The following is a 71,870-nucleotide window of genomic DNA, read 5'->3' as shown; positions in this document are numbered from 1 at the left end:
GTATTTTGAAAAATTAAAACTTATTTTTAATCAAACTCTAGCTAGAATGATAAATTTTTTGTATTTAACAAAACAAATTAAATGATTTCTCTCTTGATGTTTGGTTGAAAATAATCATTGCAAAAAAATAATTCATTTTTCATTTTCAATCAACAACTAAAGAAGCAAAATCGTATTAGATTTCTAGAAAGAAACAAATAACAATTGCACTCAATTATCATTATTATTACAATTGCATTCGAGTACTTGTCATGTTCTATAAACGTTCAATGATTGAATGTTAAAAATAAAATTTTTGAAAGCAAAAAACAATAAATATAAAATGTCAAAATGTGGATTTGTCTTAAAACTAAATATTAAAAATTAAAATTTTATATTAATTATTAACACACTATATTAAGCAAAAAAAAAAATAGGGGAAAAAACCAGAGAGGAGAAAGACTAAAAGAGTATTACATACCATGGTGATTTGTTTTGAACACCTTCTTGATAGTTAAATATTTTACTCTTAATCTACATATATTTTACTCTCTAAGAACCAAAGTAACATCTGTCACAATAAATTATGATTAATGAACTTCTTTTTATATATATTATTCTAGATTCTGAACGATTTTTTAAAAGTAATATATATCTGATAGCTAGATTAAAAAAGATTATTTTAAATTATTGTTAATTTTCTCATATATTCGGCATAATTTCAATATATTATGATTTAATGAAAAGTAATCATTATCTAGCACCTTCACTTTCCCTTTTGAAATCAAACATTGAAATATAATGCGTCATTTGATATTATATCCTACAAAAGTAAGAAATTAGGGTTACAAACAGTATAATGGTGACATAATATTTGTGTTATAATTGACATTATTATATAAGAAAATAACGGCGATCAATTTCGTTACTCGCTAATAAAAAAATCTTTTTCTCAAATGTATTATTTTTATATATATGAATTGTTTTTTTATATGATAAGTCATAATCCAACAAAAGTAAAAAAAAAAAAAAAAAAAAAGTGTAATTGGATATTCTACTTATTGCTCTTGTTTTTCTAAATAAAATCCTTAGGGTAACACAAGAAGGCTCGCATTTCATGTTAGTTCATATGTCTTTATTGATTTAGCAACATTTTTACTCGTTTTTCTTGTTTCACTTATTGTTATATTATTTTAATAGAAATGGGCTTAAATATTGTTGAATTATAGTAAATTTAATAAAAAATATTTTCAATTAATAGTTTGATCCAAAACTGCTTCTAAATATAATACACTGACTCGAAAAAGCAAGAAATCGAGGATAAAATTGATGTAATGGTGACACAGTATTGTTAATTAGAAGAAATATCTGCTTTTTTCCCTCAAAGTTACTATTTATTTGTTATTTTTTTATGTTTCTCTACGATGAGTCATAATTTGACGGAAATTCCACCCCACAGTGCTTCGATTTTTCAATTACCATCAATTTTCTTACTTGTTTTGGCCAATGGTTAATCCTAATTGTAATCCCATGCTTGGTTGCATGCTATTATCTAATGACTATCCTAATTGGGCAACTATAACCTACTGGAAAGCTTGATCAACATATGCGAGGGGCGGATCCACATGGTATTTTATAAATTCTCGAGCATCCATTAATTTCATATCAAATTATATATATTTATATAAAAAAAATTTAAAAAAAATCATATAAAACTTATCGGCAAGCATCCATTAAACAAATGCTTTGGTTGGTCTGGTGGTTATAAGTGGGAGCTGAATGTCGTTTCTCGGTCGAATGCCACAGTTAATTCCCCAAGGACATTAATTTTGGTTTAAAATTCAATTCATCTCTTTTTACTTATTTATTTTGCTGATTTTTTTTTAATTATTTTTCTTCCTATGTTTGATTTGTTTTTTTCCTTTCACAAACTGTATTCCTGAATTTTTCTAAACATACATTTATAGAAAAAACTTTGTCAATCTTCCTTTTTTTTTTTTTAAGTTTAAAATAATTTTATTGTAGTTATTTATTGATAATCAGCCAATATTGGTCCACTTAAATCTGGTACGATAATGGATGAACATTAGTGAAAGGCTGAAAGCAACTTGTCAATGGATCTTTTTTCAATATTGCGTGATAGCTTTTTATCGTTTTTCTAAATCTTGTTATTGACCTATTAGTTTTTTAAAAAATCAATTTCAAAATAAAAGAAGTAATCTATCTTGAATACGAAAATTTAACATTTATTTTTCAAAACTAGATTGGTAGTACTTTTTTTAATAAATATCCAAATAAGATGTGTTGTATTACAAAAATAAAATAAAAAGGGACTAGACCTGACCTCAATACAACACTGATTAGTTACATAAAATAAATTGATATTTTATTTAAATGCTTATGTTTTCATATTTTAGAGTTTGTCTTTTTCATGGCAATTAAATCAGCATAGGGTAAGTATTTGCTTGAAATTTTCAATGAAGAGCTATTAGAAAGAAAAAAAATTGTTTCTTTTTTCTTTTTGCAAAAAACTATTTTTAACACAATTTTAATAATAATTGAAAATGATAATCTAATTAATTACTGCACGATTTTATTTAGTGTGTCCGTAGAATAAATTTCGTGAATCCCCGTAATATATTAGTGGTACGTGCCCAAAACCCTAAGGAAAGAAATATTAATAATGTATCTTTCAAAATACGATTTATCACAACTATCTTCCTAATTCAATTTTAGTTAACTGAATATGAAATTTATGATCTTAAATATGTTATGTTATTTTATATAACTATAAGAAAAAACTGTGATTCCAAATATGTATAACATTTGAGTAGACATTAAATTTGTTATGAAAATAACATAAATATTGAAGAAATCATTTTAAAAATTGAGAACTTCTTTTTTTTTGTTTGTTAAAAATAAGGTCTGTATACATTTTTGGGAGATCTGTCGGGCGCATAGATAGGATTTACATGAATCCATGTTTCCTTTTGAAATTATATATAGTAATGTTATATTTATTTTTTTTTATTTTAAATATATAGATGTGTGAATCAATATCTGGAGTATCATTTAATGCGACGATGATTCGGTGCGACTCTTAATGAGGTTATAAATTTGAATTTTAAATCTATTTTATTTTATTTTTCTTTCTAAAATTGGGTATCACCTTTTTAGTGGTTGTTGATAACACTTTTGACATTTCAATTAACTAAACATTTCAATTTTGGATTTATAATTTTAAAATTTTAATTGTTTTCAATCCTATTAGATCCACATTTCCATAAGAATTCACCTATTATCCCGAAATTTTGAATAAAATTCTAGGACGGGCATAGAACTTTAAAATGATATCAAGTAATGGTTGAGCCAAATTCACTAAGGAAATCATATCGAATAATTTTATACAATAAATTTCGATAAATAAAATCATAAAAATTGAAATCAAAATACATATTATTGAGAATACAAATAATACCATAAAAGAAGAGACGATAACAAATATAACTATCGTGTCAATCAAATATCACCAGATGGGTCAACTTTAGCACATGATGAATAATGTTGCACGTCCATCACTAGTTAAGTCATCATTTTTCAATTTGCTATAATTAATTTTATAATACATAAATATTTATCTTTTAATTTAGTTTCAAATCACATTTATGTTTTTTAACTTTGGATATACACAGCTAAACACTTAAACTTGAACAAGACATACTCATCCTACATGTCATTTTCTGTCTTACGTAATATCCTACGTGTATTGTATCATATCGAACTCGTGTGTTTGTTTATTCTACTTTATACACGTTTAAGTGTCTACTTGTGCATATCCAAAATTGAAAACATAAACATAAAATGAGGTCAAGTGCAAAAGCACATTTATACGTTATGTCTTAACTTTTTATCGTCAAGAAGACACGAACCCAACAATTTTATTTTGACATTATTATTGTTGTTATTGTTATTATTATTATTATTATTATTATTATTATTATTATTATTTTACTTTTGATAAATTAAAACTAATTAGAAAATAAATAAATAAATAAAAAGAAATAGTACTAGCTCAAAGAAAAAGACATAGAGTGGAGTAATCACATGTAAGAATTAAAGACAAATATGATGTCGATATTACAATGATGGTACCCTTTGATTCCTTGTTTTATATCTTTTTTTCATTCTATTTTTTTTTTCATGATGTTTAAGAAAAAAAAATATTTTTGAACTTGCGATTTAAAATAATTTTTATGGCATAGTTGTTAATCATTTATTTAGAGGTAAATGAAAACTTTTAAAATTAAATTATTTTTATTATAATAAATTGATATTATTATTTGAATTAAAAAGAAAAAGATATCACGTAAAATAGGTCTAAAGTATAATGTAATGTTACATAACTTATTATTATTATTATTATTATTTTACTTTTGTTAAATTAAGACTGATCAGGAAATAAATAAATGGAAAAAGGTCTAAAATACTTTTGAAGTATTAGAAATGGTACAAAATTATCCTCCATTCATATTGGCTCCAAAATATCTTTATCATCCACCTTTAGGTTCAAAATTGCTCACTTATTTAATGATTTTAAATTTAAACTTATTAAATATTTTTAAGTAGTTGACACTCAACTATTGTTTATAAATTAATTTATTAATATTATTTATAAATCAACTCACTATCCACTCAATACTAATTAAACTCCACTCAATTAATAAACCCATTATAATATCAAAATCGACTAAACACTACTAAAACACGAAGAAATTACAGATTTCTGAAAAAGTCATCCAAAATTATTCGAGTCTGAATCGAAGCCCCATTTTAATTTAAGTTGAGCCACTCATTTAGAAGGGCACTTTCAATATGATTTCCTTTTAAGCTTGAATTCAATATTTTGATTCAAGGCAAAGAACTAGTACATCCTGAATTAATTCAAGAAATTTTTTAATATAATTTTATAAATATTTATACTTGTTTTAAATATTAAAACTTTAGTATATTATTTTTTTTTATCTATTATGTAATATCACATAATTAAGACATAAGAATGATTAAGATGAACATATTCATGCTTTTAAGTTTATCGATAATTTTAATTTAAATACTTGAATTATAATATGTTTTGATTAACTTCAATGTATGATAATGTGTTTCTATAGACATTTTCGCCTCAATTTTTTAGAAACACTCATTGACAGTAACTTTCCTGTTGTTTCATTAGTAATATGACCGGTTTATTAAAATTGGTGTGGTTTAATTAGTAATGGTGGACAATGAATTGATTTATAAATTATATTAATAAGTCAAATTATAACAAATAGTTGAGCTCCACATGTTTCAAAAAATATTTAAATAGATTAAATTTAGTGTTCAATTTTGAGCCCAAGATAGATGACAAGAGTATTATGGAGGCAATAGATTGATGGGAAGGATAATTTGTATCAATTCTAATACTTCAAAGATATTTTAAACCATTTTCCGATAAATAAATGAAAACAGTTCTAGCTCAAAGAAAAAGAGGAGTAATTTTCACGTAAAAAAATATCTCATATGAGACAAATATGTTGTCGGTATTACCATGATTGTACCTTTGATTTTCGTTAATTTGTGTGGTGTTTAACAAAATTTAAAAAAATTTAAATTTGTAGTTTAAAATAATTTTTAAATATTGGCGTAATTGTTAATCGTCTAGTTGCAAAAGGTTTTAAACAACTAGAAGGCCTATAATTTTTTGATACTTTTTCTCCGATAACAAGAATTACATCCATTAGACTTTTAGTTGCTATGACTGCAATTTTTGATTTTCAAATTCATCAAATAGATGTAAAAACTGCTTTTCTAAATGGAGACCTAAATGAAGAAATTTATATGGACCAAACCGAGTGTTTTGTTGATGCAGATCAAGAAAGCAAAGTATGTAAACTTACTAAATCCCTATATGGCATGAAACAGGCACCAAAGCAATGGCATGAAAAGTTTGATTCCTGCATGATTGAAAATGATTTTAAAACAAATGAGTGTGATAAGTGCATATATCATAAGTCTTGGAATAATTCACATGTGATCATTTGCTTATATGTTGATGATTAGTTGATCTTTGGCTCTAACATGAATGTTATTGATGAAGCTAAAAATGTTCTTAGAAGTCATTTTGATATGAAAGATCTTGGTGAGACAAATTTTATTCTTGGATAAAAATAACAAGAACATGTGAGGGAATTTTCCTTGATCAGTCACATTATGTTGAGAAAATTTTGAAAGAAATATAACTTTCATGATTGCAAGCATGTTGCTACTCGTTTTGATTCAAGTGTTCACTTATTTCCTGTTGAAAGTGAAAATGATGTAATAAATCAAAAGGAATATGCTAGTATAATCAGAAGCTTGAGATATGTGACTGATTGCACTAGTCCTGATATTGCATATGCAGTAGGAGTACGTGTCAGGTTTACAAGCAAGCCAGGTAATGAACATTGGCATGCTATAAAAAGAGTTATGAGATATTTAATTGGAACGAAAAATTGTGATTTGTTCTATAAAAAAATATCATGTTGTACTTGAAGGCGTTTTTTGTGATGCAGATTGGTACACTTTGTCAGGTGATTCCTGTTCTACCACTGGTTATGTCTTTACTTTAGGTGGTGATGCTGTTTGTTGGAGATCAAAAAAGCAAACTATAATTGCTAACTCTACCATGGAGGCTGAACTAATTGTTTTAGCTTCAGCTAGTGAGGAAGCGAATTGGTTAAGAGATTTATTGTTTCAAATTCCTTATTTTAAAAAACCAATTCCTCCTATTTTAATTCATAGTGACGGCACCGCTGCAATTGGTAGAGTTCAAAACCGTTATTACAACGGAAAATCCAGACATATAAAGAGGAAACACAGTAATGTAAGATCGTATTTGACAAATGGTACCATTAATGTTGATTATGTCAAATCTTGTGATAATCTTGCAGATGCTCTTACGAAGGTCTTAACAAGAGAAAAGGTCTGGAGCACATTGAGGGGGATGGGATTGAAGCCTACAAATCCTTGAGTCATATATGAGGAAACCCAACCTGGGGACTAGAGATCCTATAACCCGATTCAAAGGGAAAAACTAATCATATGATGACTTGTTGTGAAAAATGCACTATTTTTTCCTCCCTATGATGTGAGTGCATTGTTTCCTGTAGCTTGTGAAGGTTGAGTTGGTAAAACTCTTAATGAATATCTGTAGCCCGTATGGGTGGAGTGTTAATCTTACAGGAGCACTCTCGAGAGATTTTACCTATGTGATATGTAGAAGTAGGTCGTTTCCTATGAGAATGAGGCTTATTCTCAAATGCACTCATGGAACCGGGATAGCACGTGGCCATAACGTGCTGGCTGTTAAAGCCCATGTCAACACCTTGATTATTATGTGTGAGCAGTTATATTTTATTTCCCTTAAGCAGTCATAGTTCAAGTCAGAGACCACTACGACTCTGGAGTAAAAGTTATTGTTTCACTAAGTGGAGGTTTAATGCAGCGCACACCTTCATTATGCATAGTAGTCTTCCTTCAACTGATATACTCTCTTATCTAAATATTAAAATGAGTGGGGATTGTTAGGCTATTAGCATTTTAATATTAATATTTAACATATTAAATTGCTTTATTTTGGAGTTAAAAGAATGACCATTGGTAGGCATTTATGTTTTAAACTACCAGTTTAATCATGTTATTCATCTTTGACTTGGTAGCCATGTTATGCCATTACTTTTGGCTTTATTGGTTGAATTAATTGTGAGATAAAAACATTCCAATAAACATTGGAATGGATAACTTCTACATCATCCATTAGCATTAGTTGTCCATCACTTTATTTCATTCTTAATTCCTCCATTGCTCTTTGTAACCTATGTAACTCCTATTGCAACCTATGTAACCTATGAAACTCCTAAGGCCATTATCTTCACTATTTACTACCTCCATTATCTTCCTATTCATTGCTAGGAAGACTTCTTGTAGTATAAATAGTGGTGGTCTTCATTTGGTTTGGTATACACAAAACACAAGAGAAAACAAAGAGTTAGTCTAAAAGAGAGTTCTTATTAGTTGAAGGGAGGTGTTCTTTTTTGTGGAGATTTGGACTCAACTCTTGTCCAGAGTTGTTGAGTTATACTTTGTGAAGGCTGTTGTATCCTGGAGGGGACAAGTCAAAGAGGACTACTGCTGAACCGGTGAAAACATTTGCTGCAGTGGGCTTGAATCTCCTTAAAGAGAGCGAGATATCCGCGCCTCAGCCTGAAGAGATTTATTTCTTCATTTTATTTTCAATTGTAATCTTGCAATTTTATTATCTTGTAAGTTTTTCACTAACATGTAACATACCGAATATCAACAACATTAATTAACACAATCTTCATAACATAAAAGAATCACACCACAACCATTTTGAAAGTTCACTAGTGTAATGCATGAATGGAGTCCCCCCTCTCACACAAAGTAGAACTCTTTGAGAATTCATAAGTCATATCTTATAAACAATAAATACAATTATCACAAGTCGTTGGTCCACTCATGGAATCCAGTGCAATAGTCCTCTCATGGAACCCAAACTCAAATTGTTGGTTCATCGGCGTGGTACCCGATCTTAGTTTTAGCTTACCGAAACATGACAACTTGATCCAATATTTATTCTAAAAGATGGCAATCCCATCCAAGTAAGCTTGCCGGAATGTGGCAATTCGATCCCCAATCACACACCACAACCATAAACACAAGTACATCATCAAGATCATACAAAAAGAGGTGATTCATGACTTACAAATTATTCGTTCATACTCTTTTACATAGTGTGTGATCAATACTGCAACATTCGCATACATACATGTATTATAATGAAGCAACAACAAACATATATCACACCAACATGAAATCACAACCATCACCTACCTCGAGTCCAAGCTTGAATCCCCTAAGACACTTGAATGTTCTCTTTTCAGATTTTTTCGCTTGATCTAGGTCTACAACAATTAATATACGCAAGGATCAACAATCAAAGGTCTAATTATTTGAATTATAACAAACCCAATAACCCTAAACCAAACCCAAGATCATAATACCCAAATTAGGGCTTTTTCACCATAATTCTTATATATAAACCCTTCATCATCGATAATAACCAAAGAAAATAGGTTTTACGGATTGAAAAATAGATTCGGAGAGTTAAATTCTTACCTTTAGCCTAAAAATGATGAAAAACTATTAAGAACTCGTCTAGGATCGCCTCTTTTAGTCCTAGAAGTCGGTGAATACCAAATAAGGTTCGTTTTAGGATTTATAAGTGACTTTAAAACACATTTGTCCCTCTCTGATGGAATCATCCCGCTGCAGCTGCGCCACTCTAGCAACCAGAATCCCGCTTTAGCAGCCTTGACAGAATGTACTCATTCACAAAAAGACCAATTTTGGGATTTCTACTCGTAAAAATTTGATTATGTAAAGTGCTACGGGTTCGAAAGTGTCTTATCTATCCACTCATGTAATAAAATTCACAATTAGATCTCTTATTCATTACTTCCTTACATCTTACTGAATCTGATTTCTTCTAAATCTAGGGCTAGGTTAGATAATTCCAAGTTACTACAAAAGAGTTTTTTGGCCTAGTTCTTTCTTTATTGACTTTTTCATAAGAACGAAATCGGATCGTTACAAGGACGAATCCAATTATTGTGTCAATCAGACATTATCATATGGTCCTTTTTAAGCATATGATGCATTATGTTGTATATCTATCACGAGTTAAGTTGTTTCCTTTTTAATTAGTTGTAATTAATTTAACATTGTCAAGGACCCATCAACTTTACTAAATATTATTTGTTTTATTATTATTTAGTACACCTTGAATATAAAATGCAATCAGGCAATACTATTAAATCTAATACGACCAAGGGAAAACCTTAATGAAAGCAACTTGTGTATGTGGCGTTTTCAGTAATTGCATGATAGCTTTTTATCGTTTTTCTATTCTATGTTATCGACCTACTTATTAAAAAAAATCATTTTCAAAAGAAGTAATCAATTATATAAGTTAATAATGTTAAATAGGAAATATAATTATATTTGCAGAACAAAAGATCTAAGAGTCATGTGATCAGTTAAAAATAAAAAACACGTAAAGTTATGTTGCATGGCGTCACACAAAAATAAATTATATTATTTTCCCAACAATATTTTAAAGCACCAAAACTTTTGAAAAATATTGTATAAGAGTTCACTCATAAACCACTTATTACTTATATAGTTAATCATCGGCTATTACATTCTCAATTTAATTTATGATACATGCGACTATTTTGTAACAAAAAAATTCACAAATCAAAGAAAACGGTGGTAAATAATTCACAAAAAAATGACACCTTTTCTATAATTCACAAAGAAAACAAGTCAAGGATATTATAGTCATAATCAAAGTGACACCTTTTCTATAAATGATTTGAAAAGTTCATTATTATAAATCATCCTATACAACTGAAGACACCTAAAAAAAATACACTAAACATTTTATTAGCATAAGAGTTAAGGATCAAAATTTCACAAACCAAAGAAAATTTAGTTATTTGTATTAGTATAATTTGTATGATTGATACAAAATCAATATACAATTTGAATTTTTTGAGTAGGGGTTGAACTTTTTTTTTTGTAGTATATAATTTCAGCATTTACATACAATTACAAATAATATCTAAATGTATATTTGCTCATAATATACAAATATGAACTATAACTTTTATATGGTGTTAAAAAAATACTTGTATTTAAAAATCAAATGCATACAAAATCTTTCACAGATGGGCTAAAATATACATAGATATACAAATCAATATATATAAAAGCATTCACATATAGAATAAATACAAAATCATTTTTCAAAAATGTTTGAACTTATACAATTAGGAGCTATAGTGTATTCTTCCTGATAACATACAAATCTGGACTACAAAAATCACATGTGGGTTACAACACTACATAACTTGTATAAATCAAATGTATCAGCATTACATATATACAAAAATTAAAATGATAAATGCTAGGGAAAAAATAGCAAAAAATATGCAATATAATTTACACAAATACCTCAATTTCTTCACCATCATACTCTGTCATGCCTATGGTTTAATTCAGTAGAGTTGGAAATTTTCTCTCTTTCATCGGTGACATCAGTCACTAGGGGTGTACAAATCGAATCATTAAGTCAAATCGAACCGATGAATCAAATTAAACCGAAAAAAATACCTTGTGATTTGATTTGATTGATTTGACGATTGAAAAAAAACAAACACTTTTAATTTGGTTTCGTATTAGAAAAAAAAAACGGAACTCAAACCAAACTGATATAGATATATATATACATAATTTATTTTATTTATAAATAAAATTATTATTTACATATGATCTACTTTGGTGATATATTTTTAGTTAGTTTATGATTTTCAATTTTATATTATATATATATATATATATATTTTTATTTATAACTAAAAATTATTATTTATAATCTACTTTGTTAATATATTTTAAGTTAATTTATAGTTTTCAATATTTATCTATTTTATTTCAAATTTGGACTTGTAAAAATTGTAAATGTTTTATTTTGTGTTAAGACCCGACGTTATAATTATATTGTTATACTTTTTCAAATCCAAAGTTAATAATTTACTTTGTAAATATTTTTTGTATTCAACTCGCATCTAACCTTTAATCTTATTAGTTTAGCATAATGAGCGTCGATATTTCAAAAAAAATATTTTGTAATCATGTGAATTTGACAGTCTTTTCAAAAATTTCTATTCACTTAACATTTTCTAAGTTTAGTTTATCAGACACGTAAGTGAAAAAATATTTATCACTTTTTCAAATGCAATATGATTGTAAAAAACCAAAAAAAATTCGAAAAAACCAACTAAAACCAAAATCGAAAAAAATAACTTTATGTGATTTGATTTGATTTTTGGATTTGATATACCAACATAACTGGTTTAAATTTTTTTAAATAAAAACTCAAACCAAACCGAGCTATGTACACCACTACCGGTCACCATTACTAACTCAATCTACTCAAATCCTTATTTCATATTTTATTGTATGCAAATGTAATATCGATGGAGATTAGCTTGACAACAAGAAGGTTTCAGTAGAATTGTTATTGTTAGTGGATGAAGTTATTATTATTATTTATATGACCAAAAAAGTCACACCCAATGCATAAGATATCAGTATTTTAATTTGTGATAATTGATAAGATATCTTAGATAATAGTTGAAGTTCAAATATATAGAAAATAATCGACAACTACAATGGCGGTGTTTAATTCGATAACAATAATTTATTCACCTACCATAACTGACTTTTGATTCGATGAAATTAAGAAACATTAAGAGAGAAGGAAATATTTAATTTGCCTCCTACTCTAATATAATCTATTTCTCTTATACTCTATTTTTCCTTTTGACTTTTGGATTTCGGCAAGTAAAAATTAATGATTAAGATTTAATTGATTAGAATAAAATTTTAATTTTAATTTAAATAATTAATCTTTCATAACAATGTTAACAATGCCACAATATTATAACTATTTATTATAATGTTATGTTACTTCTGATCCAAAATGGGGATCTAAATATGCGCATGTGGAGTAATAGAGCCATGTTCCCTTGTAGTGATCCAACCCGATTTATAGAGTGAAGAAATGGTCGTTTTTTCTCCTTTTTAAAATTTTTTTGTCGTATTAATTATATTAACGTAAAGGTTAAAATTTTCTTACACTCTGCAAAATTAAATAAAAATATCCCAGATTAATAATTTGACCTAAAATACATTTGATGTAAAAAAAAATAAAAAAATTAGGGGTACAATCAATATAATAGTGACACAGTATATTGTCTTATAGCTGAAATTATTTATGTGTAAACAATGGCCGTCAATTTCTTCACTCAGTTGTTAAGTTAGCAATAGAATCAAATGAACAACAACCCAAAAGATGACAAAATATTAGCCCCTCTTTATTTTTTATTATTTTAAAAATATTTTTTCAATTTTTTTTGTCATTTTTTATATGTTAAGAATTTTATTTTTATTTTTTCTCATGTTTTACCCTTATCACTAATTAATTATTTTCAAAATTATTTCTTTAGACCTAATACTAAACGTCAATTAATAAGAATAGTGTGATAAAATATTTGTGTAAATCATCATTTTTAATGGATGGAACAAATTCAGATGTGACAAGTAAAATTTAACAAAAAAAAGTATATATTTTTTTTCAATCACAAGTAAAATAGCAGCAATTTTGCTTTTTTCCGACGAACAAAATCACTACTTCGTGATCGATTTTACCGTTTTGATTAAAAAGAAATTTCATATACAGTTTTAAGATTTTTGTTAACATTTTTCAGCCTTTAGGCTCCGGTCTCATCTCAAATATATTATGATATTCCTTTACAAAAATCTGATTTTAAATATGTATAACATTTGAGCAGATAATAAAATTTCTGTTACAAGAACATAAATATTTAAGCTGTGTTGTTTTAAAATTTTAAAACCTTTTTTTGTAAAAATAAGGTCACATAAATTAAAAAGCAGAAGGCATTATTGGGGGACCTGCATATAACCTTAAAATGTGATATGAATGATAATCAGCTCCGGAAAATTAAAGAAACAGGTGGCGCCACTGTTTCCATATCTAATAATATCAGCCAAAAGACAATTGTACCTCTGAATGTGTAACATAATGTCACACAAGTATGTTTGGTTTTAAAGTAAAGAAAAGAACCATGCATTTCACTTATGTTGTTTCTGGTAATTAAAACAGAAGAGAGATATGAAACAATCATCACCTGTCTCACTTAAACAGAATCAATAAGATAAAAAGTGATTTGCCAGGTAGAATCTTTGAGTTCTCAAACAAGTTACCCTCCCTTGCCATTAATCAATGCTGCTTAAACTAATTGAAAACCAACAAGGTTCAAAAAACATGTAGAGTTACGTTACCAATTGCATGACCTCACCTAAAATAAATTATATTCTTTTCCAAACATGTTAAATAAAGCCTCTCTACAGACACCAACAAAACCATATTCAACAAAACTTTTGAAGATGATAACTCGAAAAGAGGAAGTATAAGACTTCACTCATCATCATCATCATCATCTGAGCCTTCACTGTCCTTTCCCTGCAATAAGAAAATCAAATTATACAACAGAGACTCACAACACCACTTAAATCATTCAAGCTAATGATCTCTCATTTGGCTATAGGAAACAAGAACCATCTACAAAAGTTGTTCACGACGGAAAAGAAATTAGCAACTACTATATCACTTGATTCCAAAAAGATCAACAGTGCATGTGTCCTCGAGGCCAAAATGTTTGATACAAGTCACGGCCACTACTGGTTAGTGACAAACACAAGTTTGAAAAACTATTCAACCACACTGACGTCTTTAGACATGCCTAGAAAAGTTGAGTGTGTAAAGGGTTGCTCGTGTTGGAGAGGTGTATCACAAGGATTTGACCCAGTTAACTATGTGTTCTGCCTAGATATTATTCTGCAAATCACATAACGAGCATCAAAATAATACTATTCAACAAGGACCCAGTTAACTTCCCCTCAAGGCCTCAACCACAAGATATCTGTATATCCAAGAGATTAAAGCTAAATGTCTGTCAGTTATACAAGGCAAACTATTTTAAATCCTCATCACAACCTTGCAACAGTAGCTTTTTACTTCAACAAAGAAAACAGAGAAATGGTAGGGGCCAGGTATGTGAACATTCATTATACATCCTTTTACTTCAACAGAGAAAGGAGAGACAAGGTAGGGAGCAGGAAGATGAAAGCTAGTTATGCATTTCGTACATCAAGTGTCCTTACCCATGTGTTGTTTGGTAAAACTAGAAAACAAAGTGAAAACATGATTCCTTCCTATCAAGATTTGGACGGTTGACATAACCTCCAGTTTTATATCTGTTTGACTTCTGAAACGAAGGAATAAAAGAACTCAATGGTTTAGTTATCCCTCCCCTTTCATCCTGAAATATAGTTCATAGGTCTCCACAAAAAGGAGCATTCCCATGGCACTAAAATGTCGAATTAAAGATCTATATTACTACAAAAAAATATATAATCAACTACTGGTAAATGGTAATATATAAATCTGCTCTATTTTTCATGTATAACTGCAACAGACAAATTAATTTGGAAACTAAGACAAATTAGTTTGGAAACTAAGCTCACAAGTTCCAGTGTAAAGCTAGAAAATCTTACACTACTACCATGTCCTCTCCCATCATTACACTATATACACCATCTATCATCAATCATACCCTTAATTCTCTCTTCCTTTTTCTATGGATCAAAAATCTAACAGATGTATGCCAAACTTAATCTTGTAATTTTTTAGGACAAAAGCAAAGGTTGAGTGGCATTTTAAAGAAAAAGTTGTCATCCTAGGAAAGAGTCTTATTATTAAAGAAGGGTTCATCCCCTTGTCATACCAAAAGAAATCCTACATAATCATACAACATATTGTCCTTGGTTAAGGCAATCAACTCATATAACCCCTTATGTTAATTTGTTCATAGACCATAATAAACCCAAAATAAAAGCTTTGGACATCACAGAATAGTTGCTTTTCCTATTCACACTGATGCAATTTCATTTTCTAATAGTGTAAAATCATAAAGCGCACAATAAAAAGAAAAAAACCCTTTGTGCAAAATTAAGGACAATAGTCAGTTCTTCTCAGAAACAAAGACATTTCCCAATAAGCATAAATATGGTCTTTTGATTGCCTTCACAAACTAATGACACTATATGCTGAGAGTTGACACTTCTTTTGAAGAGTATTGAGAAAAATTCTCAAAAAGCTCTAAAAGAAGACACGGTCAAGTGGCGGTGGGAGTTGAACAACACCTGAAGGATACTAAATACAATTTGCCACTTAAGCCAGAAAGCATATATTAAAATATTGATGGGATCGAATAATGAAATGAAATAAAATAATTAAGCACAAAAAGAAACCGGTAACTTTTGTCGGGAAAAAAAGAGACATTTACAGTTGCAAACAAATAAGTATGTATGTGCTTACAGTCTAGATATGTTATCACAACTATTGCAATCATGAAGAATAACTATCTTACCTCATCGCCACCTTCATCCTCCTCAAGATCTTCTTCATCAGGATCCTGGGAAAAGTAACATTAGACAAACAATCAGAGATAATAAATCGACTTTCATGACTTAACGATAAGTACAACGCGGAAAACAAGAAAGAAGATGGTAGGGAACAAACATTGTTAAAATAAGTTAGAGGGTTCGGCCACAAATCGTCCTTGATTATCTCAGCAACCTACAAAACGGAGGGGGAAATGGAAATAAAAATATTATATGTTATCCACGAAAAATACTATAAGTTGGGAAAGTGGAATCTTCCTACAAATACTATACCTTATCCATGAAAAGCGTAAAATGATATTTAAGAAATAAAAATCACAGTAAAGTAATGAACACAAGATAAAGACATTACTTCATCTTGAATCTCCAGAAAGACATCCTCATCATCTTCACCATCATCCTTCTGATTGACTTCACTGAACCAGCTAAAAAAGCTGCATATACAACAAGCCCCAAGGGAGAAATCAGCTGAGCAAGACTGACATGAAATACCAGCTACTGATGTCTATTCAAGTGCTACAATGCAGACCAGGGAGCTCAAGGCCACTGAGCATGTGATCCTTCCACTTATTACCTTATAACTAACTGCTAATGAGAACCACCATGCACTTGATGGGCTAACTCAGTCAGTGCAAAACTATTGCTAAAAGTGTATCTACAGAGCTGAATTAACTAATAATCATCAGCATCAATCATAAAACTCGTGCCCCTGTTCTCATCAAAGTATTTAACATTTGAAGCAAACACGTTGAACTGCGCTATGTCTACAATGACAGTATAAATTAAGTCGGGCTCTGCATTACTATGTGAATATCAGCAACTTCCTATCCAATCCTGATTGGTAGTGAATGCTAACAAAGTTTCTTAGCAGAAACTAGGCAAATTAAGGTTTCAACAAATACAATCAAAAGAAGTGACTGCTAGCAAGTTGACAAGCAGGGTATGGAAAACCTAATTAAAGTTTATAGAAACTTTCAAAGTTGATAGCTGATATATAATAAAAATCAACAGACCTTCTTGAGCTTGTCTTCTTGATAAATAAATCAATGGAAATACTAAACATTAAGAAACTAACCTTTCCTCAGCAAGGGATCGCTTGTTTCCTTTCTTCTCATGAGCAACTCCATTAGGAATGCCCTTCACAAGTAAAACAATATAAATAATGAGAGGAAATTGATAAGCCACAGACTGTACACCTCTTAATAGAAAATTGGCAACTCACATTGCCTTCCGTCCATTGTATTGTCGAAGCAGTGATTTTGGTAGGTCCATCTTCAAGAAAGGTATAGTTCTTCGAGAGCTTTGTATTTTCAAAATAAGGATTTGCATTGAAGTTCTGTAAAACAAAGAGGATGATCATCAGTGCTCTATGTTGATTTGTAGTAGATACATTAGCTTCTTGTGGAGGGTGAACTTACAAACGTGATCGTATAACCCGATTTCACATCCTTAGATTCTTCCACTTCGACCGAACTTAGGAACTTGAAAATCTAGCATGAAGAAAGTCACTTATGTATTGACATTCAGAAGCCAAATAGCTATATGAAGAACACAAAAAAATATACGCGTTGGGAGTCAAATTGACATTTCAGCATTGGTAAAGATGGGAAAAGCAATGTAGTGGAAGATTTGACAATTGTCTACTTTATTTTACTAATTTAGACCAAACCTTATGGTCCTCTTCAGTTAGAAGTTCCCCAAGAACAGGATGACTCAAGAACTGCAAGCAAATGACACAAGTCATAGATGAGAAGCACTTCAAAATTTCAGCAACATAGAGGAAATCAGGTCGGATCACTAACAGCTGTCAACCAGAAGTCAGGAATAGCTTTAATAATATCATTACGCCTATCATAGACTGGTCGGCGGACATGACTGTACTTTTGTTCAATTTCCAAAACTTCATCACTTGCTTTCTCATTAATCTGCTAGTGAACATTGTTACGGCATTAGTAATTAGTAAAAATGTAAAACCAAGAATTAAAAATTATATTATCAAGCAACAATAGGAAAGCTACTAGCAAAAGTTTTAAAATAAGTCATTCACATGTCACGCCAAACCTCATCAGATTCAGTCAATTGTACAATCATCACCAGTTGTGTGGAATGAATACATGAAAATCCAGTACCTCCCACAGAAGATAAAAGTCAATGTTTAATTGTTGAATACTGTTGGAAACAAATCTCCAAGAACATATTCACTACACAACTATTATTAACAATATGAAGAATCTCCCACACATCCAGAGGGGACAAGGACCAAAATGGAACAGTACAGCACATCGTGTTGAAGCTATGATCCAGAATAACAATACGCAACTCTCATTATTGCACTGAATTCTTAATGCCAGTTCAGTGAGATTCTTGCCCAAAAACTTCTTAGTTTCTAGTATAGCATTTTCCCCGCAATACATCAAAACAACTGGACCAAAAGAATAGCGGAAATTTTCCTGGGACATACAAAAATTGCAAATCATCTCCCTAGAATTATCCCATCGCCAGACCATCTGTTTTATTGACACTTGACATCCATCCCGCTCATCGAAAAATGGTGCCATAGGTAAAAATGCGAGAGAAAAACAGTTCCAGTCTCTTACTCTCATGAACACGAAAACCTCTGTGGCATCCAACCATGTATTTGTAAGGACTTGTGGATTCAAATCTAGGTGACACATACCAAGCCCAAAGAAACACATCACTAACTCAACTGAAGAGGTGAGGGAATAATACAAAAGAAAACAAGAAACATGGGACAAGCCACAAGACGACCACTTGCTTGGTCCAATCACCCAAACCATTCATCCCATCAATAGATGGACCATGCAGCAATCACAAAATTGAAGGCAATTCTAAAACCTTGGGATCCTCCATTCAAAATATAGAAACATCGGTTTTCCTATAGTTTTGAAATATTTACTTGTAAATTTTGTAGTCCTCTGGAAAAAGACACCCCAACTCTTTTCTAAATTTCCTCCTTTTCCATTTCACCTTTATCACCCCAAATGTTTGATGCCTGTCTTCCAAGTTCTTAAGTTTACATCTTGTTCCATTAATTGCAATTTCTTTATTTGAACTTATCTTAATTATACAAGTACGCTCCAACCATGATTTAAAAAGTAATTGTTCTTACAAGAAAGGGGAAAAACCTTCGCAAAAGGACTAAAACAACAGAGCAACTAGTAATTCAAAGCTGAAGCTTAATACTTTGGAGGTAAAAAGCTAAAGTAACAATCATAACTGATATAAACGTATAGAAAGTAGAAGAAGAAGTTTTTTTTTTTCTCAGTGAGAAAAATAGGTGTACCTTCTCAAGTTCGTCTTGAATCTCTTGCAGTTTTTCAACAGAAATAACCAGCTTCCCATCAATGCCGATTTCCTCTTCTGCCATTTTCTGCTTTTTGGCTTCTGCACCCATTTTTTTAGTTTTTCTTTGGGAGATAGCTGCTATCCCTTGTGATGTCTTAAACCCTAAAAAAAGGCTAAAACCCTCTCCTTTATGAGAGTAATAACACCTAACTGGTTTGTGGCGCGGGCGCGTCTTTAACACTGTGCCCTTGTTCAGCCTAATACTATTTTTACTATCGAAAATACCCCTATCTTATGATCTTCCAAGTAACAATCTACCTTTTACATGCTCTATTCTAACGTAGAAATAAATTTTGTTATTGTATTGATAAATTTTGAATATTGTGATATTTATTTCGAAACGTAAATGATATTTATTATGATAATTCATTTCTTCTATTACAAAAAAATCGAACCTTAATCTTAAGAAATTCCTGAACGAGAAAGCGGTATGTATGGTTGGCGTATGCCTGGAAACTAGTCCAGAATGATATCATCAACTGCACGATAGACCATGAGTAAGCACTTTTGACAGCAAGAGACGCACTCGGCTCGCTCAGGATTCTGTCTTTAGTCAGTTGGTAACTTTCTGAGCCTTAGTGCGCATGGCCTTGCTTCCTTTGCGCTCACCAATGAGCAGTGAAAGTCCCGGAACTTGTTAATTGACTGGCAGGTCATATAGGAGAGAAAGGACTCTTCTGTGTGGTATTCATTCTCGTTCGGCTCTTGGAATCACATCCAGCAGTGGTTGGAACAGCTCGCAAAATCCAACCATGACCATAAAATTCTGACTAAAAATAATAGAAGTTTTTTTTAACAAGGCAAAATTGTAAAAATATTGGTCGTAATATTTCAATACGCGCCTTACAAAAAATAAATATTATACTGATCTAACTAAGAAAATGAACATTTTGCCTAATATATGTTTTGGATTAATTATGAAAATCTCACATTTTAGTTTACTTATTACCATTATTCCTTATAAGTTTTATAAATTTCTAAAATCTCTTATTTTCACGCATCACATTAATGTATCTCGCGCATCAAATTAGTGAATATTGCATATCACATTAGTGTATCATGTATAAAATGTACCTCGCACATCATATTAGTGTATCTCGCGCATCATATTAGTGTATCATTTATGAAATGTACTTCGCACATCATATTAGTGTATCTTGCACATCAAATTAAGGTAACTCGCGCATTAGATTAATGTATCAACGCTTATATTAGTGTATATCGCGCATCAGATCATTGTATCATTTATAAAATGTAACTCGTGCATTAGATTAATGTAGCAATGCTTATATTATTTATCCGTTTTGAGGAATTTTTATAATAATAAACTTTTAAAGAATAGATTATAATTTTACCTTAAAAGTATGTGATGATTTTTCAATAATAGTAATACGTTTTAATACTTTTGGAGCAACCCATCATAGGTGGTGGGTTCCTGTGATATCAGCCCAAAACAAATAGAAGACAAAAAATATGGGTTGTAGTCGCTTAGATGATCCACCAATTGTTTGTAAATATATCTTAAGCCCTTCAAATATTGTTCAAAATACTTTTACCAGAATATTTTATCGAAACAAGGGAATCAAGGTCATAAACCATGGGTGATTCATGAAATTGAATAAATTTTTGCAAATGGTTTTTTCCTTTTAATTTTTGTCTATTGGTCTTTTAACTTTTGTTTTGTTGTTCATTTTATGAAAATATATGGATTAAAGTTTTTTGGCTGATTTAATTAAAAAAAAACAAAAAAACTTACGACTATATTATGATCATAAGAAAATTCAAACTTATGTCTAAGTGATTTTTAATTTTTTTTTCAATGTCAGGGTATTTTCGATAATTTTTTGTTGTCGCAAAATAAAAAGTGAAGACCCCCAAAATAGTGGCATACACATGAATGACCCAAATGATGTGCTATACATAATTTTTCAATATATAAACTGAGTATATACACATATTGGTACCGTGAAATTAGAGATAAGTATACTTAAAAGCCAAATGAGGAAAAGAGAGAAAGGACACCCCTAAAGTCAATAATAATGTGTATGCATCCACTCATTTATTTCCTAATTAATGTGAGTCCTTTTCTTGACAACCATATGCTTAGAGTATTATGTAAATAGAATTTCAAGTTTATGAAAAAAGAGTGGTCCTAATCAAATATTAATAGGGTCATCTTCAAACTTTTACATTGACATTGATACACAACTCCAATTGGTCCATATTGAAGAAAACATTCCCATTATTAGGCCTACCAATTTAATAGTAGTACTAGGGAAATTCCATCCTCAAATTTGATGGAAAATATCGAACATTCCCTTGAAGGACCTCCAAACATTCTTCTTTCAATGTCATAACAACTTAGAGTAATTAATAATCTTATCAGATAACAACTAACACAAAGTATATATACCATAATATTTTGTTATTTCAATAGTACTCACTCTACTATATATATCTTTAGTTTAGTTTTTAGCTTTTTGGTATATTAAATCAATCCCTATATCAAACCATGTGACTCCATAATATTGCTAACTACTCGATCACGACACGTAGCTTTTCTTGTTCACTATTAATCCGTATTAATTAAAATAGGGGACCTTTGTAATTTTAAATCGTAACACCTTTATCGAGACGATACGAGCTTGATATATGCAAAGGCAACTTTTTTTATTTTTTTAAATCATTTACTATATTTGATATTGATGATAGAAATGATGGTTTAATAATTAGTCCAAGAAAAATCATTTGTTGCACACCAATTTTTCAGCCCAGCGGACTGTTTTATGAAAGTGAGACTAGAGATAGAGATAGTGACGACTTTAAAGTCTAGAGTTGGCCAGTTTAGAACACATCATTTTAGATTATTTTTAATTATTACATTTAATTTGATTAAAATATAATGAGTTTAGATAAATTTATAACACTCTTAAATAGAGGATTAATAATTTTCATTCTAGTGGTAGGATGAGTACACAATTAAGTCTTTATAAATGCTACAAGAACTAACTAAGACTATGAAAAATAATTTGTTTATTTTTATAAAATAAGATTGTACAGAACTATATATCATACTTTATTAAAAAAATTTACTCGTAAAATTAACATCGAGGCATGACAGTCATGTGGTTATGTCAGCTGATTGACATTTCCTTTTTATTCTTCCAATTATTGAACTCCTACTTAATAATTATTAATATATATATATATAATTCTACTCACCCCCTATGGCTATAGCATGAAGATCTATCTGTTTCTACAGTTTGGAGTCGTTAACAGATTGAGCACGTTATACATTTCCCACCATGTCGACGAGCTAAATAATGTCAGTTTCCTTTTTGTGTTCTCAAATAGGACAATGGAAGTCACTATAAAATTATTATTTAATGTCATATATATTATATATATGATGTTTTTCCAAAGCTTATCGTATTGGGGAGATTCTGATGCAAAATCGTAGTGGCTTGAAATGATTTTGTTTAAATTAGTATAATATTTGCATAGTTGTGACTTGAATCTAACATAATAGGGAAAATGCACAAGTACCTCCTTAACCTATGCTCGAAATCCCAGAGACACACTTATATTATACTAAGGTCCTATTACCCCTGAACTTATTTTATAACTAATTTTCTACCCCTTTTTAGCTTACGTGACACTAGTTTGAAAAAAAAGTCAATCATCGTTGGGCCCACAAGATAGTGCCACGTAGGTTAAAAAGGGTAAAAAATTATTAATAAAATAAGTTTGGGGTAATAGGACCTTAGTATAGTATAAGTGTGTCTCTGAAATTTCGGGCATAGATTGAGGAGTACTTGGCATTATCCCTATAAGTCAAAATGTATATAAAATTACAAAATAAATGAATTAAGGGGAATAGTACAACTTTATCAGTTAAATTAAGAAATTAATCTATGAGATTTCAATCATAAAAGGTGTAATTATGCCTTTTACCTATATTTAAACACACTTCCTTACCTGCTGTTTTTTTTCATGATCAACTTATGTGATCTTTTTTTTAAAAAATAGTGAGATTATAATTTATATATGATCTCTAAATTACTTGCTTTTATTACAAGTAAAAGTGAGTGATCATTTAATATGAAAGCTTAAGTTATTAAAAATAAAATGCATTTTTAATTATTTATTTATTTTATATTTTGACAGAATTAACCCACAATTTCAATTACAAACTATTCAACTTGTAATTAAAGAAAAAACTATTCAAATTGTGAAATAAATATTATACGGGAGCTCAACAAACTATTATATTTGAATAAAATATTTTGATAAACTTGGGAAGTACACCTGCTACATATAAAACAGTTCAAGTGGAATTTTCTAATTAATTTGGGTGTAGCATATGGGTCCAACCAACTTGGTCGGACATACAAATAAAACATTTCTAACATGATGATAGCTAATAATTTATTTACAAAATCATAAATCTTCGAATACTCTCTATAATCCTCATTATTCTCGAACTATATGAAAATAGGTAATATCATCCTCATTATATTTGCGCAAAAAATTATAAACCGACGTTTTTTTTTACAATAAGTCCTATCTAGACATGAATTAGTACACCAGATTGTAACCAATTGACTTTGAATTAGTTTTTACCTCACAAACAGTCATGAAAATCTTGCCAAAGGAACAAGGCAGACAACATCTACGTTTAAATTCCAAATGTGTATTTCTGTTTGAAGCAAAAGTAGGGCCTTTTGGGGTTGAAAAAAGGGTGCATGCCTACTCTGATATTTGGATTTGATGGCTCTAAAGTGAGGCAAACATAAAGTAGCTTTGTTTCAATATATATAGATGAGATGCTCAAATAATAATAACTATGGAATATCAGGAGAAACATAAAACAAACAAAATGAATAGGTGTTTTATCTTTTTTCTTCAGACAAGGGTGGCCTTGGTTACTTTTTTTGTGGTTTTAAATTAACCTGAGCTTAAACTATATGATTTTAATATAGGAAGGGTGTTGAGGCTTTTCTCGACATAAAGAGACACTTGATGAGTAGGAGTTGAGAGGAAGACAAATTAGATACAATAATACAAACTTTTTCTTTTATTGAAGACAAGAAGATAGTGATTAAGCTATGATTGTACAAAGTACAACTCCAACAAAACCATTAAGTTTTTACACACTTTTTTTTTATGATAAGAAAATATATTATTCTCACAAATTTACTGAACTAAAAGAGGAAAATTCATCTTAGTTTTGCTTTATGCACAGTTTCAGCCACATTTACTGCTTTTTGGGTCTTGCAACCTAAAAGCCCAGTGCTGGGGTGAGTTTTTTGCACCTCTTTGACAGCAGGGTTCTTGATTTTGGTGGTTTTATTGGCTGTGTTTCTTGAACTTGTGTAATCACCAAAGCCAAAGTTCTTCTCATCATAATCTGAGATAACTGACAAGTAATCAGCAGCACTGGCTGTGACAACGCTCCACTCAATGCTGGCCTCGCTTGGTGCATCATACTGAGTTGTTGGAGACATGCAGCTGCTATAATCACCTGATGTTTGTGTATTCAAAAGTCCATATTCGCTGCTGGAGATATTCTCAATTTCGAATAAATCAGAGCTAGCATCACTAGCCATGTCATCACAGGCCGTGCTGCTTCCATGGAGGTTTTGGGCCTTGGGAATGGCGTCCCAGGTTAACATAGATAGTTTCCTCTCTAAGTTCACTGCTATATCTCCTTTTCCTATTTTGCCAGACCCAAACACTTCCAGTGACTTTCTTTGGTCTTCGATGCTTAGATTATGATCATCCCAGTGTGTTTGAACCTCTGTTCCACAAGGGCCAGAACTCAAGGCAAAAGGACTTCGCTTTGATCCTGTCTGGGAAAATCCAAGTCCTATACTTTCATTCACATACACTGCTTTCTTGTCCAAACAAGGGCCTTGACAAGTGAAAGTAGGCAAAAATCTCATTCTCGTCATCTTCTTCTGCTTTGTGGGATACACTACATTTTGCCCAAGATTCTGTAACAGGGCATTTTTGCTATTCCAGCTGCTTGACTCAGAACAAATGCTAGGAGTTCCTGACTGGGAATTGTGCTTCACATGGGGCACATCTACTGTTCCTTCATTCAGTCTCCCCCTATACTTTACCCCAGCTGGAGAGGCTGCAGCTCCATAATCCAGTTGCATGTTGAAGTACTTGTCAGCACCAAATATGCTAATCTCTCCATCTTTGGACTTGATTTGTTCCAGTTGCGTTGCACTATGAAACGAAGGCTGTTGAGGAAATACAAAAGCAATAGTAGGATCTCGAACTGGAGCTCCTGAAGCCTTAAAAGCAAAGTTGTCTTCCCCGGTTTTGAGATAAGAAGAGAAAGACTCCATTCGAAGATTGGCAAGGTTATCTTTGGTGCCGTTTAAGGATGGCTTTGCAGTAGCTGCCTTAGTAACAGAAAATGGTGTCTCAGGGGGTGAAATAAAAGCAGGCTCAACTGCACCCCCATTCAGTTTGTGTACAAAGCTCTCCTCGGGGTTGCTGAGGTAACAGGAAAATGATGCAACACGAAGGCCGGTTGCATTATCATCAGCCGACATGGAGAAAATATGTTTTCTACTTCTGGAGAGTTAAAGAAATTTATAGTTCGATAGGAGTTGTATGTATTAGTAGAGCTTCAAAGGTGTCGATCAAAAGGGTTCATGGGAAGCAGGTAAGTAACATACACAAAGGAGTCAAAATATCTGAAGGGAGGCTTATGTTAAAGATGAAATTCTGACTGAAGAAGTTTTGCTTTCTCTTGGTTCTTTATGCACTCCTTTATAATATTGGCTTTTCATAGAACCACAAGGGAACAGCGCAGAGGGGTTTGTGTTTGGTTGGGGTTGGGGGGTCCTTCAGCTTTAAGGTGGTGGATCCTACGTGTTTAGAGAAGCCCAGCCTTGTAATCTCTCACCAAATCTAAGACGATAAATCAGAGACTTTACAGTACCTCAAATGTTCTTTCAACTAAATAGATCTCCCATTATACACCTAATAGTTTGCAGTTTTTTGACAGTCAATACATCCACATGAAGAAAACATATTAATTACATAGAATAAATGCAACGGCTTATGAGGATAGCTAGGCATCAGATAACAAGAGGTTCAGTAGAAGACTCAAAAACAAAGACAAAGGTCCACTACTCATCAAAGTGAGCCCCCAAAAGGTAGGGACTCAAGATAACACGATCCACACCATAATGAATTTCGATGCCTTCACAAAACTCAGTATTGAATGATTTGCCTGCCCCGCAGACGGTTAGAGGTTTCAATTTTACAGACTGATTTTGGAGATCTTGTCAGGTACATGACTAGTTGGATTACCAAGTACAGCAACACAAAATGGAGAGAGTTGCATATCTAGAGCTATTTGTTGAGTTCCACTTCTTTCAGTTAGTGAAACACTCATAGACTTGAAAAGCTACTAGATTTCAATAAGATTTTGGAGTATTTTTTATATAATAAATCTAAATTAAATCTTCTCCAGAAAATTATTTGGCTAAAGTTAACTGTTTCAACAATGAGAGTAACCTGCCAGGGTGTGATTACATTTACTAAATACCATCTTCCTACAAACCTCCACTTCGTAATCAGCTTATTTCAGCGTTTTCCTAGATGTTGTGCTATGACCACATCTAGTTCTGTAATAAACTGCTTCAATTAGTCAAGATATTCTCGTACAATAGGACATAAGAAAGTAAACATATCCCAACCATAACTCATTCTGCTCAGCTGGAATATATGAAGAACTGTTATTATACATGGTATATAGCAAAACAAGAAAAGAATTTAGTGATGATAACAATACTACACAAGGAGATCAAAATGAAGCCCTTTAATAGACATCAAATGAGGCATAAGAGATCTAAAAACTTTTCTTACCTGCAACCACTAAGTAGGAAGAATAAAAAAAGATCCATGACAAACAGCAGAGATTGCTCTTGTTGTTGTCTACTCTAAACTCCCACAGGAAAAGAATGATACTAACTCTGGCCAAGAATCAGATAGCTAACTATCTGCCAAATAAGCTGTCTTGTCATGCCATTCACCGTAAGATGGTTGAGTTGTTTTCTCCAACAACCCAGTATCTTTTGACAGCAAACAATACCTTTTTAGAGATAAGAGGACCATCCTCATGATCTACCATTTTTGTTTTCCACCTCATACCAGATACAACTCTTTTTACTTGGCCAAGAATATCTACATCATCTCGGAAAATAACTGCGCCTTCTGGTCTAAGAATCCTGTCCATCTCTAGTAGAATGTCTTCAGTATTACATCTGCAAGTAAAGCAACTCAGATGCAATAGCAGTAGTGGCAAGATCAAAAAGTTACAAAAGGCCAAACTCAATGTGCACATAGATTAGATGTATGCCCCCCCCCCCCCCCCAAAATCCCACATACACAAAAAAAAAATAGAAAGGTTCTCATAAAACTGTATCATCTATCTTCTATATAATATGGTGTCCTCCTACCGCTAGGAGTTATCTTTATGACAGACTATTGGTAGATGCTAATTGCAATGTCCTAGATTCTAAAGATTATGTCTGAAGAACTTACTTGTCCTTATATAAGCTGAAGATCCCATTTGCATGAATAAGGTCGTATGTCCGAGGGTAGGTAGAGAAGGCTTCACACCTGAATTTGAAAGTTGGAAAAAAAAATGACATAACAATAAGAGAGGAAAGCTCAAGATAGCAAATTCACATGATACCAAAATCCCCCCTATTCTTAAAAAAGAACATAAAAGAATTAAGAACATCAGCACCAACAGAGAAGGGTTGGTTCATACTATTGCAATTTTAGCATCACAAACACAAGAAATCATGTAAAACTCCCTTTTAGGTAAAACCTCAAGCTACCTGTGATGCATATGCAAGAGGAGGATCTAAAAAGGCTGCAAGACAAAGAAACTGCAGTCCTCTAACACTATTACTGTCAACTGAGAATGCCGAGACATGCAACACAGAGTAGAAATAATATCTACGATGTTATCTGAAAGGACTATATAGAGTAGTGATAATGAATGGAGGTCAAACTAGACAAATTCCCTTCCATATGGTCCTGAGAGAAACTACACAGGTATATGAATGTGAAAAGCTGGTTGCATCTGAAGTCTTTCCCATCCTGGACAGATCTATTCCTCTCGTTTCAAAATCACTACAAAGGGCATGGACAGATTACTGTATGAAGTAAAAGGTTCAATCACGTGCTGGATGAGCTTTTGTCTTTGTTCAGCTTTTGTCAGCTTGACCTTGCCTTACAAATATATAGCTCTATCCATTCTGAGTTCAACGGGTCCTTACAGTATCCTATCTTCAATATAAATTTTTACGTTTATATTTGTGAGACATGAAATGAAGATGCATCCTCCTATATGTCATGTATCAAGAAGCAGCAACTACTCAGTGAGTAAAATATAAAGAAAACGCAATTGCACTATCACTAAACTGGAAGATTTAAGGGCTTTGTTTCAATGATAAGTGAGAGGGGAACATATAAGATGCGAAAAAATTAGTTATCATTATTTAACAACTTTAAGCTATGCTAAGCATGTCTAAGAATTTAAACTACGATAGGATCTGAGGCCACTCCAACAAAATAGAAAGAGAGAAAAGGAATCATCTCTCAAAATAAACTTAAAAACAGTCGGACAAATGAATTGTAACATACTCCTGTTTCCACAACAATTTTATCTGTACTTATTCTTATAAAACTTACTGTCCAGAAAAAATAATACGAAGGAGGAATTGATGCTACAGAGCAATGAGAAAAGATGAGGGAGCTTCATATAATTACCAGTCATGGTATATGCCAATCAGGCCTCGATCATATATTATACCAAGAGTGTCCCTTTCAGCTATAGTTGGCACAACATTCATGACCCATAGTTTAGATGATTCTAGCGCTGCAGCAAAACTTCCTAGGCCAGCATTCATATCTAGTATATTGCGATACCTCCTAGTGTCAAGGAGCTTGTTAACTCTCTTATAAGCTTTCACATGCTTCTTCCACGACTTGTTGTCCTCCTGGAATGATTCAACAGAGACTCCAGTAAGAGATCCACTTGCTATTCTTGGAGGAATAGCATTAAGTCTCTCCGGAAATGGCTTGAGCTCTCCGCCAGAAACTTGCTCCAAATTGATTGTTTCAGGATACGGAGTTACACATGCCTCCATCTTCTTATACCTATAGCAATTTTTTGGCTTAATATCATGTAATCAGATTGAAACCAAAAACTTTATCACCAAAGTTGTAGAAAACTCAAAATCCCCAGATTCCCTTTTATTTTCAAAACAGTAATGCTATTCAGTACTTCTAATGAAGCAGTGTCGTACGCATATTTCATAATGGGCTATTTACCACACTTCGTGGTTTTCAACATATCATAATCTCTAAAAGAAGGGAAGGGACTGATTTCGGCATGGAACATCAAGTGCTTGTAGGTATGTACCATGCTTGTCCATAGAAGAAAAAAGACATAGGACACGGCAACAAAATAGAAGAATACATATATTACAAGAAACTCACTTGTCAACTAGAAATTAACATCCCCTTTGACTATTGCAATGTAATCAATTACCTCTGCCACTCAAAATCTTAATGGAAGATACGTGAACTAAAGAGACTGACAAAAATCATAAAAGCAATCCTCTATAACTGATATTATAATTGGCAATTACAGCTTTGTACATCCGTTGAATAACACAACAAAAGAGAAGAAAATCCTAATCATTCTGCGATTTGACAACTGAATGTTTGGATGAGTAACATTATAAAGTACAAGGAGTTACCAGACATTTTCTGAATTCGAGAGGTCACATAGAGTTACACGGGAATCTCGTTTACTGCAGAACTCGGAGTTTACACGTTTTCTCCATATAGCTATCTCACCTTTCTCATACTTCTTTTCCCAGCATAAAAGCTCAGTAATCTCTTCAATCATTCTTTGTTCCTCCTCCAGCTCCTCTTTAGGTAGTTGCCAAGCTTTATAATTAGTCTGCCAACTGATGGGGGGACCTGAAAGTATCCAATACCCCCCTGGTCTGAGAACTCGATCCACTTCCATCAGGTACAGTCCACCTAAAAGAGTAATTCAGTTGTTTTCAGAAAATAATAAGAAATAACTGAAGGAAGAACGTAACTAAAAAAATTCCAAAATACAGAAACAGCCAATAGATTAAATATCCAGTCCTCGTTGGCCTCCACATGCACTATCTTCTTTCTGAATAACACTTACCAAAACAAAAGAGACATGCCTTATTCCTAAAGTTCTTTCTCTAAAACCGGAGGGGAAGGGGGGACAAAGAAGGAAAAATGAAGACATGTAGGACAGTTTTCATTTTAAAGTGGGAATTATTTTTCAATCCAAAATGGAAAGGGAAAATCAATCTAGGATTATCCTTGGTTGACAATTGGTACTAGAGAATGGTTGCTGAATTACCAGGAGACCATACACCACAAATACAGGATAATTTTGCCAAATAAAAGCTTGTAGAGCAATATCTTTTGGGGAATAATTTGGTCTAAGTTGATAAATTTTCTTACAACTTCTGCTCCCAAAGCCAAGGTATCATATCAATCAGTAAACTTATTCAGGATGATCTCAATTAGTTGGAGTTAGCTATCTGGATACTGCATATCTATTGCATTCTATTCGGGTCTATTCTGTTATCACATTAAATTATTGTAAATAGAGGTTCTCCAAATATAATATTTACCCTAGGCTAACATATAAGTCTTTCACCAAACAGAAAATATCCCACAAATACCAGATCTAATGAAAATATTACAGCAAAACTAAGTCTTAATCTGAATTAGTTGGTGTCACCAAGGTATCACATATACACCAAAAAAAGATCTGTGAAAGTCAAACGAAAGCACATAATTTCCAACAAGATAGGTGGGGATCTCTCAAGTGGAGCAATCCCCTACACCAGTCAGATTTCTAGTTAGATTAAAAGATCGAAAGAACACAAGATCCAGAAAAAAGAGGAGATGCTTACGGTTTGCAGTCCATGGAATCAAACAACGTGAACAATGAGCCATATCAAAGGCCCTTGATGGAAATGGCAATTTTATGGTTCCAAGTACACCAATAACTGCTGGTATGCCTCTTTCCAAGGCAAATTGGACTTGAGCTTCATGTGAGTCTCTTGGCGCGAAGGACATGGTTATAACGTTTTTCTTGAAAAGGTATGCACCCCAACTAGCAACCTAAGATAGCATATTCCATTCATCAAACATATAGAAATTGAATTTGGATTGAAACATACATCATTTATAATGGCAACAAAACAAAAGGTAAAAGCTTTAACCTCACAAAAAAGAGAGGAGGAAACCAAGATAATGATGCAAACTACCGTCTTTCATGAAAATTGATCTCAACTAAAATTGCAAAGTTAAAGCACTCATCGAAAAGGAGTAAAACTACCAGATAGATAGTGCAAAGAAAAAGCAGTAGTTAAATATCTGTAGCAAGACTAAGTGCATTAAGATTATCAGAGAAGTTAAGACGGCTTGTAAAACTATCAGTATATATTAATTTCAAGTAGTAACTAGGAATCTCCCTTAAAGCTAGATTTCTACTTAATCTATTTTGTTGCCCATTCATAGCATAGCCTACCCTCGGAATAGAGCTAACATATGTATTTTTTGTAACCCTGCATCTCCTTGCTGCCTTCTAGTGAAATTATTTCATAATATATATATATATATATTTTGGCAAGCTTTTACAAATTTTCACTCACCCCACATCCCGTATCCAATGCAGTTCGAACTGTGCCATTTCCCATTGGTATCACAGAAGCAAGCTGGTCAATATACGCATCTGCCCCATGTGGGAACTGAGTTCCGCCACCTGGAAATCTAAGTAGATCACCTTCAAGCTGTACCCAGTTTTGCACTGCCTTCTCAACTGTTAAACTTTTATGTGGTGCATTTGCATAAGGTACATACTCACGACTCTTCGGCCATGGAAAAGGAGTTATATAGCCTTTTGGGGCTGGAATAAGACAATGCAGCTTCTCTTCTTCTGGAGGACAATGTCTCTCCCTATAGTTCATATTTTCTCTAGGAAATGTCATTGCTCGCATTTGATCATGACACGGTGTATAATCAACATATTGCTCACCACAAGGTTCAAACTGCTTGATTTTCAGTTTGGGATCATCAACCAGACCGTGTTGATCGCCGTGATGAGTTTCATACTCTAGATTGGATAGAATGCTGCAGTCCTCTGCCTTTTTTGTTATCTGAAGAGATTTGCCGTCCCCCTTCGCAAAACCACCTCTTTGCCAAACTCCTATAACATAGAAAAAACAACAAAGACCAGCTACAATAAATATTGATGCAGGGCCTCTGCTTCTTTTATCTCCTGGATTTCCTTTTATCGCCATGATTGACCTAGAATTGTTCATCCAGATTTCAGATGACATGGAAACAATGAAAGAAGATAATGCTCATTGTCATGAATAGTAATCGTTGAGGATGTAGATATAGAGGCTATTGACTACCCTCATATTAAAAAACATATTTTAGTTTGAGAAATATGATCAAGTAGTTAAGTAACTATCATAGGCTCTTGTTACTCTAATTATGCAAGCACTTACATAAAGACGACAAAAGAGGGGCTGAGCCAAAAGGGTAAAAAATTACACTATGTAGATAGGGAAACTCTTTTTCCACATATATAAGTGGTCGAATAACAACTTCTTATTCGAATGCCTGGCTCTGCCACTTAACAAACATCCTTATAAATACAAGTAAAAGATGAAAAATAATAAAATGAGTAAATGTGCTTTCTTTGCAATTTTAGTAGGTAAAAGTCAATGTAACTAAGAACTTATTCTCTAGACAAGAGGAGCAAAAGCACAGGGTTTCCAATTTAGTACTCTTACATAACACTACTTGTGAGGCTTCTATCATCCAACATCAAGTTTCTTTAATATCTGAACTACATAAAAATCTCAAAAAGAAACATTGGCGTCAGGAGAGAACCAAAACCACTGTCCAAATTCCTTAAAAACAACTAAACAACTACTTAGGAAACATAATTTTGTGCAAGAATTGAAATCATCAAATTGAGGATAGAAATCTTACGGATCTCAGGAAAGAGGAGTTTCGCTGCGTTTCCAATAGGATCAAACCATTGTTCGATTAATCACGATGTATATTCAAAACAAGTGTTTGATCGGAATTTACAGTAGTTGGTTGTTTGGAGTATAAGACATCGGACATTACTTGACAAAGACAAATCCGATGTTTTCAATGAACTGGAAGTTGGTGGCCTCAGTTTTTACTACACTCTGACTTTATAAGGAAAAAAATAGAATATACATTCATTGTTGAGTACCATCATTTATTTTCAGATTCTCTATTTATTTTTTATTTTTATAATTTCTGTACCGATTTGAGAAGTGAAGAAAATTAATAAATACCCAAACGATAATTGTCTGTATCAATTTGAAATATCCAAAAATATTTATGGGCAACTTTCACATATAAAGTTTGCATAATTGCGCTCCATAACAAATATAGAAACTGTATAATTCGCTATACATATACAATTAAAGCAAATTGTATAAAACAAGAAAGATAAAGAAACTTGGGCAGAGAACTGTATAAAAACGAAGTGTATAAAACGAATTGTATTATTATAAGTGTATAGAACGATTATATACAATTTGAATTTGTATAAAATGAAAAAGAGAGAAAGACAAAAGTGACTTGATAAGGAATATACAATTGAATCGAATTGTATAAAACGGGAATGAGAGAAATTAGATACAATTTGAAAATTGTATAAAACAAAAAAGAGAGAAAGGCAAAAGAAACTGGGCAGGGAAATATTTTTATTGTATAATTATAAGTGTATTGGACGAAAATATATGTAATTGCATGTGTATATACAATTTTTTCACGCTTTATACAAACAAAAACACAATTTATACATTTCGCTTCTGTTTGTATAACTGAGAAAGGCGAGGGTGGCGAGCGAGATTCGGGAGAGTGGCGAGAGATCTGGAAGAGGGGAGAGAGGGGAACAAAAATATATGTATTTATACAATTTTCTCTGCTTTATACAATTAGAAACAATTTTTATACGCTTGTATTTGTATAAAAAGTGAGGAAGCGAGCGAGAGATTGGAGGAGAGTGGCGAGCGAGATATTTGGGAGAGAGGCGCCTGACAATTTTTTGCAAACGTTTTCTATGGAGCACAATTAAATCAAACCCTAGCTACTCTATTTATTTTAGATTATTAGTTTGTTATTATATATAATTTTTCCAATACTTAATAGTGGACAAATATTATTGGATAGAAAGAATAATTTTAAATAATTGTGTGAAGAAAAAATAATAATTTCAAATAATTGTGAAAATTAATCACAAGCAAAACCTATATAGTTCTGATAATGGAAGGTTACTAGAAAGATGAAATTGTATTTAAACAAGCATTTCGCTGATAAAATGTTGAATTTGTGTTTGCTATTCTATAAAACAATAAATTTGTCATCTCACTTTAGCACCTTCTATGTTTCATAGGCAATTCTCAGCATACCAAAAATGCGCAAACTACAAAATCAACAAAAGCACAAGTCACAAAAAAAGATGCAATTTTCTTGCACACATTTTCTCAGTTCATGCAGGGCGTCCGCCTACAGGGCGAAGGATGAACATCGAACAAAGATGACAACCAAGTTCATTCCCACTCCAAACAAATATTTGCAGAGAATTGTTTTCTTGATAAATCAGAACTTAAAATAGCAAGTTTATAAGAGTAAGTTTCTACACTACCCCAGAAAGATGACATGTTTGGAGGTGTGAGTACTCAATTGGTCAAGCTATAGACTTCTCAATAGTAATCAAAGGTACACTTAAGAGTCATCTGAAGTTCCGACTGTACTATTAATAGATGGCTCATGCCACGATTTTGCTACTTGAAGATCCATGTAGCTTGCCCTCTACGATCAAACGTGAGTGTTCACTGGTATCATGTTGCACTCTCCCAGTAATCTCCAAGCACAAGCCATTTCTCGGGCCTTTATTATTATTCTTCTCCTTGGGGGTTTTCCTGGGACCTGGATCCACAAAGACAGGTTGTACCTTTAGGTTTGGGTTAGGTTTGATGCGGGTTGCTTCCTTCCCCTCTGCTGGTCTGAAGAGAATTCCCTTCTGCAGTTCTTCAGCGGCCTCGTCTTTATTTAAAAGAACCTGCAGAAATATAGATTAAAAAGGGTATTTTAGTTAAGATATATAAATTTATTTCAAGCAATCAGCCGGCTTTCTTGAGGTTATTACGAGAAAGCTACAAGACTAATGCCTTTCCACCAAGAAAAAGAAAAAAAATAAAAGAGGGTAATCCTAAGCCCCGTGACTAAACAAGAATACACAATACATAATGCATCTCCAACTAAAAATTTCAATAAAATAAACCAAAAAGTTACAAGTAGTAACTCAGAAACTAGTGAGCACAAACAGTCAGAAACTGGGGGTGACAAAAAGAAGTGAGGTTGAAGAAAATTCCAACTCTTTTTAGACCATCAAAGAAAAGATGGTGGAATTGCATGAGAACCAATTGTAGTGATAATTGATCAATGCTCTAATGCAACTTGTGATCAAGCCCAATGTTTATATTTTTATTTGGACTATGAATCTCATATTTGACTTTGATTAGAGTCAAGGCCAGACCTTTGGATATCTAATCTCTATCAACATGGTATTCAACACTGAGCTATGCTGCAGCACATTTACATAAAGAAAAGATAGGAATCAACAGTCAACAGACAAAAGAAGACACTAGTTTGCCTTGATGATTGAAAAAGCAAGACTAACGAAATTTACAAAAGAACAAGATAAGAACCACTTCTCAACCTACATGACAAAGAAAAAGATTACGCAAGAAAAAAGAAGATAAAAGGACAAAAGGGAGAAGGAAAAAGCACATCCTCCTTAATAGCAATGAAAGAAAACCTTGCGGCCGACGAGGTCAAAAGTCATTACGACTCTATTTCGTTTAGCATGTTCAGCCTCTTCTATCTCCTCTTTCTTTTTCCTCAGAATTTCCTTTTCCTGTTGAAAGGGGAGGGAAAGAAGGATCACAAACATAAGTCAGTATCATCATAGAAGCCAAGTCTTGCAAAGTGAAATGTTCTGACAATCAGTACACTGCATACCTCCTTCGACAACCAGCTGTTTCCCTCAATCTCATAGTAGTCACTTTGGTCATCGATAACAGTCGTACGTGCTGCAGAGTTCCGATCATAGTCAACTAGCCTCTTTGCATACGCTTCAGCTGCTTCCTCAGCATCGGAAATTGGAACTGGACCTTCATCTAATCCAGCATATGAGCTTCCCTCCTTCAGCACAAGTGCACCACAAAAGTTGCAAGGCCCTTCACCTTCCTGTTCACAGACTATCTTCCCACAAGATAAACAGTTGCTTATCAGCCTGTGTCGGCGGGCTTGGCATAAGCATGGCTTCCCCTGTTGAAATATTATGGAACCTTTTGCAGCCTCAGCAAGAGAAATAACTTTCTCTGATTTTTTCTTTTTAGAGTTTTTTTGACTTGCTTGGGATTGAGGTGCAGTTGTTTTTGTAGAGTTCCCTTGACTTCCTCTCTGTAGGTTTCGTCCATTTGATGTCTCAGCTGTGCTCAGGATTTCCTGCTTACTTGAGGCTTTACTTTCTTTTGGTGCGCGTACTTGTTTTTTCGTTCCAGCTGCCAGACTATCACCTGAAGGAGGCTTTACATATGCTTGCAATTTGGAAGCAGAAGTACCTTGGTATAAATCTGAATGACCTCTCCGTCTCAAATACTCACCCGTCACACTTTTTCCAGCATCCTGACCTATGATATTCTATAGAGAATTCAGAAAGAAAAGATGTCAGTAAATGAACAAACTACAGTCAACTGTTACCAATAAGAGAAAGGACCAAACATAATCTTAATTGCATGGTCATATGCAAAGAAGATCTTACATAAATGAAATCAAGTTTCTTTTTTTTTTTTTTTGAACTGGTAACGTCACATGAAATCAAGTTTTGACAACCAATAGCAAGTAACAACGTAAAAAAGGTCTTATCAAGTTCCCAGTTAGGACTGTTCTCAAATACAAAAATGAAAAGGTAATTTTCACTTTCTAACAGGTGGAAGGGAATGTATGCTAGAAAGACTCATCAAAGAAGCGCCTTCTCATTAATCTACACATTCTCTAAATATGAAGAAGACTTAAAGACATAGATACAATAAAAACAAACTGTCCATAAACATTAGGCATCAATTGATAAATGATTAAAAGTTGAGCACATAGGCTTCTCCCCCCCCCCCCCCCAAGTAAAAAAAATGTCAGTCTCAGAATCATTTTGAATTTTTTTAATCAAGTTAGAATTCAGTTATTTTCTGTAAATGCTTTTTTAGCTAATTTCTGATTTTCTACACCAACAATACTTCCATATTCGTTCTCTATAAATTGTTTTTCCGGCCCTATTTATTAGTTAATACAACTTCTTCAACACTGAGCCAATGGGTATCGTAAATTTAACTTAAGAAATCAGATTGAATGGTCCTTGCTGAGAAACAAAGTTAGCGCCTTTGTCACTGAAACAAAATGCTACCATCTTTTTGTTCTTTTTTCTCAGGATAAAATGCATCGGTTTAGTGCCAACTCTTTGCTCTATAAAGATAAAGATCATGGGCCTTATAAAGTTAACTTAAGAAAGCAATTAGCTGATGGGCTTCCCTAAGACGCATAGTTGGTGCCTTGAGGCCTGCAATGAAAAGGCAAACTTTTTCCTTCTGTTGGTTAAATTGGATCAGAAGCCTTATCTGAAAGATGTGAAGCATCCAACTTGCATTGCACCTAGTTTCAAGGTTTAAGTGTGGATTGACAACACTGATTAGGCCAAAACACTAGCTGTTTGTTAATTTTTTTGTACAATTAACATTAAAAAAAGCAAATTTCAGTAAATTTTCAAATGTTCTCTACTTGAAGCATTATCAGATTTCATTGAAGGAAAAACAAATAAATAAATCAAAAGAGCAATGTCAACAATAGTGTTCAAAAGCATCTACATGAAGTTACCAACATATAAGCACATAATCCTAATAGGTACACAAGCACAACATAAGGAGTAGTTTCACTGCTGATTACTGAAAAAAGAAGAAGAGGGAGGTTCAAGTTATAAATTAATTTGCATTCTTGTTGGATAAGGTGCATAAATCAGTATATTATTTATTATCCATTTAAATAGTGGCGATGGCTGATGAATGTAAAATCTCAAATATACTGTGTTGCTTCATTATTTAAGAGTTTCGAGTGGATTAAAAGCCAGTTCACAATCTTTTCAATCACGACTTTAGAGCATCAGCGTAGACATCTAGAAAAAGCAAACCAATCTAAAGTAACTAAACACTGAAACCACGAAATCAGGCTAAAGAGAACCAGAAACAGAAAAGACAAATAAGAAGATGAAGACAAAGGAAAATTCCCACAGGTTTTTCAACAAGTAACACTGGGATCAAAATAGAGAGTCAAAACACATTATCCCCTTGCATCTAACCAAAGATGCCCTTTGATTTTCAAATGTCAATGAGTAGAGTCAATAATAAATTCAAAAAAACCCAACTCTCAACTACGGACTTTCAACTGAATTCAAAACCCTAATTATCAGAACACAAAATCGAAAGCAAGAAAATCTATAGATGGAGGAAGGGAAGAAGAAGAAGATTACATCAAGATATTCTTTAGCGTCTAGAGGAGGAGCAAGCTCACAATAAGAAACAAGCCCAGAAATAATCTCAGCATCTAAATCAAGACCGTTCTCAATCTTGCCACATAGCTCCAGTAACGCTTTCTCCAGCCATTGCCCTGACGATTCCATTTCTCTTTTTCTGTCTTCTTGCCTCTCAACCGCCTGCCTTATATAGGCTACCCCATTTTTGGCTACACCTTTGAGTTTGGATCGTACGCACTTTAGCCCCCTAATTTTGGGAAACACAATTTATCGTTAACTGCATTATCTAAAGTATTACTTTTAAGAAGAAATATACATGTGATATATTCAAACACAATAATAATGAAATCATATAAAATAAATAAATAAGTCAAACTGAAAATGATCATAATTTTAAAGTATAAATTATGTTAAAATAAATTTAAATTATGAATATTTAACATTATTATCATTCTTAGTATATGAGTTAGATTATTTTTTTTATCACCAATTGTATTGATTTGGTTCTTATTTAAGATCTGTTTGAATTACTTACATACATTATAACTTTTATTAGACTATTCAAAATTTTAATCAACCTTAAAATAATATGATAAAAAAAATATTATGAAAATATATAAGAAATATTAACAAATTATATTGAAGTAAATACATAAAATAATTTTTAAAAATTATATATATAATGTTGAGTTGGTTTTGCTTTCCGCTTGACTTTTTAAAGTTAAAACAAAACCAACTCAATATACTTATTTTTTTTTCTTTAATGTCAAATCAAGTCAAACGGAATTACTTTTTTTCTCGATTTACAATTTAATGCGGTTTTCAATTTGATTTGGTCCAACTCTGATTTTTGATAATTGAGTGCGATCAAACTTTATTTTTTTTTAGATGATACATAATTGGTAGTTTGATACAAGAAATAACAGAAGTTCATAAGAATTATAAGATCAAAAAGAATTGTAATATATGTTTGTAAATTTAAGAAAACAAATGTCAAGATGGCCGAGTTGGTCTAAGGCGCCAGTTTCAGGTACTGGTCCGAAAGGGCATGGGTTCGAATCCCATTCTTGACATAATAAATAATATTATGTTTTTGTATATATTTTTTCTTTTTTGACGTGACATCAACCTCGAGCATGACAAACATACCTCTATATACATGACATAGAAAGAAACCTGTAGCTTGTACTTAGTGGAAAATCTCTATTTAATTAACATTAAAAAAGTGAGAGTAGAAAAAGAATTAATGGAAGAGGAAAACGATAGAGTTACACTACATGGAATGTGGATTAGCACATATGCAAAGAAAGTGGAGTTAGCTCTCAAAATCAAAGGCATAGCATTTGATTATGTAGAAGAAGATTTGAGCAACAAAAGTTCTCTTCTTCTCAAGTACAATCCTATCCATAAGAAGGTTCCGCTACTCCTTCACCGCGGTAAGCCTCTTTCCGAGTCCCTCGTGATTCTTGAATATATCGATGAAACTTGGAACAACTTGCAGCCTCTATTATTACCAGAAGATCCCTATGAAAGAGCCACAGTTCGTCTCTGGGCTTCTTATTGCCTTCAGGTTATCTCTCTATGTTTTTTTTTTTTCCTTTTTGTGTTATTATATGGACGTGTTTAATATGACAAAAGTCATTTTTTCATATTAAGATATGTTTGTTGTTATAAAAAGACTCGACTGTATATATCTTTTTTCCAGAAAGTATATTCTTCACGTCTCACTGTTCAAATATTATTTTGAAGATATCGGACACCATGAAGAAAGCATTCATTTCAGCCAGGGATGTTGAGGGAGGAGCATTTGATGAATTATTTGAGATACTAAAAGTAATGGAAGAAGGAATGAAAGATTTTTTCCCTGGGGGAAGGTCTAAAATATGTGCTGAAAATTTGGGGCTTTTAGACATAATAATTGTGTGTTCACTAGCTACATATAAGGCAGCAGAAGAAGTAGTTGGAACGAAAATTTTGGACCCTGAAAAGAATCCATTTGTATATTCATGGGTGACTACTTTGCTTGAGCTGCCTTTGGTGAAAGAAACTCTGCCTCCACATGACAAGCTTGTTTCAAGACTTGACTTTATTAAGAAAAATGGCTTTAGGTTTCAATCCAATATTTGATATCGTAATGAAACAAGTAATTATGGTTGATTAATAAGTTTGCTTTTTGATGTAATTAGCTCAATGTTGCGTGTACTTGTCTTGTCTATTTTATCGAAGAATTTAAGTTATAGTATACACTAATATTAGGTTATAGCAAATTAATTTATTCTAATTCTATGTAGCATGTTTAAAGGTGGTTCGAAAATTTCAAATTGAAGAAATCACAATCTAAATTGATCAATCCAAATAAGCTAGGAGGTTGGATCGGATTGGATTCTGTTAAGTTTAATTTGAAATAATCGATTTGAATATTTTGAATTTTGAGTCTTTACAGTAGGTCATGACAAATAAGAACAACTTCAATTCACCTGTTTTTTTTAGAAATATGACTTTCTGTGGATAGTAAGGTTTCTGAGTATCTAAAAGTTTACCGTATTAAATTCGATAATCAATCAAAATCAATGATTTTAAAAAAATAAAATAACCAAAATATTGAGAATTGAAGTTGGTCCAATTCGCATGTCCCTGCCCACATTGATTAAGTGCTTCATTAATGTCACCAATTCGCATCAGTAAGAGATTAAAGATTTGACTATTGCCATACTAATGAGCATTCAATAGTGCCCACTAATTACAATCTGATAAGCCTTTTACCCTCAATATTGTGACATGTCAGTTAATATTGAATTTGTATTTGACCAATGCATGCGTCATGATTAATCGAAATCTAATAATTTGATTCATATTTTATATTTATCTAAAAAAATTATTTAATTTTGAAAGTTAGTAACTCAAAAAAAAAGATTAAATTTTATCGATTGTCAATGAATAGTAGTTAATCTCATCAAGTATAATAAAAAGAAAAGAAAGGATCCAATAAATAATGCAAATGTTGCAGTAAGAAATATTTGATTTCAATTTGATAGTATTAAAATATGAAAAAATATATATAATTAGTTTGGGTACGCCAAGGAAGATTAAAAGGGAAGACATGCACGTACATGATAATACATAAAGAGAGGGGAAAAAAGAGTTGGGAGAATTTTTTTTTATGTGAAGTGAAACTATTTGGCTGAGATTTGATTTTATAATCTTTTATAAACCTATTTTTATTTTATATTCTGAAAAAACCAATTTAATTTACAAGTGGTCGAAATCATTTTTACGCTTACAAATATAGCTATTTGAGAGCATATATGCGCCGTGTCATCACTACTCGTGAAGAGGCACAAGTGAAAGTAGCAAGTGATGTTTCTGAAAAATTGAAGTTAGTGGAAGAGAATTATGCAATATCTAATACCCAAATGGGAAGCCAATATTGCTCGATGGAAATATCTTTGTTCTAAAATCTTTATTTCAATTATATTAAGTCAGTTCAAAGATACTGTTAACATGATATGATATTATTCTTCTTAGATCAAATTTGTTTTGTTTCCAAAGGCATCACATCATTAAGAAATTTTTATATTTAGACTAAATCAATTCAAAGATACTCTTAACATGATATGATATTATTATTCTTAGATCAAATTTGTTTTGTTTTTTCAAAAGGCATCACATCATTAAGAAATTCTTATATTTGGAACTGGGTTACATGTGGTTCACATGGACTTTCGAAATTCATCGTGTGTCACCCATACTTTTTTGAGTTTTTTTTAGGCAGTTGTATCAGACCACAGCTAACAATCTTTTGTTTGGTTATATATGTCTCTAAACTTGTATGGGAAAGTAAACCTAGCCATAGTTGGGCTAGATCAACTTAGGCCAAACATACTTTTAAATATTGTTCGTTTTGAATAAAGTTTACATGATGTTTTTCTAAAAAGTCTTACACCCTAAAGAGATTTTTACACCTTATGTGTAGACTCTCAATCTATCCAGCTATCAAAGTGAAACTTTGTTCGTAAACCTTAATGTCTATCAATATATATATATATATATATATATATATATATATAAATAGACAGTCATTTGAAGAAGATAGTATATTTAGCTTTTCTACCCTAATAATTTTCTGTTGTATATGTTGGTACAAGACAATATTAATTACTTTAGTCAAATATCTCTGAATTATCCATCTGCAATGAAGAACTAGAAACGAATTCCTTAAAAGTTCACAGTTTCTTGTCTATAATGGCTTTAGTAGCCCCAGAACTAGAATAACTTATCTTGAGCACACACTTCTAAATGGATATAGTTGTTTGGTCAACCATTCTGATCTAAACACTTATTTTTAAAAAATATATGTCCTAGTCTTACCTTAAAATACTACCAAATAAGTTGTAGTTGACAAGAAGGGGTTATGAGACGGTAAGCATCCTCCACCTTCAATTTTAAGATTGTGGCACCGAGTCATCAAGGAAGCAAAAAAGATGGAAGCTACGAGAGCCGGGTTAAAAAGAAAGAAAGCTGCAGTTCCTCAGTGATGATACTGTTTACAAATTACAATCTATAAAGTTGTCACTTGCATTTGAACAAATAATTAAAGACATCAAAGCTATGAACAAGATTACTCTTTTATCTCCTAAATATATTTGAATCAACATCACTTAGCTAACTTGGACATAAAGAAACGGCAGCTTCTGTCATTGCTCTTGTCATTAAAAAAAAACAATTGAATTGGCTTACAATTCAAACAACAGACAATTTTATAAATCACATTTCGATTCAACATATTAGCTAGCCTTATATATATACAAGCAAAACCATATATGTGGACTCAGAGAAAATATCAGAGTGGAAAAATGGGAGAAGAAAACAAGGTAACTCTACATGGAATGTGGCTTAGCCCTTATGTGAAGAGAGTTGAATTGGCTCTCAAAGTGAAAGGCATACCTTTTGAGTATATAGAAGAAGATTTAAGCAACAAAAGTCCATTGATCCTCAAATACAACCCAATTCATAAAAAAGTCCCTATACTTGTTCACAATGGAAAGCCAGTAAACGAGTCATTTGTCATCGTTGAATACATAGACGAAACATGGAAGAATGGACCTCAACTCTTGCCAGAAGATCCTTATGAAAGATCCAAAGTCCACTTCTGGGCTGCGTATATACAACAGGTAATTAAGTTAACAAAATGCATCCACTCTTTTTTTCATGTAGTACAATAATTCGCGTATTTCAGGTGATGGAGTCCATGCTCAATATATTCACTGCAGAAGACCAAAAACAGGCATGTAATGAATTTCATCAGAAATTTCGCTTGCTTGAAGATGGAATGAAGAATTTTTTTCCTACGATTGAAAACAGAAACATAGGGCTCATAGACATCTGGATTGTGGTAGCATTTGGCATGTGCAAAGCACAAGAAGAAGCATTTGGAGTGAACTTTCTGGATCCAGAGAAGGTTCCCCTGATTCACTCACGGGTTAATAGTCTACTCGAATTGCCACTGCTTAGAGAAACTGTTCCTGATCATGACAAGGCCGTATCATTTCTTCGAGCTTTGAAAGAAACAAGTACTAAAGGTCAAGCTCACTGAGCTTCTACGCCTACTTCTGGTCCCAAAATTTCTCATGGTTTGATGTAATAAGGCATATAGCCATCTGATTTCAATAAACTGTTTTCTTTTGATTGAAATTTGAAGTATATTGCTTCTGCTATCTGATTTTCTATCCTCTCCGTCTCTGTCTCGATAGCTAAAACATCTTGCCTCACGGCCAGTCTCATAAAATTATTGATTTTTAAAATATACGATTCACATGTCGTATTCATGTTTAATTTAACGAGTCTCTAGTTATGTAATTCAACAATATAAGAATGGCACAACCAAAAGTATACAATTATGTTGTGTAACTCTTTAATGAACAAATTTTATCTTTTACGTTGATTAGTCCATTATTAGTTAAAACAAAAGTTTTGATATCTATAATCATAATCCAAATTAGATGGAGACTCATACTTTAAACATTCTGCAGCTTTAAACTTAACCAAACAAAAGTTTTATTTGGCGATTTGTATGATACTTATTTCAGATATTAATGTTTGATATTACTCTATAGTCTATAATATAGATACAATAGGGGAGCTTCTCAATTGATCTATTTTCCCTTCCCCACAATTTATATTTAATATTATTTTTATTTTTATTTATTTTATTTTCCTTTTTTGTATGTTGTGTATTTAGAAATTACTAAAGGAAAACAATACTCTAAATTACAATAATTAACAAAATAAAAAATTTATAAAACATATTAAAAATTAGATCAACTCTCCGAATTTCACTGCCACATAAATTGAGACGAAGCGAGTAAAATATATAATTTGAAAATTATATTAAGAGTACTATAAACTACAGTTATTAACAACTTAAAAATATTTATAAAAACATATTAAAATTTGACCAACTCTCAAAATTTTATATGTGCCACATAAATTGCGATAAAAAAAGTAACATATATTATTTGAAAATTACATTAATTAAGAACATTATAAATCAAAATATTAATATCTTAAAATATTTTTTAAAAATGTATTAAAAATTAAATTACTATATAAGCTGTGACAAAGTGAGTAGAATACACTATTTAAAAATTATACAAAATTTTAGTATAAAAATTTGGTCTAACTCTTTTAATTATGAACTTTGTACTATGCAGAATTACTTGACGGGTTCTAGAAAGGCATATTGGAAGGAATTCTATACATGTCATAGACGATTCTTATATCTGGTTTTCGGTATAAGATAACATTATTATATATTTAGTTGTTTCAAATTATTAAATACTTCCTTCATTTGATATTATTTGTTATAATTTTTATTTTTAGAGTCAAACTATAAAAAAACTTTGACTAATATTTTAAAATGTATTTTTTCATCATATTAGTATGCAAAAAAATTGTAATTTATAGTTTTTCATATAGTTTTGAGTATGTAAATTTTTTGTTTAAAATATCGAATTAATGTAATCTAATTTACCTTTGAAAATTAGTCAAACTGATTTTCGATAAGCGCAATATGACAAACATTTTCGTACGGAGGGAGTACTTTTTATTATTTATTATATTTTTTAATAATCGTGCAAAATATTACCTCCTCTATTTCAAAAAGATTGTCCTAATTTGACTTGGAACAAAGATTTTTAAAAAAAGACTTTTTAATCTTGTGATTCTAAATTAAAGTTATGTCAAGTGTACCGGAATGTCCTTTAATCTTGTGGTCTTAAACATGTCACGTGGAATTAAAGTTAAAATGTTATCAAAAAAAGTAAAGAGATAATTCTTTTTGAAACAGACTAAAAAAGGAGTAGGTTCACTCTTTTTTAAAACGGAGGAAATAATTTTTAATAATCGTGAAAACAAAAAAAAAAGCAACTTTCACATATAGCAAATAAAAAATTCATATTTGTATGCTATAGCAAAGTTTACATAATTGCGCTCCATAGCAAACGTAAAAACTGTATAATTCGCTATACATATATAGTTGAAGCAAATTGTATAAAACGAATTGTATAAAACAACAAAGATAAAGAAACTTGGCCACAGTTCAGTATAAAAACGAATTGTATTATTATAAGTGTATAGAACGATTATATACAATTTGAATTTGTATAAAATGAGAAAGAGAGAAAGATAAAAAATACTTGACAAGGAATATACAATTAAATCGAATTGTATAAAACGAGAAAGAGAGAAATTAGATACGATTTGAAAATTGTATAAAACAAGAAAGAGAGAAAGGCAAAATAAACAGGCAGAGGAGTATTTTTATTATATAATTATAAGTGTTGGACGAAAATATATGTACTTGCATGTGTATATACAATTTTCTCACGTTTTATACAAACAGTTTCGCAATTTATACATTTTGCTTCTGTTTGTATAAGTGAGAAAGGCGAGGGTGGCGAGCGAGATCCAAAAAAGGGGAGAGAGGGGAACAAAAATATATGTATTTTATACAATTTTCTCTGCTTTGTACAATTAGAAACAACTTTATACAATTGTGTTTGTATAAAAAGTAAGAAAGTGAGCGAGAGACCCGATGAGAATGGCGAGCGAGATATTTGGAAGAGAAACATGCAATTTTTTACAAACGATTGTTATGAAGTACAATTAAATCAACCTTAGCTACTATATTTATTTTAGATTATTAATTTGCTATTATATACAATTTTTCAAAAAAATAACAACTACCAAAATAAAAGAATTATAATCTAAGTTGGAACAAGAAATAAAAAAAATCAACACCGGCGGCTTCTCTTCCTCACAGAGAGTCGCAAAACCAAGAAAAGAAAGAAACAATAATTGTGTTGCAGAAATTTTAGGAAAGTTTCCATTTTCACTCATCCATCCACAGAGTCTCCATTAACCATTCATTCATGGCTTCCTCTGCTATTTTCAACTTTCTGCCATCATCTTCATCGTCATTGAGTACTCTTTCCTTTAGAAACAGCAGAACTCAAACCCCAATTTTTTACAAACCCCTTATAGTCAAAGCTTCTACTTCTGTCGATTATTCTTCCTCCTCCCTCGCCGGTATATCTACAAAGGTAAGACTTTAAATCCACACCCTTTTATCCGATCATCGATTTCTACTTGCTTCTGGTGAATCTATTTGTGTTTTTTTGTTTTGTTAGAATAATAACTGGGTATGGAAATACAAGGACAATTCTGTGAATATTTACTACGAGGAACACCACAAGGGAAGCGATGAGCCTTGTAAGAACATTTTGATGATTCCCACTATTTCAGATGTTAGTACTGTTGAGGAATGGAGATCAGTGGCTAAAGACATTGCTGGACGAGATGGTAAAGTTAATTACAGAACTGCCATTGTGGATTGGCCTGGTTTAGGTTACTCTGATAGACCTAAGCTTGATTACAATGCTGATGTTATGGAAAAGTTTTTGGTAGACTTCATCAATGCTCCTGATAGTCCGGTGAACAATTCGGGTAAGCTGAAAGATCCCTTTAGCTTATATGATTTGCTTATTTGTTTTATACTTGCATATTTACTTTACTGTGATATTTGAACTATCAAACCATGAGCAGGCGTTTGATTTTGGGATTTTGTTTTTGGTGTCTTAAATTCTTTTGATCCTGTTTGGATCTTTGGAATTGCTAATTCTTGTAATCTTGTGCTGAAAAGAAATGTATAAAACATTATATCAAGATTAGGTGAACTTCTATTTCAAATGAAAAAAAAAAAGGGGTTGAAGTACATTAAAAAGGACTAAGAAGAAAAATAAAAGATAGAGACTTAGGAAACTATTGGAGGTTGCAATCACAGAGAGAGAGAGAGATTTTTATCAGCACATGATACAGACACATGCAATGATGCAAATGGATTTCGTAATCCCTATAATCTCATTTTTTTCTTATGTTGATCTATTTATACATTATTAGTGAATAGAAGTGTTGGGAAACAAATGCGTTCTCTCTGTGTTGACACATGTATTGATGGAGTCGGAGGTCAATTTCGCGTTATTCTGATCAAGTTAGACATAAAGTTTTGTATCAAGTTGTTTGCAAGAGAGTTCTAGAAAATAATGCTTAGAGAATAGAAATGTTGGGAAATAGTTCCAGAAATTTCTTTGAGTTAAAAATCTGGTATTTTTTTTTATTCTTATGATGGTGTGTTCGGGCTAGTCGACATAGATACCTGGTAACTTTATCTACCAAGGATTGTGAAGATAGGAAGAGATTACCTAGTGTGTTTTTAGTTCTCTGGGATTTGAAAACAAAACTACGAGGTACTTTCTTGAGATATTTTCTAGATAAGAGTACCATTTCTCTGGAAGCCAAATAGAAGATTGATCTTGATATCACTATACCAAGAAGAAGATCCAAGGAGCAATGCTTGAAAGAAAATCCACTCTTAAGGTGTAAATCCAGAAAGATGTCATTTGTTGAAATCTGGGAACACTGGGACATCTTCCCATGATTGTGAGAAGTTGTTAAAGAATGAGCTGGAGAAGACAAAAAAATGATCAAGATTTTACTGAGATTAGAGTTGAGCAAATGTGAACTTCTTTGCGAGCATTGAGCATGCTACAAGAAAGATAGATTTTTGTGCACTGTATATTTGGAAATGGTATTTGTATCCATAAAACAAAAGGTATTGTAGCCCACATCAAAGACCTCATTTCATCTAAAGATAGTTAAGAACCTTTCTTATGATTTCTCAATAAAATTAGTTCTTCGGTATATCTTAAAAAACACAAATATGAAGCCCCAGACACGTTTAAGAGGTGGAAGATCTTGATTGAGAAGTCTGGGAGCAGTCAACAGGCTTCATTATTTTAAAACCTTTGCGGAAATGATATCAATAAATTCCGTGAGGATCATGAAATTGTCACACTGCATGCTATAAAAACTTATAACAGAAAGTATGACATTGCTGAACAGATTAATATAATCTTTTTAGGGAGAGAAAGGTCTATTCTCTCAAATGTTGGTCAGCTAAGGTGTCCAAGCTAAATACGTCTTAATAGCATATAACTTGGTGAAGCGGTCTATGGGTGTTGAGTTCAAGACTCTTGAAGAGGTATATGATTTGGCCAATCTGCAATCATTCAAATTTGAGAATTTTGAGTTGTTCTACTTATATGATGTTAGAGGAAAACAAGAACCAAGAGACCAAAAGGGTAGTTTCTTTGGTTTAGGTTTTGTATTGTGGGGTGGAAGGATATAGCTTGTAATGTCCTGATCCTAAATCTCCAAATTTGTTATAGTAGATATGTTACTCTTGATAAATCTCTTTAGGCGATAATTAGAGGGGATCGTCTATTGTCTTTTGAGACATATAAGGTAGATAGTTTATCAAAGAAAGTGGAGATAAGAGTTCTTTTCTTTTTTTGATAATGAAAAGTGGAGAATGGGTTTACAATCCACAACTTTTGCTAAGAGCAAAAGGTACTGTCAGTTGGAGCAACCATTGCGAGGGGATCGTCCATCACAGCAAGAAAATTGTAAGGTAACATGGGACACACGTGATGTTTCTATTATGTTTGCCCTCTGCATCAGGATTTTTTTTTTCGAGTTCTTTAATATTTTTGAAGATATCTGTTCTTTTATTTGCTTAGAGGTTATCTTGTTAATTATATTAAAATAAACAGATAAGGACTTGGTGGTGTTTGGAGGAGGACATGCTGCTACCTTAGCAGTTCGTGCTGCAAAGAAGGGCTTGGTTAAGCCAAAAGCAATTGCTTCTATTGCTCCCACCTGGGCTGGTCCACTTCCTATTGTTTTTGGAAGAGATTCCAGCATGGAAACAAGGTACGCATAGATTTTTACTTCCCTTGCACCTTTATGACATCTTCATTAAGCTGACATCTCAACAGCTTGCGGAATGACACACATTATAGGGCTATGCCCAATATAGAGAACGAAAATACTACAAGGTTTGGAATTTCAACTAGTCATGTTCGTCCCAGGGTTTAGTTTAACTGGCAAGGTTGAGGCACTTGTGACTTAGGTCACAGGTTTGAGCCCTGCATCATGCGAACTAAGCCAACTTTGAGTGGAGAAGGGTAGAGGGAGTCCCGTCATCCTCGTGTTCCGAAGGCTGCGGTTGGCCCTAAACGAATTTCTCGGTCATAAGAATAGAGAATTATAAGGTTTAGAAATTTTAAATACACCATATTGGATTGTTTCAGTTTTTGTAGGAGAGAAGCAAATGATATGAGTTTTTCCTGTGTGAAAATTCTTTGGATAACACATTTGCTTATGACTGCCAGCACTTTAGCTTTCAAGATTTGAAGTCTTCATCTGAAAACAATAATAATAACAATAGTAGTAGTACTTAAAGATTTTCACTCATTTGCACAAAATGATAATACACTATTTGGTGATTGATATTTTCGTTCTCATTTTTTACAGGTATGGTTTCCTTAGAGGGACCTTAAGGGCCCCTGCTGTTGGTTGGATGATGTATAATGTACTTGTTAGCAATGAGAAATCAATAACATCACAATATAAGTCCCATGTTTATGCTGACCCTGAAAAGGTAACTCCATATATCATCGAGAGCCGATTTGCACTCACTAAACGGCAAGGTGCTCGCTATGTGCCTGCTGCTTTCTTGACTGGTTTACTTGACCCAGTAAAGTCCAGGGAGGAATTTGTCCAACTCTTTGCAGAGTTGGAGGGTAACATACCGTGTCTAGTTCTGGCAACAGCAGGTTCTCCGAAGAGGTCAAAAGCAGAGATGGAAGCACTTAAGGAGGCCAAAGGGGTCAGTAAGTATGTTGAAGTGCCAGGTGCTCTCCTTCCCCAGGAAGAGTGTCCTGAAATTGTTGCAGAACAGCTTTACAGATTTCTGCAAGAGATATATGAGCTGTAGGCTTATGATGATTATCAGCTCAAGTAGTCAAAGGTACCGAATTTTTTCCCATGTGCAACAGTGAAGTTAATTGGTTAAATATGAGAGTATGAGATTACAGTGCCTTCACCTTTATACATGATAAATATGAAGATTTCCTAAGAGTATGAGTTTATATCTGGATTGATAGATCTTTCTCCTCTTGAACCAAACCTAGAACTAAAGAACGTTGAGCGCTAAACCGATCTAAGACAAATAATGTTCTTATTCAATATGCTGCTATAGCGTTTTCTTAGTTGTGATTGTTCTTTTTTTATATATTAAAAATTACAGATACATCAGTTCTTTATGTATGAGGATATAAATTTTACATTGATCTTTTGGTTCATCATATGTTTGAGGTAATTTTCTTATATTTGGCGGGTTGGCTTAACTTGAATTGAGAATGCTGAATGAATGTGAGTTAGGTGGTTGCATAAACATGACTTTGCTGCTACACCTTTTCCAGAAGAACATTCTTTTGTTGAAAGCTTGGTGAGTGTGAAGAGATGATGAGTCTTCTTTTTTGGTCTAGATTGTTTTCATATCTTAAATTAGATCTAGTACACCATGAAGGAAAATGAATGCACGGTTGAAGTAAAGCTTCTGTATAGACGATATCAACTAGGTGAGATTGGACTAGGGATAAGCATGCCATTTAGGAAGCCTCTAATTTGCTTTGAACGGTAAATGGTTTAGTATTGGAATGAAATAGACCCGAATTGAGTGGAATGGATATGGAGTATTCATAAACCTGATCCAAACTAACCTGGGATTGAAGCATAGTTGATGGATTGATTGGTTTAGCTTGACTACAACAACATAGTTATCTGAAGGGGGAGATACAGGAAACACACATTCTGATTCTATTGTTCATTGGTCATTTTGTAGATTTGTTTTGACAGAATCTGATAAGTAGCTTCTTTGAGCATTTAGAATTACTTTAACTTGGAGAAATTCCACCAATGCTTGTGGAACTGAGATTAACGTTCCTAAATTTGAGATCAAGTCGAAAGCAAACAAATTAGTCCTAGTTCAAAGTTTAAGTAGTAGAATGAAATGCTGAAAGAAGAATCTTCAAATGGAGGATAATTGTAAAGTGCAATGTGTCCTTTGTTGATTACTAGTACAAAATTATTTTAAATCTTTTCTGGAATAAAAAAGGGACCACTAATTTAAGGGTGATGCAATGCGTTTTGCTCTTTCAAATATAACTTTTATGAGAGGTGTTCATTCATTTGTATTGGTATCTTTGACATCAAGGCGTTAATATGACTACGAGCCTGTTTAGCTCAGCTTAAAAGCTGGTCAAACTGACTTAAAAGCTGGTTTTTGACTTATTAGCTGTTTGACAATACTCAAAATAACTTATTTTAAGTTTAAAAAAACTTATTTTAAGCTAAAAGTTAAAAGCTGGGGTAGGAATGTTTTTTTTTTAAGCTTATAAGCTGTTTTAAGTTGACCACATTTTTATCTTTTTGCTCTTAATATTTTTATATAATCTCCAAATTACTCATATAACCATAACATTTCTTTTTCCATTTTTCCCTTTTCACGTTTGACATAACAACTTCAGCACTTTTATCCAAACGCGTAACTGCTTATTTTAAAAATAAGTTTCAGCACTTTTAAAAATACTTTTTTAAAGCTGCTTTTATTAAATCCATTCAAATGGACCCTACGTTTATAGCAAGATGCCTCACAAAATGCCTTGAGGCTTATGCTCAATCGATAATATTTTATTTTCAGGGTTCCATAATATTTCACAAAAAAAATCATGTGTCTGATTTCCTAATTAGCACTATTAATTGAGTGTGAATGTCATTTGAACATTCTGTCTGAAAAAATAGTTCTTGAAATTTAATGATTACGCTTACAATTGATCCCAAGTTTTAGTTATGTGTTTCTCATAATTATTAATCGTATTATTTTGTTATTTAAATGCTAATCGAAAATATGATTTTTGGTTGTACAAAGAAACTCAGCATTCTTTTTTTTTTTTAATTCTATGTCCAATATTCACATTGGAGTCCGATCAAATATAGATTCGTATCAAAAAATTTTATATTGATAAATAAGGCGCTCCCTAACAAAAACGATGAATGTCTTAACAAGATTGAAATAATCGTTACGAATCTTTACAACCGATGTAAAATTTTTTGAATCAACCTTTACAATTTTTTCAAAGAACATGGAGAAGGTTTCACAATTTGAAATTTAAAATTTCTAATTCAATTAGCGCTTTGTAAATTGACTAATTGGTAGAAGAAAGAAACGTACATGAGATTAGTGGGAGTCAATTATGATTTCTATTTTTAAAAGACATTAAAATAAATTTTTTTTTTATATTTTATGAAAAAGTAAAAATAGAAAGTAATTTATTTCTTATAGTACGTGCTTTTGCATAACTTTTAGTAATTTTTAATTTTCCACCTTATCGTTAGTGAGACAATTTATGATCATTGAAGTATCTAACTTAATATTCAAAAATATAATAATTTTAAAATCTTATATCCAATCAAAAATGTCCACGTAAATAGAGACGAACAGTTCAAAGAGGTTGACTTTTGATAGCCACACAGAAAACTATATAAACTTTGGTAATTAGGTTTAATAGAAAGTCAACACTTGATATACTCACATTTTAACAAAATTTCAATCTACATTCAATCATTTGTCGGGAGGGGGTACGTGGCATCAAATCACATGGGCTACGATATACGTGTCAAGAAGTGGCCCATCTGGACTAAGCCCACTTTAATTCTTCGGTGATTAGACAGTGAGGCCCATATCGACGGAATGAATTTGTTGGTGGGCTCCGCATGTAGGCCCAAAATAATCCTAACGTGTCCCATTCATTGACGCCTTCTAACCAAATTAAACCAAGCCATACACTTTGTTCACAGCCTAACACCTGTCCAGGTTGTCATGTACATAGCATGGCTACAATTTTATTTTAATAGACTATGTATTTAGTAATTATTATTATTATATTCACGTATAGCAAATAAAAAATTCATATTTGTATGCTATAACAAAGTTTGCTAATTGCGCTCCATAGCAAACATAAAACTGTATAATTCGCTATACATATACAATTGTATAATTCGCTGGCCTAAATTGTATAATTCGCTGGCCAATTTCGCTGCAATTGTATAATTTGCTTTGCATACAGTTGAATCGAATTAAAATGTATGTATATTGCATAATTATAAGTGTATAGCAAGAAGATATATATTTTTTCTCGCTTTATACAAATACAGAAACACAATATATACACTTCTGTTGTATAAAGCTAGAGAAAATTGTATTTCACTACAATTGTATAATTCGCAATTGCATAATTCGTTGGCCTTTTTCTCTGCAATATTTGAAGTAAAATGTTTGTAAATTGTATAATTAAGTGTATAACACGAAGATATATATTTTTGCATGTGTATATACAATTTTCTCTCGCTTTATACAAAACGGAAACAGAATGATACACTTCTGTGTATAAAGCGAGAGAGGCGAGCGAGAATGAAGAGTGTCGAGCGAGATTTTTGGGAGAGAGATGCTGGCAAATTTAGCTAACGTTTGCTATGGAGCACAGTTAAGTCAAACCCTAGCTATTCCATTTATTTTAGATTATTAGTTTGCTATTATATACAATTTTCCCTTATATTATATGAAGAAAAAAAAGGCCCATCTAACTAGTTAAGTTACATGAAGCTAAAAAAAACAACAGAGAATTTTCAAGTGCTTATAAAAAAACTAATTTAGATCTTGTTCGGATTAAATTTTTATTTTTATTTTTAAAATATTTGGGTAAAATTTAAAAGTTTTTATAAATATATAATTTTAAATGTTAAAAATAAATCAAAAGTCATATTTGAGCAGAGTCTTAGATCTAATACAATACGCATACGAAACCCCACATCAGTTTGTTTCAAATTGAATCGATACATGGTGTGGCGAAGTGTGCAAATTATGGATTTTGGTGCCATTGAGTTTATGAGTTTTTGAACGGTTACTATTTTAGAACAACATCGAATACGTGGTGTTTGAAGTTTAGATACTTTTTATTCACTTGTTTTACTTTAACTTCAGTCATGTAAAACTTTAAAAATCTTACAACTCGTACTGGAAAAGGTGAAGTTCAAAATTTCAAACCATCTGTACTACTTAATTAAAATAGCAATGAATTTTCGGAAATTTTTACTGGATAAATTCATATTCAGTCCATTTATTTCTTGGTTTGATAGGTACTCGTGTCGACATAATTTACGGGCCAAGAAAACAGTGGGCCTATTGGGCTTATGTGGGTTCCGTTATAGTTGACATTTGTGTATATCTTCTTAATTGCAAAACTCTATGGTCCCTATCGTAACGGTGCCAATTACCAAGCTATTTTTTAATTCTATCAATCACATTAAACTGTAGGAGAAATCTGGTCACAACACTAAGTATCATACCAATTTTATTTTTGGTTTATATTGACTTGAACGACAATAATTTAGGCACAATATTTTTAAAGATTATGAACCTATATTGTAGCGTAGTTTCTATTAACATTGTATGGAAAACCAAACTTTCTTGAAAATTTACGAAGTATTGGAAATAGGTACAAAAAGATTTAGGAGAAAGTGTCTCACTCGTATTATCATGATAAAAGCAATATGATGTGAAAGATGGCTTTTAGGAATTAATATTGGCCTCATTGTTTGACAATAGGGTCGAGCTTGAAATAGACATGAAAACAAATCTCAGGCATGCACGACAAACTTTGTGGGTTAAAATTCGAACACCGTTCATATAGATCATTGGTAGACAACACCAATATGAATTACAATTATTGTAGAGTAAAGTGCAATAGTTTCATTAGAATTAATGTCATAAAAATATATACATAGCGATAACTAATTCTTAATAGCCGCTAATGATCAACGCTAGTTATGATAATCCTGCTACTAAGAAAAATCTGGACGCGTCCAATTGAGTAAAAATTTAAATTAAATCGTGCTATTTGAAATCTAATGATATTCTTCGTGGCAATTCGTTTTCTCTGTGTTGTATTCTTTAAAAAAATCAAAAGGAAAACTTTCTTAGAAGTGAAAAATGAAAGAAGTACATTTGTTGATATAGTAAATATTACATGGTCGATATATAAGAAGAGCTATTACCAATAAAGTAGTGTTTCCATATATATACACACATTAATAAAGGACATCAATTAAACATCTTTTTATCAATACAGTATATATTTTGTAAATATAAAATTATTAATTTTCTCACGCATATTAAATTTTAATGAAAATTTCTAACTTCCTCATTATATCAAACAATAGATGAGTGGTGTGAACATTTGCAGCGGCTGTGAGGATTGCTTGGACAATTAATTGGTAGAGCTTTGTCCAACCAAAAAATATAAATAAAAGGCTAGAGCTTGTAACATTATGCTAGGCCTACCTTTTTAAAAATATTCTTATTTATTCATTGCGAGATAACGACGGTATTATGGAATAAGACTTTATATACCTAAGTTTTTGGAGTTCCTAAAATTGTTCTTGAAAAAAAAGTTGGTACTATGATTTATTGCACAATACATCAGAAAACAAATTTTACATGTATGTTGAGAGTGTAAAATAAATGATCTCAATTCAAAATTACTTATTTGAAATGAACTAGGCTAAAATATGAGTCACAAGTTAACGCTATCGATTTCTTAGTTTTTTACTAAGTTTTAATTTATTTTTTTTAAATAAATATTTAAGTAACTAATAAATTTATAATTATCAATTTATCATAACTATATAATAACATATCACACGAAAAAGGAAAAATGAAAATCTTTTGACAAGATATTTTAAGTCAACTAAAGCTATTTATCAACAGTTTCATAATCCATTTTATCTAATGTAAGATCGTTTTTATTTTTAAAAAATCCGGTTGAATTTGGGTCATTTTATAATAATAATTAAAAGAGTCCCCATATCAACTCTAATGAAATTAAATTCCACCTTGGCATATATTAACAATTTCTTAGTTTTCTTTAGAAATCAAATTCCAAAAAAGGTCCTTTTGTTTGTTTCCCACTACTAGTTTTAAGTCATTACGTTGAAATATGCTTTAAAATATTTGGAAGCTGCCAAATATGTTTTCCACATCAAAATGAATTACAAAATTGTCTCTATTTGAGCCTTCACACTCTTGTTATATTGCCATCCGACTATCAGTTCACACTTAATAAAATACTTTTGATTATATTATATAATTATATGATAAAAATTATATTAAATATACAAAATAATATCAAAATTCTCATCTATGGATATCTTTATCGAAGTTTCTTTATTTGTCAATGTGTAAAAGTGCTTATTCATTTTGTTCACTTCGAATTTTTTCCTCTATACGAAATGTTGCACACGGAGTATTTATGTATTTTAATTCAGTCTATACAGACTAGATGAATGCCACGTTAAAAAATTCTCGATCTGTCATATTTATAAAGAAGAAGAAAAAAATCTTTGGAGAAAAATTGAAACATATTGACATAATAAATATCATATGCTTCCGGTTTGTGCTTATCTCCTTTAGTAACGCCACCTATGTGTAACTTATCGCACTTTCTACGATTAGAGAGTCATTAAAAAGAAAATAAATAAACGAAAGTTGGAATTACTATCATTTTAAGATATATAATATAATAAACATATAATTATTCATACATCTCCTCGAATATTTCTAATTATCAATGGCTTCAGAAACAAACTAGTTTTAATTTTGGTAGTCCCAAAATTAGTATCAACTTTTTTCCTTTTCTGTCAAACATAGTATAACAAACAGTATGTTACTTTAATGTGATTGAATTTCCACCTATTTTTCAGGCAAAACATAGCAACGTGTACGAGAGAAAATTAAAACTCCTTTTTTCAGTATTAGCGGACCATTACATTCGTGAAATTACAGAATTATAGTTTAATAAATAAATTTATTAGTACTCTCTAATTTCTACGTCTCAATTTAGGTAAGTTGTATAGTGCATGAGAGTCAAAACACCTAGTTCTAATTATGAATTCAGGTACAGATTCTTCAAATATAGATTTATACATTCCGCAAGAATTATTCCAAGTCAATAGCTAATTATTTAAAATATTTTTAAAAAGTTTGAGAAAAGTACAAGCAGAGAAAAATTGTTTTAGCTCCTTAAATAGTTACACCTACTCATAAATTGAGAAAAAGGAATATATTTAAGTAATAGTTTAGATTTTTACATATATGTATGATATTTCACATGTTTATATATTTAATTTGACAATGAATTTATGAAAGTAAGAAAAATTAAATTAAATCTTTTAATTTTAAATTTAATATATGCAATTATATCAAAAAAAATATTAATCTTAAAGAAGTTAAAATTTAAAAGTGATCAAAAACCAAAAGAAAATAATAATAAATATATTACTTTTGGAATAGGCACAAAAAAAATGATGAGAGTTTAGAGGGGGCATGGTAGGGCAGGCCAAAAATTAAATTGAGTAATGTAAGCATGGTTATACGTGGAGGATGACTTATTGACGCAACGGGTTACGTAAGTCACATCAAGACACATCCATTTGCCTGACCAATTAATATTAAAACTTACATATAATAATATTATAATGATCAAAGAAATAGTCAAACGAAGTTAATTAGTACACTCCAAAATCCAAACTAGCTAAGCTCACTCCATTCTTGATAAACACTGATCAACACGTATACACAAAAGATTTAATTAGTAATATAAATTGACCATGTAGAAACTTCTTTATGTTATTGATATTATTAATATAATAACTAATCTTGTAAATGATGATTTAATTGTTCAAAAATTAGTGTGAACACCACTAACTTACCTCATATGTAGCGGATGAATTCAACTTCTTAGTGCAATAGTCAACTTTAACCCACACGGGGCTTCCAATTAATTATTACTCTATTTTTTGGATAATTTTATTTTATTATTGTTTATCTCCAATGATGACATCAATTTTTGAGAAAGAGCAAAAAAAAAAAAAAAAGAAGTATTGTTTGGACATTGCAAAAACTGTCTTGTAAAATCTATCAATCTTTTTTAATTCAACAAAATATTTTCTTCCTTTTTTTAATCCGAGAAATGATTTCATTTATCAGTGTGAATAGGCTGACTTGTGTTTGCTGGATTTGTGAGGGAACACTGAGAAGAAAACAATTTATATGTTTCCACTTATAAGTTCCAAAATTTTCATGTCTGATACTAGCAAGTCAAAAATTTAAAAAAGAGAGATAAAGAAAGCAACCTCGACTCTATCCTATATATCATCATATAAAATATTATATTTAATCAGACATCTCAAGTTTATTTAATTTTAATATAGGTATTTTGTCCTTGTGCAAGATTTTTAAACACAAATTCAAATTTATTTTGCTTTTAACAAAAAAAAAAAAAACATAAAATGCAATTAATCAACATTAATGTAATTAGTTTAATGTTTTTGGGGCGACCGAAACATTTTCTTTTAAGGGGGGCGGGTCTGGAAAAGAAAATTTGCCACCTCACCATATAAAAATGAATGTTCCTGTTCGGGCCGGGTCGGGTTGTACAGTACCCAAAGTGTAATAATAGGACAAGAAAAGGGTATGGCGGACTTTTCATTACTACCAATTTGTCTTGTAGCATATCATGCTGACAGATTTCCTCTTTGACTTTTCAATATATCCTTTATTATAAACAAAATTAGACAAAATTCTTTTTTCTCTTTTTTTTTTAGTAAAACTACCGGCGGAAATATTTTAATATTATCAAAAGTCATTTTTTATATATCTTGCGTATACTTTTTATGTTTCAATTTGCTTAATTTATTTTTAAAATCCATATTTTATAAAAACTTATGTTGTCTAAGTTTTTTTTAAAATAAATTATTTTTTATATCTCCTCGAAAAGAATATCTTTTTTCTTTTTCTTAAATTTGAACATAGCATATTCTTTGTTCGATTTCAAACTAAAACTAATAAATATTCTTTAATACGTAAAAATTTTATACTTCATTATATAATGCATCTATTGGTGTTTGTGGGGGAGGGGGGGGGATTGAATCACGCAAAGCTTAAGGAACTTTTGCAATCCGTTAACCGCTATATAGAACATTTTATTTATATTAATATTAAAAGGTGTCAATTTTATTTTTAATATATATGTATAATCAAAATTTAATTTATAATTTTTCGATAAATAGATATGGCTTGACACCCTTTGACCAATGTGGGTCCGCCCCTGGCTTGCACCAATTTATGAAGAAACAGTAGAAGTCATGAAAGCAAGAACCATGTGAAGGTCTGGACATAGAGAAACATTTTCCTAAGATTAAGGCTTAAGCAAAGAAATAAAATGTCAAAATAATGTCGACCAAGTCTAAAATTAGTGAATCTTTTCAAACCTGACCGAATGCTTCTAGAAAAAAAATTTAAACAATTAGCCAGACTTAAGACTGATGCTTTCTTGCTCCCATTTTGGATTAAGTCAAAAATACCCGATCTTTGTCATGACAATAATCCCTTTATATGAATAATATATTTATAAATAAACTGTACTTTAACAAGTTGAATTAATTTTAATTAACTCTATAGGGAAAGCTCTGATTTACATGCATGTTACACAAACAATTCATTTATATTAAGCTATTGGAACTTGAGGTTTAATAATTTAACTCTATACTCTTATTGTCAAATAAAATAAAATAAAAATCTTATCGTGTTTCTGTCAAAAAAAAATATAAAAATAATTTCTATCGAATTAAATGAGAGGTGCAAGTGGCATTCAGAGAAATAACTTTTGATTTAAAAACATACAAATGGAGAACTTAAAGAATTTGTATAACTATTTATGTGTTTCATTAAAGGGTGACTAATCAGTACTAATGAATAAGATGGATGTTACTTCACCCTCATTGTAAGCAAATCTAGAAACTCCTCTAAGATGATTAAACCAATCAGTTTCTTTTCCTAAATTAATTCGATTCCCTGTGCGTCTCAACTTTGATTAAATAAAATAGACATTGGTTAATTCAATTTAACCAATGGTTTATTTGGTCCTAAAATAGATTATGTATGAATCCGTATTACATAATTGTATGGATGATGAAATATTAAAGACCATAGTGAGTAAAAGAAGAAGTTAAATTTAAACAGAAATGTTGAATAGGGGAAACTTAACAAAAGGAGTAACAAAGAGTATTGTTTACGTCTCAATTTAGGTAAGTTATGCGACTTAGTCATAAATATTTGTTTAATTATAAGTTATGCGACTTAGTCATAAATATTTGTATGATTATAAGTTATTGAAGTGAAATTGTTATTAAAAGGATAAGTGTGTTACGTAAATTGACAGCTGACTTTTGCAAGCAATGAGTAAATGCTCATTGTTGTCTGGTTTTGACTCTTGTGGAGAATACACCTATTTTACCACCCCTTCATCTTTGGTCAGCTTAAAGACTCCTTCTCTTCTCTCTCATCAACAAATTGTGTATATATATACACAAGGACCCCCACTACTTTACACAACTCTTGAACAAAATTTCCTATAAAGAGAGTAAAGCAATACCTAAAAACGAAAGATACATCCTTTTATTTTCATTGATCTTCAAGTCATAAAAAGAAGAAAAAGATCATTTTGTTCCTAGATATCGATCGATCGTGTAGGTAGAATGGGAAGGCCACCTTGCTGCGATAAAATAGGGGTGAAAAAAGGACCATGGACACCAGAAGAAGATATCATCTTGGTTTCATACATTCAACAACATGGTCCTGGTAACTGGAGAGCTGTTCCCAGTAATACTGGTAATTAATTAAACAGTTTGTTAGAGTCATTAAATGTGGACACACCGCTTTGAAATATCAATCGATCTGTTTTACTCACAGCCGTTCATTTTATTTTTTGTTCAGGTTTGCTTAGATGCAGCAAAAGCTGTAGGCTCAGATGGACTAATTATCTCCGGCCCGGAATTAAACGTGGAAACTTCACTGAACATGAAGAAAAAATGATTATCCATCTTCAAGCTCTTCTAGGCAACAGGTACCATGCTAAATTTTTATTATTATATCCAAAAAAAAATTTTATGTTACTAATCCCAATAAAGAATTAGGGTTAGATCTCGTGTTTCTATTTCTAATATATGTATTTATTTTAATAGATGGGCTGCGATTGCTTCGTATCTCCCACAAAGGACAGATAACGATATAAAAAATTACTGGAATACTCATCTGAGGAAAAAGCTGAAGAAACTTCAAGGGAATGATGAGAATAGTACTCAAGAAGGAGAAAGCTCATCATCATCACAATCCAATTTCTCAAAGGGACAGTGGGAGAGGAGGCTTCAAACAGATATCCACATGGCTAGAAAAGCCCTTTGTGAGGCTTTATCACTTGACAAATCTGATTCATCTGCTAATCCAATTCCAGCTCAACAACCCGTTACAGGATCCAGCTCTTATGCTTCCAGTGCGGAAAACATTTCTAGGTTACTTCAAAATTGGATGAAAAATTCCCCCAAATCATCTGAATTAAGTCGATCAAATTCTGAGACAACTCAAAGCTCGTTGAATAACCCATCAATTGGGTCAGGGTCGAGTCCTAGTGAAGGTACCCTAAGTGCTGCAACACCTGAGGGATTTGACTCGTTTTTTAGTGAAGGCAATGCTTTCACACCTGAAAATTCAGCGATTTTTCAGGTTGAAAGCAAGCCAAATTTTCCGAACATGAATTCGGAAAATGGATATTTGTTTCAAGCGGAGAGCAAGCCAAGCTTGGAAGATTCACAAGTCCCGTTTACTTTGCTAGAGAAGTGGCTATTTGATGATGCTATTAATGCACCAGCACAAGAAGATCAGTTTATGGCGATGGGTTTGGGTGAATCTGCTGACTTTTTTTGAAGAAATGTTTACTAGTAATCAAGTCACAAGCTCTAGTAAATATTTCTTCAGAAAAAACATTTCAGTTCAAAATTTGGGGTTTTCTTTAATATGTCCTTTCAATGTTTGTTAAATTACAGCTTTGTAATTTAGTTTAATAGGTTTACTTACTTAGTAGCTAGCCTGAGCAAAAATTCTAAAATTAGCAAGAGCAAAGAAAAGTGTATATTACAAGTAATCTTAAATATATGCATATGTAGTGAATAGTAGTAATATTTACCAGACTCTTTACATTCTATAAGAGCTTCAACTGTTTGTACTATGTGCTCAAATATTTTATTGAGTAAATGAAAATTAGATTGGAGTTTGACTTGAGATGTTCCTTTTAACACGAGTTCCAACATCGTAATAAAGGAGTTTGACTTTCTTACACTTATACAGTACAAACAAATTGTAATTCACGAACAAGTTATTAATCATGTTCTGTAAGTAACACCCAATTCATGATTAGTCATGCATGTTTTTGTAAGTTACACCCAAAATTTCCTTACGCAATATATTGTACTCCTTATAGACTATAATAAAATTATAATCATGAACTGTAAGTATTGTAATTACTCAGGTTAAAACACTTGTCAAGTGCACTAGTTAATGAATATATCTATCTTGGTTAGAATTATAAAATAAAAATATAATCGATATTCTTTGAATGCGCACAATATAATCAAGCTAAGTGCTCTACTTATAGTACACTACTCTTATTTCCTTTTTTCTTAAAATGTATTTTTTTTTAAACAAGTAGTGGCTATTAATTATTGCCTGCAACTCTTTAATTTAAGGTACCTTGAATCTAAATGGACGACGAACGTGACACCCGAGCTCCATGATATGTCCATAACGAGGCCAGCTTATCTTCACCATCTAAGCAACTGGTTATTGTTTTTGACTTTTTCTATTTTTGAGATAAGGTGACCGATGAGCGATGTAAATTCAAATTTAAAATTTAAAATTTATGAATTTTTTACTATGATCACAAATCAAATTATAACAATAATTGAGTTAATAATCAAGTGTTAAGTAGAAATTTAGTGAATATTTAATGTAAATACAAAGTTTGATCATGAATCAAACGTAACCAATAAGTTAGGACTAGATTTACCACCCCACTAGAGATATGAATGTTTTTGACGAGCTTAGAGCCGGCCTACAACGTGTGTTAACTTCAATTCTTTTTTCTTCATTTAGATTTAACTGAAGGGCAGTACAATGAGTGTTTGATTATACTTGGTGTAACGAAATGGACCAACTACACGTAACTTATTCATTATTTTGTTTAAGAGATGAGGATTATATTGTCCAAATTAGTTACTACATTAAAAAGATCACCCATCTCTTAAAAGTTTCAATGTGAAACTCTTCATACCCTCCTCACATCTAGGACTAGCCATCTAGAGAAATAAGCAATTTGATACGAGCTTTATTCAAATTTTGGAAAAATCCTAGTTATTACCCAAATTATAACTTGATGTCAAAAACTAGTTCGAATATAAATATTACACAAGTCATGCTAAAAAAAGGTATATCAATTACTAATATAGACTCATCAACTGAAATATGTTATTTTATCATTCCGGTGAAAATGTTTTTTTCTACTTAAATAGTTTTGTTAGTACTGTTCATTTTTTGCTTTTTCAGCCAACTTATTAAATTCTTGAGGGAGTAATTGATTGAATTAGGTTGTAGAAACAAGAAAGGATGTTCGCTATGTCCGTACCCATTTAAGACTCCATCAATAATACTCCTCCTTCTACAGCATCTTCATTTCTAGGAAGCTTCCTTCATTAATATTCAATGTACTTACTCTATATCAAACGTAGGTAATACGATTCTTAATAAAGATTTATTCAAAGTAACTTTTTTATCTACCGGACATTTTACCCTCCTCTTAACCACTTGTGGAATCACACAAAAATAAACTCGTTGATTTTGATTGCATCTACCAATTGAATATCGAGTAATTTAACATTTATAACGCATCTCTTATACTTGAATGTAATCAAAATTTGAATTTTATGAATTTAGATTTAGAGTTAGTATTACATACTATATTATTTCTTGGATTTGGAAACGCAGCTTTGCGACAAATTAATTGCTCCTTAATTTTTCTAATCATATGAAAATAAAGAAAAAGGCCTAAATGAATTGCCTGATTGAGGCTTTTATTTGGTAAAATATGGGGGGGAAATGATTTTAATTTTTAGGTTGACATCGAAAAAACTTTGATTATTTACTGTTGTACATTGATCATACTCTTAAATACACTACATAGGATCTCCTTTTTTTTAAGTATTGGTCAAAGTGATAATTGGGACTGACAGGATTGAGTGTAGTAGAGGATGATCACTACTTTATAGTATAGTAGTACTAGTAATAACTAACAAGATTATTATAACCTTAATAAGCATATGCCTAATTGAAAAACTTAAAATGTTGAAAATCTGACATGCTTGGGTTAAACAAAGGTGGTGGTTTGACCTCCTTTCGATTTTAAAATACGTCAAATTAATTGCATAGGGAAAATGCAATGGGCTATTGAATGCAAAATATAGTTGACTTTGCTATCGGTACGTTTTTTCGAAAGTCAATTTAGTTACGTTTTAAAATTAAATTATATTATATTAATTTGATATTTAAATAGAAAAAAATTAAATATTTAAAATTATATGAAAATATTATAAATTACAATTTTTATATATCAATATGATAAAAAATAATTCATAAAATATTAGTCAATTTTTTTATTGTTTAACTCTAAAGAAGAACTCATAACTACTGAATAATGAACAGACAAAGTACTTTACCACATATTTGTTTACATACTTTTTAAAAAATCGGATGTTTGAATATTATACTTTTATTTATTAACATTAATCATTTATTGTTAATCTATTTTCAATAAATGAAAATGATAGATAATTTAAACAATCACAATACTAGAGTAAGTTTATATGCTCTACACTTTGATTTTCTAGGTTAATTAGTCGATGTTTAAAAGTTACAACCAAGGATAACATAAAAATAAATGTATTCAATTATGTCTTGATTTCTAAAAAGACAACTATTTTAATAAGGACTATAAGTAAAGTAATTCAAAAATATAGTTAACGGATAAAATTCACAAATAATCACTCTTTAATTGTCTAGAATTTTAAATTGTACAAGTGAAAATTTATGACATAGTAAATTTATGCATAATCTACGCAAACAGATCGATTTAAAAGCGATAAATAGCTCTTGTAGTCGAAGAAAACTTATAAATAGAGACTGATAAAGTGGAACACTGTGAATTGGAATATAGAGAAAAGAATTGAACCTTTCAACAGGTTATTTTCTAGTCAGTTCATGCCCTTCATTTAATTATATAAATTTCGATAAAAAAATTTGTATCTTTCATTGTACTAATAAGAAAAAAATTGCAACTTTTAGTATTTTTCGAACATCTAAATTCAAATTTAATAATCTTAAACTAATGAATTGAGGAGTTTTTTTAAAAAATAAAAAATTTATTATATTCAGAGTTTCAACTATAAAATTTAATAAAAAAATTGGAAAACATGGCCAAAAAGAGTGTAATTCTACCCTAATTAACTACCGAGTCCACCAACCAAAGAGTACATATAACCTTTTTCTCTGTAAAAAGCATAAAGCCCTCATGAATGATAACACCAAATAACAAGGCAAATCTATAATGCAAGAGTCACTTTTGAATTGTCAATATGCAGAAAGAATTTATTGAAGGCACAATTTTCCTTATTTTACAGGCTGCATATACTGAAGGAGTAATGACCAAAGTGAAAAATAATTTTAAAGATTAAACTTTTCCACAGTTGCCAGATCAGAAAAAGGAAAAACAAATTAAAGGGTAAATGCTGCATGATTAAAGTCCAAAGGAACCTTCCCTTACAGACAAACATATATATATTCATATTGCAATCATGTGACCCATGTTCTTTCCTAAAATCAAAAACAGCTAGTATTCCTTCGTCCCAAAATACTTATCGTTTTTAAGAAAAAAATATTTATCTTAATATACTTATTATTTTAGAAATTTAAATTAAATTAGTGAGATAATTATATATAATATCAAATTAATAACATAAAATATATAGAGTAGCTACGGTTTAATTTATTTGTGTTCCATAGCAAATGTTAGTGAAAGTTTGTCAGTGGCCTCTCTCCCAAAAAATCTCGCTCGCTACTCTCCCATTCTCGTTCGTCACTCTCCCAAAAATCTCGCTCGCCACTCTCCCATTCTTGCTCGCCACTCTCCCTCTGCTCGACTCTCTCGCTTTGTACACAGAAGTGTATAAATTATGTTTCTATCTTGTATAAAGCGAGAGAAAATTGTATATACACATGCAAAAACATATATCTTCGTGCTATACACTTAATTATACAATTTACAAACATTTTACTTCAATTCAATTGTAGACAAATGCAAATTTTATACAAATATTGAAGCAAAAAAGGCCAACGAATTATACAATTGCGAATTAGACAATTGCAGTGAAACACAATTTTCTCTCGATTTGTACAACAGAAGTGTATAAATTGTGTTTCTGTTTTTGTATAAAGCGAGAGAAAAACATATACCTTCTTCCTATGCACTTATAATTATACAATATACATACATTTTACTTCGATTCAATTGATGCAAAGCAAATTTTATACAAATATTGCAGTGAATTATGCAATTGCGCATTATACAATTGCAGTGAAATAGGATAGCGAATTATATCATTGTAGCGAAATAGGCCAGGAAATTATACAATTTAGGCTAGTAAATCATACAATTGTATATGTATAGCGAGACCAGCAAATTATACAATTGTATATATATAGCGAATTATAAAAGTTATATGTTTGCTATGGAGCGCAATTATAGAAACTTTGCTACAACATACAAATATAAATTTTTTATTTGCTATATGTAAAAGTTGCACTAAATTAATTATTTTAGCCTGGATAGTAATTATTTACTCAAAAAGAATGAATGATGGATCATATATTTAGATAAAAATAAGGATAAATTATTATATCTCTTTAGGTTACTATTTTCTTATGGATTGTAATTCAAAAATAGGACAAATATTTTAAAATAGAAAAAGGAAGTTTCATAAACATTTTAATAACATATTATCTGTAGGGTTACTATTCATATACACCATACATATGAATTATGATCTATCAAAAACACTGCTATATCATTTATAGCTGTTTGACACTCTCATGTGCGTTCGGACAGATACCTCTTCCCTTTTTTTCCCCACCTAAATCTCCCATTTGTAAACCCTTCTTTCTATATATCTATAATTCATGTGATGAACATTAACAATATTATTTGTTTTTTGCGTCTCCATACGTATGCAAATATGTCATTTATTTAAAAAGATTGGTCCAATCAGCTATATTTTACTTATGCCCGAACTCATAAACATATTCCTTAACTTATTTGATTTTCCCTTCATGCAAGGACGGAGCCACCATGTCTTTAGGGATTCACCCGTAACTCCTTTTGGCAGAAAATATTGTTATACATAGAGTTTTTTAAATGTATATAATAAATGTCGAATTCCTTTAGATTAGTTCATGTTTAATCTTTCGGATTTTGAACCCCCTTATTGAATATTTTAGCGTCGCCACTACCTTCAGGTATCTCAATTACGTTATTTTCCTATTGAATTTTTGAACCACTTATAATTTGTTCCTTTTAAACACTATTGAATTTGTGTGCATTGTAATAGCCTACGGGGGTGGAGCTATAGCATGAGAAATATAAATGAGCCAAAATCCAAATAACTTCGATTAAAATTTTATATAATTATTAAACAAATCATTAATTAAATATGTAAACTTGAGAAGTCATTAAATTGAGAATTGGAATTTTTCTTTATTAGTAATACCAATTTAAGAGAAAACACTTTCTTCGCTGTTAGAGTTCAAACGCAATACATTTTGATTAGGGTAAGAATGATAAAATCTCATTAATTTACTTGTATCCTTAGTGGTGGTCCAATGATATATATAATGGTTTTAGCTAATTAATAAACTTGTGGTATTACATTGAGAGGGGTCTACTTTAAATGATAATTGATATGTCAATTTGATATTCTTTGCCAGAACCACGAGGTATTATTAAAATGCATGGATTAAGAGCCGTCTCTCTTTAATTGATAGAATAATAAATGTAAGTTTTAAAGAAAAAAAGACAAAAACATTTTAATATAATTTTATAAGTAGAATTTGAAAAAAGCGATCACATATTTTATTTTTATAACTTTGTGGGACAGAGAAGTTACTTTAGACAAATTCATTATTCAAGAAAATTATTATCAAAAAAATTTAAAAAATATTACTAAAATATTTTTAAAAATTAAAACGGTAGCAATCAATCCATTTTGCTCGAAATAACCAAGTATCATGTAAAGAAATCGTGTATGAAAAGTATTTCTGGCTAGTCTCATCCCATCATTATTTATTAAAGAAGTTAAATATATGCTATTTAAATATGTATTTTCAGTTTAAACATATATATATATATAGAATGGACACCTAAAGTGTGAAACGAAACTCACAAAATAAAGCTGACACTAAAACTCATAATTAAAGAAAATAATGAAGTCTATTACTTAAATAATTATTGCAAATCAAATAGCGCAATTATTATCCTGTTATCTAATACAAATACTAACAATATTTTTGCTTTACTGAAATAGTGGTTCAAAAAATTTGTCTTTCAAAAAACATTATGATATGGAATCTTGAAATATATATGTTATACTAACAAAGACGTAAGATGATCATAGAATTTTTAAGACAAAAACATCAAAATCTCATGTAAACTCAATAATAAAATTTACTTTAACACTTAAATTATATAATTAAATATTCCTTAACATTTTTAAAGTGAATTAAATACAATCTTCAAAGTAGAATAGCACTCGCACCTGCCACGTATAGCCATGTAAGTGTCATGTCACTGCTATATAAGCACCATGTCATTAATTTTTAATTTTTTTTTTTTTACTTATTCACCAGTTTTCTTAAACATCTATAAAAATATGTTACACTAATCAATTAATTTAAAATAATCTTTAAAATAAAAAATTGTCCCACCTTCTACCAGCCCATTCTCTTTCACTGCCCTGCTCCTCCCATCCCTTTCTCTTTCTTCTTTTTTTATTTTCACCATTTTCATTCTTTATTGGTTTTTTCTTTTTTCCCGACAATTTTCATCCTTCGATAGTTGTTTTAATTTCTTCTTCAAAATATTTATTAATTTATTTATTTTTTTGAAAAGCATTTATACTTTTTCTTCTTCGAACCCCCTCCAACAAATTTGTCATTGAAAAATGATATTTTTTGAAAGTTTTTTTTTCTTAACAACTCAAATTAAAAATGAAGGTTGTATAGGAATATTAATAGACCTATTTTTTTTAATATAAAATTCAAAATAGGTCACTTAAAATTTAAGAAATTTACATTCAGTTAGATGTTAGAATTTAGTGGATTGATGAATGTCTAGTGAGGTGAGAGATGAATTTGAAGGAAAAATGACTTGTATAAAAGAGGGTATAAAAAGTGCTTGAATAGTGAAGAAAACATTCGGGAAAGACAACAAAATTAAAAAAAAACAAAAAAATTATTTATTTTCTACAAAAAATTGAACCCAAAAATTTCATCTACTTTTAAACAAGAAATTTTGCATTTTAAAAAATATTTAACTTGTAAAAAAATTAAAAACTATTATTTATATATTGACCAATAAAAAATGTCATATGTATAATATAATCATTTGTTTTTTTTCATTTTTAGTATTTCATGCGTTTTTTAGAGAGTGGACACTTACTTTGTCACATCAACTTTTAGGATGACATTTAATCACTTTAAAATTGTTAAGGAGGTATTTAAACGCTGATACAATTAAAATACTAAAATAAATTTGATGCCATGTTCAGAAGAAATATGATATATTTTCTCATTTTTAAAACTAATTCTTATAATTTTCTCCATTCTTGCTAGCTAGGAAGGTTTCGTGTCTAATTGTTATTAGTAGGATAAGATTCGACCCCTTTGCCTTTTAGTGTACTATTTTGACAAATTTGACGTATATGCATTTGACATCGACTCCTTGTCTCTCCTATTATTTTGTATATCGTTTGTAAAAGAATCAAATTTGAATTTGACAGG

The 71,870-nt window shown here is 31.3% G+C and overlaps 8 protein-coding genes and 1 non-coding gene across 9 annotated transcripts; 5 read left to right on the top strand and 4 right to left on the bottom strand.

Moving 5' to 3' along the window:
- Nucleotides 1-13,838: 13,838 nt before the first annotated feature.
- LOC101266922 (NAP1-related protein 2) lies at nt 13,839-19,746 on the bottom strand. The gene is made up of 10 exons (XM_004235960.5): nt 19,496-19,746; nt 17,994-18,116; nt 17,861-17,911; nt 17,610-17,681; nt 17,414-17,527; nt 17,267-17,328; nt 16,544-16,625; nt 16,310-16,366; nt 16,158-16,202; nt 13,839-14,188 (listed from the first exon to the last, which is right to left on the bottom strand). Exons 1-10 carry the CDS (start codon nt 19,604-19,606, stop codon nt 14,144-14,146), a joined length of 762 nt encoding a protein of 253 aa, XP_004236008.1. The 5' UTR covers nt 19,607-19,746; the 3' UTR covers nt 13,839-14,143.
- A 4,865-nt stretch (nt 19,747-24,611) lies between these two features.
- LOC101267506 (protein PHYTOCHROME KINASE SUBSTRATE 3) lies at nt 24,612-27,053 on the bottom strand. The gene has a single exon (XM_004235962.5). The coding sequence runs from the start codon at nt 26,124-26,126 to the stop codon at nt 24,777-24,779; it is 1,350 nt and encodes a 449-aa protein (XP_004236010.1). The 5' UTR covers nt 26,127-27,053; the 3' UTR covers nt 24,612-24,776.
- A 221-nt stretch (nt 27,054-27,274) lies between these two features.
- Nucleotides 27,275-34,024, bottom strand: LOC101258350 (probable methyltransferase PMT2). Its single transcript, XM_004235931.5, has 7 exons — nt 33,670-34,024; nt 32,319-32,973; nt 31,575-31,785; nt 30,363-30,651; nt 29,368-29,757; nt 28,129-28,206; nt 27,275-27,848 (listed from the first exon to the last, which is right to left on the bottom strand). The coding sequence occupies exons 2-7, from the start codon at nt 32,964-32,966 to the stop codon at nt 27,614-27,616; spliced, it is 1,851 nt and encodes a 616-aa protein (XP_004235979.1). The 5' UTR covers nt 32,967-32,973; nt 33,670-34,024; the 3' UTR covers nt 27,275-27,613.
- A 1,143-nt stretch (nt 34,025-35,167) lies between these two features.
- On the bottom strand, nt 35,168-39,628 carry LOC101266012 (uncharacterized). Its single transcript, XM_004235957.5, has 4 exons — nt 39,302-39,628; nt 36,745-37,428; nt 36,542-36,640; nt 35,168-35,782 (listed from the first exon to the last, which is right to left on the bottom strand). Exons 1-4 carry the CDS (start codon nt 39,449-39,451, stop codon nt 35,489-35,491), a joined length of 1,227 nt encoding a protein of 408 aa, XP_004236005.1. The 5' UTR covers nt 39,452-39,628; the 3' UTR covers nt 35,168-35,488.
- Nucleotides 39,629-40,296: 668 nt separating this feature from the next.
- On the top strand, nt 40,297-40,377 carry TRNAL-CAG (transfer RNA leucine (anticodon CAG)). Its single transcript has one exon. It is a non-coding gene; the product is annotated as a tRNA-Leu (tRNA).
- Nucleotides 40,378-40,412: 35 nt separating this feature from the next.
- LOC101259327 (glutathione S-transferase U10-like) lies at nt 40,413-41,536 on the top strand. Its single transcript, XM_004236423.5, has 2 exons — nt 40,413-40,874; nt 41,054-41,536. The coding sequence occupies exons 1-2, from the start codon at nt 40,551-40,553 to the stop codon at nt 41,429-41,431; spliced, it is 702 nt and encodes a 233-aa protein (XP_004236471.3). The 5' UTR covers nt 40,413-40,550; the 3' UTR covers nt 41,432-41,536.
- A 2,547-nt stretch (nt 41,537-44,083) lies between these two features.
- LOC101248761 (glutathione S-transferase U10) lies at nt 44,084-44,995 on the top strand. Its single transcript, XM_004235984.5, has 2 exons — nt 44,084-44,475; nt 44,541-44,995. Exons 1-2 carry the CDS (start codon nt 44,125-44,127, stop codon nt 44,895-44,897), a joined length of 708 nt encoding a protein of 235 aa, XP_004236032.2. The 5' UTR covers nt 44,084-44,124; the 3' UTR covers nt 44,898-44,995.
- Nucleotides 44,996-47,517: 2,522 nt separating this feature from the next.
- On the top strand, nt 47,518-52,063 carry LOC101264913 (uncharacterized). The gene is made up of 4 exons (XM_004235953.5): nt 47,518-47,904; nt 47,992-48,307; nt 50,473-50,632; nt 51,236-52,063. Exons 1-4 carry the CDS (start codon nt 47,734-47,736, stop codon nt 51,696-51,698), a joined length of 1,110 nt encoding a protein of 369 aa, XP_004236001.1. The 5' UTR covers nt 47,518-47,733; the 3' UTR covers nt 51,699-52,063.
- Nucleotides 52,064-62,156: 10,093 nt separating this feature from the next.
- On the top strand, nt 62,157-63,995 carry LOC101267793 (myb-related protein 306). Its single transcript, XM_004235963.5, has 3 exons — nt 62,157-62,549; nt 62,655-62,784; nt 62,903-63,995. The coding sequence occupies exons 1-3, from the start codon at nt 62,417-62,419 to the stop codon at nt 63,639-63,641; spliced, it is 1,002 nt and encodes a 333-aa protein (XP_004236011.1). The 5' UTR covers nt 62,157-62,416; the 3' UTR covers nt 63,642-63,995.
- Nucleotides 63,996-71,870: the final 7,875 nt, after the last annotated feature.

Source organism: Solanum lycopersicum, chromosome 3, assembly GCF_036512215.1.
Source record: "Solanum lycopersicum chromosome 3, SLM_r2.1".
Classification (NCBI taxonomy): domain Eukaryota; kingdom Viridiplantae; phylum Streptophyta; class Magnoliopsida; order Solanales; family Solanaceae; genus Solanum; species Solanum lycopersicum.
This window is presented reverse-complemented; position numbering and strand designations above follow the sequence as displayed.

Bases quoted from the DNA above. Each gene is read 5' to 3' on its own strand.
- LOC101266922 (XM_004235960.5), bottom strand. From the start codon at position 19,606: ATGGGTGCAGAAGCCAAAAAGCAGAAAATGGCAGAAGAGGAAATCGGC. The intron at 18,117-19,495 runs GTACACCTATTT...GTTCACTAGCAG, and splicing joins TTCAAGACGAACTTGAGAAG to ATTAATGAGAAAGCAAGTGA. The intron at 16,626-17,266 runs GTTAGTTTCTTA...TTGTATATGCAG, and splicing joins CGATCCCTTGCTGAGGAAAG to CTTTTTTAGCTGGTTCAGTG.
- LOC101267506 (XM_004235962.5), bottom strand. From the start codon at position 26,126: ATGTCGGCTGATGATAATGCAACCGGCCTTCGTGTTGCATCATTTTCC.
- LOC101258350 (XM_004235931.5), bottom strand. From the start codon at position 32,966: ATGGCGATAAAAGGAAATCCAGGAGATAAAAGAAGCAGAGGCCCTGCA. The intron at 28,207-29,367 runs GTAATTATATGA...TTTCAAATTCAG, and splicing joins ATTGGCATATACCATGACTG to GTGTGAAGCCTTCTCTACCT. The intron at 27,849-28,128 runs GTAAGTTCTTCA...CTTTACTTGCAG, and splicing joins TTCAGCTTATATAAGGACAA to ATGTAATACTGAAGACATTC.
- LOC101266012 (XM_004235957.5), bottom strand. From the start codon at position 39,451: ATGGAATCGTCAGGGCAATGGCTGGAGAAAGCGTTACTGGAGCTATGT. The intron at 37,429-39,301 runs GTAATCTTCTTC...AATTCTCTATAG, and splicing joins ACGCTAAAGAATATCTTGAT to AATATCATAGGTCAGGATGC. The intron at 36,641-36,744 runs GTATGCAGTGTA...CCCTTTCAACAG, and splicing joins ACAGCTGGTTGTCGAAGGAG to GAAAAGGAAATTCTGAGGAA.
- LOC101259327 (XM_004236423.5), top strand. From the start codon at position 40,551: ATGGAAGAGGAAAACGATAGAGTTACACTACATGGAATGTGGATTAGC. The intron at 40,875-41,053 runs GTTATCTCTCTA...ATTATTTTGAAG, and splicing joins GGGCTTCTTATTGCCTTCAG to ATATCGGACACCATGAAGAA.
- LOC101248761 (XM_004235984.5), top strand. From the start codon at position 44,125: ATGTGGACTCAGAGAAAATATCAGAGTGGAAAAATGGGAGAAGAAAAC. The intron at 44,476-44,540 runs GTAATTAAGTTA...CGCGTATTTCAG, and splicing joins GGGCTGCGTATATACAACAG to GTGATGGAGTCCATGCTCAA.
- LOC101264913 (XM_004235953.5), top strand. From the start codon at position 47,734: ATGGCTTCCTCTGCTATTTTCAACTTTCTGCCATCATCTTCATCGTCA. The intron at 47,905-47,991 runs GTAAGACTTTAA...TTGTTTTGTTAG, and splicing joins TCGCCGGTATATCTACAAAG to AATAATAACTGGGTATGGAA. The intron at 50,633-51,235 runs GTACGCATAGAT...CATTTTTTACAG, and splicing joins GATTCCAGCATGGAAACAAG to GTATGGTTTCCTTAGAGGGA.
- LOC101267793 (XM_004235963.5), top strand. From the start codon at position 62,417: ATGGGAAGGCCACCTTGCTGCGATAAAATAGGGGTGAAAAAAGGACCA. The intron at 62,550-62,654 runs GTAATTAATTAA...TTTTTTGTTCAG, and splicing joins AGCTGTTCCCAGTAATACTG to GTTTGCTTAGATGCAGCAAA. The intron at 62,785-62,902 runs GTACCATGCTAA...TTATTTTAATAG, and splicing joins CAAGCTCTTCTAGGCAACAG to ATGGGCTGCGATTGCTTCGT.